The sequence below is a fragment of the Papaver somniferum genome, chromosome 2 (assembly GCF_003573695.1).
Source record: "Papaver somniferum cultivar HN1 chromosome 2, ASM357369v1, whole genome shotgun sequence".
NCBI lineage: Eukaryota > Viridiplantae > Streptophyta > Magnoliopsida > Ranunculales > Papaveraceae > Papaver > Papaver somniferum.
Window position 1 is genome coordinate 4,293,175 of NC_039359.1, and position 71,815 is coordinate 4,364,989.

Consider the following 71,815-nt stretch of genomic DNA (forward strand, 5'->3'; position numbering starts at 1 on the left):
TTGTGATCATCGAGACTGATTTGTCAAGATCTTCATCTGATGAATCTGTCTCAGAGTGATCGTCTTCAGATATATATACACTTTTTTTACTTTTATCAAGTAATTTAGTGTCCTTTAATGCTTTGAACGCAACATCCTTAGATTTGGATGAATGCTCATGATCAAAGATCTTAAGCTACCTAACCAGTGTATTTCTGGAGAAATTATCTAGGTTATTTCCCTCAACATGGCATGCTTCTTAGAATCGTATCTAGATGACATCGATCTGAGAATTTTGATCACAATGTCCTTTTTTAGGAATAGTCTTACCCAATGTAAAAGATGCATTAACAATTTTAGATACTTTGTGATTAAACTCATCAAATGTTTCTTCATCTTCCATACGAAGGTTTTACCAATCAGAATTAAGGTTTTGAAGCCTAGCTTCATTTTCACTGAAATTTCCTTCAAATACGTTTTGTAAGATATCCCAAGCTTCTTTAGACTTAGTGCAATTTGACACATGGTGCTTATGATTTGGGGTAATGGCATGTATAATGGCATTCAAACCGTCAGAATTTTGCTTTGCAGCATTTATCTCGGCAGGGGTGTATTCACCAATATCCTTGAGAACGTTTACATCTCCAACTGCCACAACGGGAGCATTATAGCCATTAACTACGTATACCCATGATTGAAAATCACGTGCTTGAAGAAAATATCGCATAGAAATTTTCCACCGTAAGTAATTAGAGCCATCGAAGACTGGTGGTACGTTGATTAAGATATCACCTATGTCCATAGAGTCAGATCGCTACAAACACAAACTTGTAAGGTCTTAAACGTGTTTGCCTGCTCTGATACCAATTGAAAAAGTGGGGGTCTAACAAACACACCCAATATTTCGCTTAGCAACCTGTATGGACAAACTCCAATATACTTTCCAGAGAATCAACTAGACAGTCAGACTCAATCTAGATAAAAGTATATCAAAGAGTTAATATCCCAATCTCTCGATTTGATCTATACTCAAGCAAATAGAAATCTGCGAGTATTTATCAAATACTAGAGAGATAACTTGAACGGTGCCAAGGATCAATTTTCAAGTATCAATCAACAACCAAAGGTTGGATTTCTAATTGATTGATTCTAACGCACAACTTGTGATATTTCAATTATAAATATAAACAATATAATGCGGAAATAGAAATAACACAAACACCATAATTTTGTTAACGAGGAAACTGCAAACAGAAAAACCCCGGGACCTAGTCCATATTGAACACACACTGTATTAAGCCGCTACAGACACTAGCCTACTTCAAACTAACTTCGGTCTGGACTGTAGTTGAACCCCAATCAATCTCACACTGATCCAAAGTACAGTTGCGCTCCTTACGTCTCTGATCCCAGCAAGATACTACGAACTTGATTCTCTTACCTAATCTCACCCACAATTAAGAGTTGCTACGACCCAAAGTCGAAGACTTTAATAAACTAATCTGTATCACACAGATAAGTCTATAGTAATAGATAAATCTGTCTCCCACAGAAATACCTACGAGTTTTGTTCCGTCTTTTGATAAATAAAAGTATACAGGAACCAATTGATAATCCGGACTTATATTCCCGAAGAACAGCCTAGTATTATCAATCACCTCACAATAATCTTAATCCACGCGGTGAAAGAAGATATTGTGGAATCACAAACGATAACAGGAAGATGTTTGTGATTACTTTTATATCTTGCCTATCGGAGATATTAATCTCAAGCCAATCTTTGTGATTGTACTCGTACGATGGAATATACAAGATCAGATCACACAACTACGAGAGAGTAGTATCGGGCTTCAAAATCGCAATGAAGTCTTTAAGTCGTTAACCTGGTTTAGAAGAAGAAACCAAAGGTTAAAGGAGAATCGACTCTAGATATGCAACTAGTATCACATAGAAGGTGTGGGGATTAGGTTTCCTAGTTGCTAGAGTTCTCCCTTATATAGCCTTTCAAATCAGGGTTTGCAACCAATATTAGCTTGGTAATAAAGCATTCAATATTCATGTTAGATGAAAACCTGATTTAGATTCAAGCTAATATATTTCCACAGTTAGATCAAAAAACCTAGCTTGTTACACACAAATGAAATGTACGATTTTATGTTTGTGTAACCGTACCCAAACATGTACATTTGTTGGTTCAACAGTAGTTAACCAAATGGTTAGCCTTATTTTTAGAGCATTACTCGGTCGAACTCGCATGCGTTGCTATCTCAAGCATGTTTTTCAATGTTAGTGATCAAAACTATAAGTCTTGATTTCTAGTCTATTATAGCTAAGTCTCAGACTAGGATAGAAAGTGTAGTTGAGCTCAAGGACTTCATGGCGATTCATCATACAAGTAGAATAACTACTCAAGGAACCGGTGGAACTTCTCGACAAAAATGTATGTGAAGACTTGAACTTATCTATCACTCAAAAGTCTATCTACTTTATCTCATACTCTTTGAGACAAGAAATCGTATGCTATATATAGACTTTGATTATACACATTTGGTATTTCGAGCCGAGTATACCTCGCCTATCTATATATCGAAGTATGTGTTGGTAAGCTTTTTGCTTCGATCAAGTTTATCTTTACCATGTGAAGAAAGTCATGATATGTTTCAATTATCTTGAAAATTGCTTTGACGAGAAATGGTGTAGCAACTACATAACGTCCTCTAAGAATGTTTCAATGATTGAAATGAGAGTTTAGATTACATAACCAATGGTGGACATAAGCATTATTGTGGAAACACATTTATGTATAAGTCATATTCCTTGAACCAAAGTTTGCGAACTTTGTTGATCAAGAGAACCGGAAGAATGGCGCGAGCCAAGTCCGTGAACTGCCAAAGTTCTCAAACCCGAGAATTTCTGCTGGAGATGAAAAACTACTTGCGTGAAGCTAATTCCGCTAACTTAGTCCACAAACCTAGTCCGCGAACCAGCGAAATTCTCACACCCGAGAATTTCTGCTGGAGTTTGTAAACTCTGCCCGGTAACTTAAGTCCGCGAACCTAGTCTGCGAACTTGAGAAGGTTATATATCTTAAGATGATTTCTGAACTTAAACTTAAAAGGACTAGGGAATGCAGTTTGAAAACCGTGGCTATAAAATCTCATGAACCGATTCAAGTGAACCAAATCATCTTTGCTTCAATTGTGTCTTGTGTAGTACATAAGATTTTCTTGCAATTGAAAAACTCTCTAACTAGTTCATTTGAAGTCATTTGAACTAGTTATGGTGAAGAAGAACGTGGTTGATATTAAATGCTCATATGCCTAACCTTTTGGTTAACTATTATTGAACCAACAAGTGCATACATTTGGGTATGCTTAACAAACCTAGAAGCGTGCATTGTCAAGTGTGTGTAACAAGCCAAGTTTTCGATCTAACGGTTGATAAATATTAGCTTGAATCTAAATCAGGTTTTCATCTAACGGTGAATATTGAATGCTTTGTTACTAAGCTATCATTTATTGAAAACCCTGATTTGAAAGACTATATAAAGGAGACATCTAGTATTGTGCAAAACTAATCCCCACAACTTACGTGTGATACTAGTTTGCGTGCTAGAGTCGATTCTCCTTTAACCTTTGGTTTTCTTCTTCTAAAACCAGATTAACAACTTAAAGACTTCATTGGGATTGTGAAGCCAGACCGATACTACTTTTATCGTGGTTGTGTGATATGATCTTGCATCTTCTATCGTACGAGTACAATCAGATTGATTCGCTTAAAACTGATATCTCCGATAGACAAGATATAAAAAGTAATCACAAACATCTTCGTCTCATTGTTTGTGATTCCGCAACATCTTGTTTCGCTACCATACGATTAAGATTGTTGTGAGGTGATTGATAACTCTAGGTAGTTCTTCGGGAATATAAGACCGGATTATCAATTGGTTCCTGTTCACCTTGATTATTATCAAAAGACGGAACAAAACCTTTAGGGTTTATCTGTGGGAGACATATTGATCCTTTGATAGAATTGTCTGTGTGAGACATATTTGTTTATTGTTAAAGCCTATGATTTTGGGTCGTAGCAACTCTTGGTTGTGGGTGAGATCATCTAAGAGAATCAAGTGCATAGTATCCTGCTGGGATCATAGGCGTATGAGCATAAACGTACTTTGGATCAGTGGGAGATTGATTGGGGTTCAACTACAGTCCAGTCCGAAGTTAGCTTGGAGTAGGATAGTGTCTGTAGCGGCTTAATACAGTGTGTGTTCAATCTGGACTAGGTCCCGGGGTTTTTCTGCATTTGCGGTTTCCTCGTTAACAAAATTTGTGGTGTCTGTGTTATTTCAATTTCCCCATTATATTGTTTTATCTTTATAATTAAAATAATACAGGTTGTGCGTTAGATCATCAATTAGATTAATCCAACCTTTGGTTGTTGATTGTCATTGATTGATCCTTGGATATTGGTCTTTGGTACCATCCAAGTTATTCCTTGCATTTGGTTAGAACTCGCAGTTCTTGCTTGAGTAAATCAAATCAAGAGAGAGATATAAAATCGTTGATATACTTTTAATTGATTGAGTCTTGTTCATTTTCTTAAAATTATATTCGATTTTGTCCATACAGATTGCTAAGCGAAATATTGGGTGTTGTTGTTAGACCCCTGCTTTTTCAATTGGTATCAGAGCAGGCAAACACGTTCAAGACCTTACAAGTCTGTGTTTGTAGTGATCTGACTCTATAGGTAGATATGCTATCTCTATTAACGTACCACCAGTCTTCGATGGCTCTAATTACTTATGGTGGAAAATTTCTATACGAGCTTTTCTTCAAGCGCGTGATTTTCAATCGTGACTATATGTTGTTAATGGCTATGATGCTCCCGTTGTGGCAGTTGGAGATATAAACATTCCCAAGAATATTGGTGAGTACAGTCCTTCCGAGATACTTGTTGCAAAGCAAAATTCCGACGGTTTGAGTGCCATCATATATGCCATTACCCCAAATCTTCAGCACCATGTGTCTAATTTTACTAGGTCTAAAGATGCTTTGGATACCTTAGAAGTCGTATTTGAAGGTAACTCCAGTGAAAAGGAAGCTAGGCTTCAAAACCTTAATTCCGATTGGGAGAACCTTCGGATGGCAGATAATGAATCGATTGATAATTTTTATCACAAAGTGTCTGAAATTGTTAATGCATCATTTGCATTGGGTAAGACCATTCCTGAAAATGACATTGTGATGAAAATCCTCAGATCGCTGCCATCAAGATACGACTCTAAGAAGCATGTCATCTTTGAGGGAAATAACCCTGATACACTTTCCAAGACTTCACTAATTGGAAAGTAAAAAATTTTGATCAAGATACAGGGAAAATGTTCGCACTCAACGCTGTGAACAAAACTGAGATGTCTTCCTCTCACTTATCCTGGGCTGATGAATGTGATCATTCACTAATAGTCAAAGAGGTCAAGAATCTAATAAAAAGGAAGAATAGATTTGCAGGTTTTCCATCTTCTCTAGTTGTTGAAAATAATTCAACAGAAGACAATACTTCTCAATATAACTCAGATGAGTCTAACTGGTGCAATAGATTTTCTGCCCTTACTTCAGATTCTCCTTCAACTTCAAATTCTGATTCGGAACTTGAATTTGACACTGAGTTGGTTGATCTCCTGAACAAAGAGATTCTTCAAGAGAACCTTCGTCTTAAAGCCTCCTTGAGGAATGTTGAATCATCACTCCAGACGAAAAATATTGAGATAGAGCATCTTCATATTAAATTCGTCAAAACCATGTCTCTAAAGGAAGAAGAGATTAATTCTCTCAGAGATGACCTGCAAAGGCTGTCTGGAAGTTCTAACAAAATTGCAGCAATGTTGTTTGGTCAGAGATCCTTTGGAAACAATCATGGTTTAGGATTCAAAAGCAAAACAACAAAAGTGAAATCAGGAAACAATGGTTGGGTGTTGTGTCAAACAGGAAAAATTACATGGAGATGAAAAATCCACATTGATCTGTTCATTCTGTGGACACTCAAAGCATGATAAAGATACCTGTTGGAGATTCAAGAAAAGAAACAAAAGAGTCACCAAACTTCAAAAGAACATGCAAAGAGTTAGTCTGGATAAAGATAAGCAAGGTAAATATTCCAAAAGAAGTAAGAAATCTGTTAGCACAACCAACAGTGACAATCCACGAAAAAACAAGAGAAGTGGGCATTTGGACCGTCCGGTCACCAACTGAATGGTGACGTTTGCCTTCTCATCTTTAACTTGGGAAAGATGAGAAGTATCTGAGAAGTATCTCAAGTCAATGTTCGTGAATTTCAATTTATATCTGTGTAGGTAATCTTATTTTTAGATTCTTTGAAGACTGTGTCAAAATGATCTAGGGTTTGACACTTACAAATCTCCTTTTATTGTTTGTTTTCTCCTTCTTTCAATTACGTTCTCATGGATCCTGTAACTAGAGGTACTACCAAAAGAGATGCAGTAGAAGCAGTCAATGCACTTCAGTGCAAAGGAATCACTTCCTCAAGAATGATGAAAAAGAAGTCAACAACCAATGGAGAAGGTTCTGCCTCTAACTGTCTCTTTTCTGTTTGTCATGCTAGAGACATGGTGAAAGTTTTCATCGACAAGCGAAATGATTTAAAATCTCGAATCATTTCATATTTGGAGGAGATAACTCACTATGGACAAAGGTTGTCTCTGACCAAGAATACCCTACGTGATCTAAAAAGAGAACTTAGTGAGTTAACTGATATTTCTGAAGATTTAGAGGAATTGAATGATCCCATTATCAATGGTTTTTTCAACAACGGGAAGGAATTCTCTGAAGAGGCCTTGGGAAAGTTTTTTTTTGCCTAGTATGTCTTCTTTTTGGTTTATTTGGAAGAATAACTAGTGCTTTGAATAGCAATGATTGTGACTACACATAGCTATTATGTTTCATCTTGTTTTTTTTTTAGGTTTATTGGCTTAAATTCTAAAAATATTTGGAGGATGATGTTTTGCAGTATTAATCTTTATAATTTGATATATTGCAATTTGTTATGGGATATTGGTGTTTACGTCCGTGAACTATGTTTGTCCCATACTCTGTCAAAAGTAAAGTCGTTTGTGATCGGTATTCACGTACTGGTAAAAGAATTAATAGACTTTTGACAAATACAAAAGTTAAGCCTATATTGTCAAACATGTGATGGAAGATAGGTTAATATATTTTGTTTTCAAGGATTATGTATATTAATTGTCGTTATGCAAATAGTGATTGAAGATAGAATGAATCCTTGTGTATTCCGCAGTATTGATCATCCCTGATCCATATTTTATGTATTACTGTGAGGCTCCGTAATGTATCTTATGTTGAGCACTATACAACCAAGTTGATTTTTTAGCTTAGTTGGTGTTCCGTGAGATATGTTATGTCGAGCATATTGAACTAAATTAATCATCTTGTTTGGTTATTTAGTTATTGCTCCGTAAGTTTTCTTATGTCGAGCAAAACAAATGACAATTAAATTGATTACTTTTGTGATTAGTTTGGTTGTGTATTCAAATTAGATTAATTATGGGGTCTCTTGTAATTAATCTAGTTGAGTATTTTCGTGTCTCCATAAATTCTCTTATGTTGAGCATAATCAATTGAATTGATCACCTCTTGTGTTTAATTTTATTGTGTATTCCGATTAAATTAATCATGGGTTTACTTGTGATTAATTTAATTGAATTTTTTGGATATAGAAAATCATTTTCATGGTTTTTGGTGTCCAATAAAATCCTTCTTTTCGTTTGAAATTAAGGTCGCTCTTGTTGTTCTTTCGGGAATGACATCCTATGGGGGAGAGTTCTTTTGACTTGTGCTTAATGGTCATATCTTGAGGGGTGTGTGGCCGTGGAATTTTAGAGGGGTTATCTTGTATCTTTAAACTCCTTGATGAATGCATTTAGCTTCGGCTTTATGATTGCATCTAAATTAGTTGGTATGTATTTTTTTCCTTTTGTCATGAAATGTCTCTCTCGGAAATTTCATTATGATCCCGTTCTTGTACCTTTGCTAATTTTATTGACAAAAAGGGGGAAAATTAATATGTAGTTCATACTACAAATATATATGATTTTCGGATCATTATGTAAGGGGGAGTGGTTCCCATGTGAGATGGAGTATTGACTAAGGGGAAGTGATACATATCACCATAGTATTATTATTGAAGTTGTGATACAATTGAACTTTGACGTTGTGTAATAATACTATGACACTGTATAAAAATGATCGAGAACTATGTTTTCTCATTGTTATAGCTACGGATCTTCAACAGCGGTGATGCTAAACTTACAACCTTTGGGATCATTGGAGAACTTTGCGAACTTTTTTGATCAAGAGAACCGGAAGAATGGCGTGAGCCAAGTCCGCGAACTCAGTCCGCGAACTGCCAAAGTTCTCAAACCCGAGAAGTTCTGCTGGAGTTGACAAACTACTTGCGTGAAGCTAAGTTTGCGAACCCATTCCGCGAACCGGCGAAGTTCTCATACCCGAGAATTTCTGTTGAAGTTTGTAAAATCTGCCCGGTAACCTAAGTCCGCGAACCTAGTCTGCGAACTTGAGAAGGTTATATATCTAAAGATGATTTCTGAACTTAAACTTAAAAAACAAAGGAATGAAGTTTGCAAACCGTGGCTATAAAAGTTCATGAATCGATTCCAGTGAATCAAATCATCTTTGCTTCAATTGTGTCTTGTATAGTACATAAGATTTTCTTGCAATTGAACAACTCTATAACTAGTTCATTTGAAGTCATTTGAACTAGTTATGGTGAAGAAGAACGTGGTTGATATGAAATGCTCATATGGCTAACCTTTTGGTTAATAATTGTTGAACCAACAAGTGCATACGTTTGGGTATGGTTAACAAACCTAGAAGCGTGCATTGTCAAGTGTGTGTAACAAGCTAAGTTTTCGATCTAACGGTTGAGAAATATTAGCTTGAATCTAAATAAGGTTTTCATCTAACGGTGAATATTGAATGCTTTGTTACTAAGCTAACATTGATTGCAAACCCTGATTTGAAAGACTATATAAAGGAGACATCTAGTACTGTGAAAAACTAATCCCCACACCTTAAGTGTGATACTAGTTTGTGTGCTAGAGTCGATTCTCCTTTAACCTTTGGATTTCTTCTTCTAAAACCAGGTTAATGACTTAAAGACTTCATTGGGATTGTGAAGCCAGACTGATACTACTTTTATCGTAGTTGTGTGATCTGATCTTGCATCTTCTATCGTACGAGTACAATCAGATTGATTGGCTTGAGATTGATATCTCCGATATGCAAGATATAAAAAGTAATCACAATCATCTTCATCTCATTGTTTATGGTTCGACAACATCTTGTTTCGCTACCATACGATTAAGATTGTTGTGAGGTGATTGATAACTCTAGGCTGTTCTTCGGGAATATAAGACCGGATTATCAATTGGTTCCTGTTCACCTTGATTATTATCAAAAGACGGAACAAAACCTTTAGGGTTAATCTGTGGGAGACAGATTGATCCTTTGATAGACTTGTCTGTTTGAGACAGATTTTTTTATTGTCAAAGCCTGCGATTTTGGGTCGTAGTAACTCTTAGTTGTGGGTGAGATCAGCTAAGGGTATCAAGTGCGTAGTATCCTGCTGGGATCAGAGGCGTAGGAGCATAACTGTACCTTGGATGAGTGGGAGATTGATTGGGGTTCAACTACAGTCTAGTCCGAAGTTAGCTTGGAGTAGGCTAGTGTCTGTAGCGACTTAATACAGTGTGTGTTCAATCTGGACTAGGTCCCGGGGTTTTTCTACATTTGCGGTTTCCTCGTTAACAAAATTTCTGGTGTCTGTGTTATTTCAATTTCCGCATTATATTTTTTATCTTTATAATTGAAATAATACAGGTTATGCGTTAGATCATCAATTAGAGTAATCCAACCTTTGGTTGTTGATTGTCATTGATTGACCCTTGGATATTGGTCTTTGGTACCAATCAAGTTATTCCTTGCATTTGGTTATAACTCGTAGTTCCTGCTTGAGTAAATCAAATCAAGAGAGAGATATAAACTCGTTGATATACTTTTAATTGATTGAGTCTTGTTGATTCTCTTAAAAGTATATTCAAGTTTGTCTATACAGATTGCTAAGAGAAATATTGTGTGGTGTTGTTAGACCCATGCTTTTTCACATATGAGCACTTTAATGTAAACCAATCTCTTCTTCACCATAACTAGTTAGAATGACTCAAATGAACTAGTTAGAGAGTTGTTCAATTGCAAGGAAATCTTATGTAACTACACAAGACACAATTGAAGCAAAAACGATTTGATTCACTCGAATCGGTTTATGAACTTTATATCCACGGTTTGCAAACTTGCATTCCTTAGTTTATATAAACATGAGTTCACAAACAATCATATTTAGATATAACCTAACTCAAGTTCGCGGACTGGGTTCGCGGACTTAAGTTCCCGGAAGGAGTTCTCAAACTCCATCATATTTTCTCGGTTCGAGAACTTCCGCCAGTTCGCGTACTGAGTTCATGGTTCTTGTTCCGGTTCTCTTGATCAACAAAGTTTGCAAACTTCGGTTCAAGGAATAAGGACTTATACATATATGTGTTTCCACAACAATGGTTATATAATCTAAATTCTCATTTCAATCATTGAAACATTCTTCTATAATGTTATAATAGTCGTTAGACATAAAGAATCGACTATCGTCAGCAAAGCCATTTTCAAAGTGATTGAAACATAACATGACTTTCGTCACTAGGTAAAGATAAGTTTGGCCAAAGAGAAAGCGTACCAGCACATATTTCGAGAAATAGATAGGCGAGATAAACTCGGGTCGAAATAACAAATGTGTATAATCAAAGTCTATATAGCACAGCGACTTTTGTCTCAAGATAGGAGATAGAGTAGATAGACTTTTGAGTGATAGATAAGTTCAAGTCTCCACATACCTTTTAGTCGATGAAGATACACCAGTTCCTTGAGCATTCCTTCGTCTCATATGATCATCGCCATGGAGTTCTTGATCTCAACTGCACTTTCTATCCTAGTCCGAGACATTAGTTATAGTAGACTAGAAATCAAGACTTATAGTTTTGATCACTAACATTGACAAACATGCTTGAGATATCAACGCATGCGAGGTTGACCGAGCAATGCTCTAACATGTGATATATGTCATTGATGTTATTTGGGAATGTTTCAAATTGATTTAGAAAGAAATGTAACACTACTGTAAATCTGGGTACAGGACAATCCAGTTCACATACTGGGAGAACTATCATAGGTCCGGAGCCGCAATGCATGTACCAAGTACAGGTACCAGCATAGCTATATGTCTACAACAACTTTTTGGTACGCATACCCGGTATCCATACCATAAAAAGTATGTTGCTCGTGAATCAGAAATGGTACGCATACTAAGTATACATATCGTAAAGGAACCGTTGGTTTTAAAATAGGTGTGGTATCTATACCCGGTACGCAAACAGGAAAAATTTTGTGAGTATCTGAACTCGTTTTTGTCTTAAGGGTACATATACCCAGTACATCTACGTACCTAGTACACGTACTTGCCATGTCGAATATTTTCAGATGCACAAAAGCTTATTTCTTGAGATAATTTGCATTTGAATAAATCTCTAAAATACTACATAGACATGATTGATCACATTTTAACCTATGGTTGTGACTCAAGCTTAAAAGTCTTAAGTTTTAATGAAAATGATTAAGCTTATAGTTCAATCGGCTAGTTTCGGCTAACCGTCAATGTCTTTGTATATGGTTCAATTACGGTTCATCCTAACCAGAGTGTATATCTTGGTATGTTAATCACTTTTCAAAGATTCATTTAACGGTGGATATTGTTTGCTTGGTTCCAAAGCTATCTTAGCATAAACCTAAAGCAACCACTTTGAAAGTATATATAAGGGAGAACTTCAAGCAACTGGGATCTTTGAATCCCTGACACAATCTTTGTGTGTCCTAGTTGTAAACTAGAGTCATCCTCTCCCTTAAACCCTTCTAGTGTTTAGCGACTAAAAATACTTCATCTAAGGATTCGTAAAGCCAGGTCCAAATATCTTTTTATCTTGTTAGTTCATCTATCCTGATCTTGTTTGATTGTTTAGCTTCTCACTCGAACAAGATAGGTAGAATCACAAAGTTCTCTTCGTTCCACAAGTTTTATACTTGTGAGGTGAATAATCTAGCCTGCTCTTCGGGAAGCATAAGTCCAGATTTTGAGGTTAGCTAGACTTTGTCTATTACTATTAATTTCCATTCTCACCTTGATCCACATCTACGATCAAAAATGAAATCACACATATAGGCTTATCTTTGGGAGGCAGATTGGTTTAAAGTCTTCAATTGAGTTGAAGAAACTCTTAGGCTGTAAAGGACGTCAGCTAAGTGAATCAATTGCGCAGAGTCCTGCTGGGATTCAAGAGACGTAAGGAGCACGACTGTAACTGAATTACTGTGAGGGTTTAACTCGGTCTCAACTACATTACAGTCCGAAGTTAATTGGTAGTAGGCTAGTTCTGTAGCTGTTTAATACAGTTTGGTGTTTAATCTGGACTAGGTCCCGGGGTTTTTCTGCATTTGCAGTTTCCTCGTTAACAAACTTTCTGGTGTCTACATTATTTCTTATCCGCATTATACTATTTATCTTTATAATTGAAATATCACAGATTGTATGTAAATCAATCAAAGTAGATACATCCATCCTTGTTTCTTGGATACGACTTGATTGATTCTTGGATATTGATCTTTAGAATCTTCCAAGAACTCTCACCCGTAAATCAGCTTCACGGACTAGTCTCTGTAAACTTTATGATTGTGAGAGAAAGAGATAAAACTCTAAATATTATTCCTTAATCGAGATTCATTAAGTTGAACTCTCGACATTGTATTTAAGTTTGTCCATACAGGTGTTTGAGGGTGAAAACGGTTTCTGCTGATTTCGGTAATTTTGGGCGTGTGGGTGAGAAACGAGTCTAAACCCTAAACAACGTACTGCAAGGGGGTACTTTAGATTCAAGAGATCAATCTGTACAAATCCGGCCTAAACCAAGAAATTTCCGTTCCAGACTTGCTTCGGTCACAAAGAGGAGGAGAAGGGTTGTTTTGGGGAGGGAAGCGAAGAGAGTGTTGAGACCAGAAAGTTGATTATGAAAGAGTAGTTGTTTTGTGACTTGTATCAGAAAGGGGAAGCTAACAGATGAGAAAGCTAGCCAACGTTTTCTGAGTGTTGTATGATCCTGACCAGAACTTGTTGTTCGGTGGAAATAGGTAATGCCTATTTATACAAGTCGAAGTGAAACGTACTCTGGTCTCATTAAGAAATGGAAAACGGGTGAGTAAATGGGAGGAGGTGGTAACCGGTAACGCTTGGAATTGATGTTCCACAAAAGAAAGTGTTTCACCATTACTCCCTGTATTTACTAACTGCCTCATCCTTATGACACTTTCTTATAACGAGCGTAGTGTACTCCGCACGCTGTAAACCGCCAAACCAATACCCAATGAGCATCCCCCAGTTTGTGACATGTGTTGATGTTTCGAGTGTTTTCGTGGAAAACATGTAGCATGTTGTTGTTGTCTGGCAAGTTGATCTTGGGAGACTTGCCGGCTTGGTGGTGACCTTTAACGGTCGAGATTTTGCATCTTAAGAGGAAGGTAGCCGTTGATTATTGCAACCTTTTGTTTGGTAGCCAGTGGCATGAAAGTATGATCAGTATGGCTTTAATGTGGCCCAGTTTAGGCGCGCCCAAAATTTAGGGTTTTGGCTTTGTTTAGGCGCGACCAAACTAGGGCCAAAGCTTGCCATGCGTTAGCTGGTAACCTGGAAGGCTAAGATCTACATCTTAGATGAAAAAGTGGTCGTTGATTGTTGCAGGCCTTCGTTTTGGTAGCCGCATAGGGAAGGCTGGCATGGTATGGTGCGGCAAGGTGGTTGGCATGCCATTGGCACATGTGGCATTGCATGCCTTGGCGCGGTTTGGCGTTGCCAAAACTAGGATTTTGGGCCAAAGGTTACCATGCGTTGTTTGGCGACCTTGGAAGGCTAGGATTTGCATCTAGGATGGAAGGGTGGACGTTGATCGTCGCACGCCTTCGTTTTGGTAGTCGCATGGGGAAGGCCGGCATGGTATGACGCGGCAAGGTGGTTGGCATGCCATTGGCACATGTGGCATGGCATGCCTTGGCGCGGTTTGGCGTGGCCAAAACTAGGGTTTGGGGCCAAAGGTTACCATGCGTTTTGTTTGGAGACCTTAGACGACTAGGATTTGCATCCAGGATGGAAGGGTGACCGTTGATCGTCGCACGCCTTCGCTTTGGTAGCCGCATAGGGAAGGCCGGCATGGTATGGTGCGGCAAGGTGGTTGGCATGCCATTGGCACATGTGGCATGGCATGCATTGGTGCGGTTTTGCGTGGCCAAAACTAGGGTTTTGGTTCAAAGGTTGCCATGCGCTGTTTGACGACCTTGGACGGATAGGATTTGCATCTAGGATGGAAGGGTGGTCATTGATCGTCGCACGCCTTCGTTTTGGTAGCCGCATAGGGAAGGTCGGCATGGTATGGTGCGGCAAGGTGGTTGGAATGCCATTGGCACATGTGGCATGGCATGCCTTGGCGCGGTTTGGCGTGTCCAAAACTAGGGTTTTGGGCCAAAGATTACCATGCGTTGTTTGGCGACCTTGGACGGCTAGGATTTGCATCAAGGATGGAAGGGTGGCCGTTGATCGTCGCACGCCTTCGTTTTGGTAGCCGTATAGGGAAGGCCGTCATGGTGGGGCCAAGGCCAATGGCGCGGATGGCTTGGCATAGTGGGGCCAAGGGTTTGGTACGGACGGCTTGGCATGGTGGGGCCAAGGCAGGTGCGGTTGGCTTGGCATGGCAGGCCAAGGGTTTGGCATGCCATTGGCGCATGGTGCATCTAGCATGGTTGGGGCCAAGGAAAGGCGCGGTTGGCTTGGCATGGTGGGGCCAAGGGTTTGGCATGCCATTGGCGCATGGTGCGTCTAGCATGGTTGGGGACAAGGCAAGGTGCGGTTGGCTTGGCATGGTGGGGCCAAGGGTTTGGCATGCCATTGGCGCATGGTGCAGCTAGCATGGTTGGCATGCCTTGGCGCGGAGATGTGGCTGGCATGCCTTGGCGCGGAGATTTGGCTGGCATGGTTTTCCATTGGCACGGTGGTGCGGTTGGCATGGTTGGCATGCCTTGGCATGGGGATATAGCTGGCATGGTTGGCATGCCTGGGCGTGGAGATGTGGCTGGCATGGTTTTCCATTGGCACAGCGGTGCGGCTAGCATGGTTGGCCTGCCTTGGCGCGGAGATGTAGCTAGCATGGTTTTCCACTGGCACATTGGTGCGACTGGCATGCCTTGGCGCGGAGATGTGGCTGGCATGGTTGGCATGCCTTGGCGCGGAGATGTGGCTGGCATGATTTTCCATTGGCACAGTGGTGCGGCTGGCATGGTTGGAATGCCTTGGCGTGGAGATGTGGCTGGCATGATTTGACATTGGCATAGTGGTGCGGCTGGCATGGTTGGCATGCATTGGTGCGGTAGCATGAGAATTAGGGTTTGGCATAGATGATGTCGATCAATGTTAAGGGTTCTGCCGTGGAACATGAAACATAAAAAAAAGGTACCCTGGTAATTCTTACGTAGGCATGCTGATCGATTCAATAAATGTGCTAATGGTCATAGTGACGTCATGTCAGTTGTACGGTTTTACGATTTTAACCCTAAGCTAAAAACCACCATCAACATTAAGTCCCCTGCTTAGCTCGGAATAGGAGCATTTTTGCGAGGTAAGCATAAGATGGTGACGGGCAAGGACAAAAATCGAAACGACAAGTCGTGGAAAGATGGTCAGGAAGGTCCGAGTAACCTTTTTCGAGAGGTAAGGAGAGTCCATGATCCTCGTGTTTGGCGGCCTTGCGTAGATTCTATTCGTGGTGTAGACCGTGAAGTAGTGAGATGAAGATCATCGACTTAGTTTGGCTATGCATCACCTTGGATGGGTTATGGAACATCATGACGCTGGCTTGGCGAGTTGTCGGTGTTGGTGCGGCAAGTCATGGCCCGGACGGTTTGGAATGGTGGGGCCAAGGCAATGGAGAATTTTGGTGAGGCAAAGCATACGGACGGCTTGGAATGTGAGGTCAAGGCATGGCGCGATCCTGGCGAGGCAAGCATGGCGGACGGCTTGGCGTGGTGGGGCCAAGGCAATGGCGCAGTTTGGTGAGGCAAAGCATGCGCGGACTGCTTGGCATGTGGGGCCAAAGCATGGCGCGGTCCTGATGAGGCAAGCATGGCGGACGGCTTGGCGTGGTGGGGCCAAGAAAATGGCGCGGACGGTCTTGGCATGGTGATTGGTCTTCGCGAGCCCGGTTGCCTCTTTTCCTTACTTGACTCAAATAGGAAGTCCTTTCCTTATTCAAACCCCCAAGTATCACGCCTATAAAAGGAGGGCCGGCCTCTCCTTTTACTTCACACCTATATTTTTTTTATTCTAGCCGTGTGGTAACAGTAAAGCGGATGAGCGAATCCCAGGTATATCTTCCAACACTTCCTCTTTAACTTGCTTTTCTTGTGTGTTTTTTTCTGTTAGTGCAAACCTTAGTTGTAGGCGTACCTTTTCGTGAACTTGTAGAAATGTTGTCCTTCTGCGTTGGTATGAATCCTAGCCGTACGTATGCTTTGCACGAACTTGTAGTAACATTTAGGCGTGAATACTGTAGTGATGTTGGACGCCTCAATTACCGTGAAAAGTAGGCATGCATGAGCTGGTAATTGTCATTCCCTTCCTGCGAAAACATAGCTTCTAGTGTTTACTCCTTTTTCCTGGTGTGACCGTCTGTATGGTTCCCGTGGTGGGGGCGCCTCCTCGGCCGAGAGCAAATTTCCCGCTGCAGGGTACGGTCTGGACATGAGGAGGTGATGCAGGGTCTGTCAGTCCCCATTTCTTTGCATATGCACATTATGACCTTGAAACAAATTGGCTTGCATCCAGGATGGATCTCATGTGTCTGATAAAATAATTTCCATGCACTTTCCGTAATAATTTCTCTTCGTATTGTTCCATTGTAGTTATTTCGAAGGTGGAAGTAGCGTGAGAGAATATTCGTTAGGATGTCATTTGAGAAAAGTTCTGCCGTACCGAAAGATGTTGGCAATTCCAAGCCAAACATATATGATGAGTTTTTTACAACATACGCCACGATTAGGAGAAATCATCCCAAGTATGTGTCAATTCTTCTGAATGGTCCGAAAAGTGAAGGAGAGGCCCGGTCGGTTCGGCCAGGTGGTGTAATAAGGTTTTGTCTTCAGAGGAAAGAGTATCATGCTTCTCCTATTGACTTTAAAATCTCTGTGAGTCCGTTGCGTCCCTTTGAGAAATGGATGAGATTCATGATGAGCCAGGAATGTGTAAAAGCCAGTTTGACCAAGGCGCAGATCATTGATGTTGTCGCGGCTTCCGCAGTGATTCAAATTAGGAAATATACTCCAGGCTTGGTTGCTTTTATTTCCAGATGGTGTTCAGACACTCACACGGCCATATGCAGGTGGGGTGAAATGACTATCTCCTTAGAGAGCGTGGCCGTGAAACTGAACCTTCCTGTAATAGGAAACCTCGATGTCAAATTGTCTGCAGATGAAGAAGAAATGCGCGCCGCTCTGGTTGCGAAATCAAAAGTATTCGTTCGGAAAAAAAAACGAGACGAGGTGCTTCTATGGATGGTGGGTGTCTCAGTGGTTTCCCGTTGGGTTGGAGCCGAATCAGAAGAATAGTACGCTTCATGTCGCAGCGTTCTTGGTTCTTTGGTTATCCAGAGATATTTTCGATGACGGCTCGGGTAAGAAGGAGATAAGACAGGAACTTATCAAGTTTGCCATAAAATTAGAAAAAGGTGTCGTTATCCCTATTGGCGGCTTGTTTCTTGGTTCTCTGTACACACACTTGGATAAGCTGGTCGCGGACATGTGCGCTTCAAATGGTTACATGAAAGTGAATTCGTATATTCATGCCGCCTTTCTCCAAGCGTGGATGTAGGATCACTTCGAAAGGTATACTCCAAAACCGTTGGCCGTACTTCCCGAGTCTTGGGGTGGCTCTAGGATACTGCGCTGGTCGAATAGGCACCCAAAGATTGGTTCGAACCTGGTTGGATTCCTTGACAATTCACACACAGTCAATTTTCGTCAATGGGATCTGGTGCATGCATCCATAACTCAGATCCGTACCTTTGCTCCTTCTCCGAGCATGTCTTTGTCTTCTGATAAAGAGGACATGAGTGTTGGAGAGATGGTGTTCATGCGAAGCTGCGCACCCGGTTATGTGCCGTCTTTCTTTCGAGGATCTTGCAAAGCAGTCTCTTACAATATCGATAGGGCGACTCGGCATATGGGTTTTGACCAAGCGGTCCCACTTGTTCGTCAGCCGGTTTTTCCAGAAGTCCCGTTGCTAACTGTTCTCGATGCTACTGTTCTTGTGTTGGGTAAATGTCTCCCTTTCCTGCTTGCGGAACGAAATCCATCAACAACCTCCAAATATAACATATTTTGGCAGGATGAGTTTCTCGTTTTCCATGGATTCGTGAATGATGTGGTAGAAAACCGTCGTGGTAAGCCTTCTCCTGCGGTTTTAGCGGAGCATCCACTAGTGAGGGATCCTTCTTCACCCAAGCGAAAATACGTTAGCCTGAATGCAGATAGTCCCTAAGTGAAGGAGCGAAGATCTAAAAGCTGTGCAGATGGTACAGCCCTACCGACTTTCAGTTCGTCCAATATGCAGGTACGTGTGATTTTCCTCTTGACTTTAGTTGGATCGTGTATATCCTTGTTTCTTTCCTAAGTATTCGTATTTGTATCTTGCCTAGGGTCTCAGAAGCGTGAACGCCTTTACCAAACTTGCAAGTAGTCAGAAAACATCGCTTCTCGAGACGGAGGGTGGCGGTGCTGAGCCTATCCGTGGCGATGGTGAACCCGAGAAGGATGAAAGCTCAGAGTTCAGTAATGGCGAGAGTAGTTCTTCTGACAGCAGTGCTGAATCTTCCTCTAGCCAGTCTGAAAGCGAATCAGTGAGTCTCCCGCATGTTTTTTTTTTCTTTCTCTTTGGAAAATATCTAATCCGTGATGTCATAGGGGGAAACCATTTCTGAAGATGGCCGTGAGACGGAGACTAGTGGTGATACAGCTTTGTCTCCAATTGTGGCAGCCACACCGGGCGACCTTGAAATGGATGTTGATCGAGATGAAAACGTCGTTGTGACTCAGAAAATGGAGAGTACTCCAGTGGCCGCAGGTGCAATTGTCGTTAGGAATCCCTTGTCGGTTGCTGATGTAGATGCGGGTGCCACTTTCAACCCTCCATACCTGGTTCCTTATCCGAATCATGTGTTTATCGGGGGACTTAGCGTGCCATCCAAACACGCGGCGCTATACACCAAGATATGGGAAAGCTACAGACATATCGCCATGACCAAGAAGGTTACTAGTCGATTTACGTTGGTTAAGCGTGTGGAGGAAGCTTTGTCTTCGATTGACGACATGTGCAACGTGACCGATAATACTGTTTCTGAAGATGTAATCTCGAGCTGGAGGTTCCATCGTAACATGTGTGTAAACTTCGAGTTCAATGTTCCTTGGTTCGTTGACGGTTTCTCTAAGGTTGAAAAGTTGTTGGTCGAAACAGTCGAAGGTCCTTCTGCGGATATGGTGAAGAAGTAGGAAGCGAAAGTTCGATAAATTGTCCAGGAAGCTGAAGTTGAAGAAGGCGGCTCTCCAAAGAACGAAGGAGGCTCTTGCTAAGAAGAGCAAGCCATTGTTGAAAAACTTTCCTTGAATGTATTTCTGTCTTCTGAACTTCTTATTTTTAGGTTTTTTTTTTGAAAGGCAAATGAAACGCCTAGTTTATGGTTTTGATTTCCTGGATTTTTTGGTTGATAGACAAATGTTACCTTGAGGGTTTTCGATTATTCTTTTGGAATGAATTTTTTTGGAATGGATTGTTTTGGGAATGATGTTGTCTTGGTTACGATTGCAAGTGACGTAAACATCCCAGGAAAACCATGGAATCGTGAGCGTTGCGTGTCGGTAGATGACATGGGGTGAAACATAACATGGCTATCGGTTTTATCATTTCCGTGAAAACTTGAAATAGAAAACCATATAATTTATCTAGGTAAGACTTACTCGGTTTTTCAGGTCTCCTGATGAAAAGGGAATCTTCCGGGTGTGAGACCGAGTTTTACGGGAGGCACCGCCATGATTGTGGAAAGTCCCCAGTCGTCTCGTCTGATAATCGAGTCGTCGATCCCTGGTTGGATCGTTCGATTTTAACCTCTAGGAAGTCCCTAGTCATCCCTCGTCGTGTCAAGACTGATAATCGGTTCGGCTGGTAACTGAGTCGTCGATCCCTAAGCGGATCGCCTGCTTCTACCGCCTTGATGTCTGGGTCTAAGCATGAGATCGATGGTCGAAAATTGACATTGTAACCGAAAGATCAATCTCCCACTATGGTCGCCAATTTTTTGAGGGTGAAAACGGTTTCTGCTGATTTCGGTAATTTCGGGCGTGTGGGTAAGAAACGAGTCTAAACCCTAAACAATATAGTGCAAGGGAGTACTTTAAATTCGAGAGATCAATCTGTACAAATCCGGCTTAAACCAAGAAATGCCCATTCCAGACTTACTTCGGTCACAAAGAGGAGGAGAAGGGTTGGTTTTGGGGAGGGAAGTGAAGAGAGTGTTGAGACCAAAATAGTTGATTCTGAAAGAGTAGTTGTTTTGTGACTTGTATCAGAAAGTGGGAAGCAAACAGATGGAAAATCTAGACAATGTTTTCTGACTGTTGTATGCTCTTGACCAGAACTTGTTGTTCGGTGGAAATAGGTAATGCCTATTTATACAAGTCGAAGTGAAACGTACTCTGGTCTCATTAAGAAATGGAAAATGGGTGAGTAAATGGGAGGAGGTGGTAACCGGTAACTCTTGGAATTGATGTTCCATAAAAGAAAGCGTTTCACCATTACTCCCTGTATTTACTAACCGCCTCATCCTTATGACACTTTCTTATAACGAGCGTAGTGTACGCCGCACGCTGTAAACCACCAAACCGATACCCAATGAGCATCCCCCAATTTGTGACATGTGTTGATGTCTCGAGTGTTTTCGTGGAAAACATGTCGCATGTTGTTTTTGTCTGGCAAGTTGAGCTTGGGAGACTTGCCGGCTCGGTGGTGACCTTCAACGGTCGAGATGTTGCATCTTAAGAGGAAGGAAACCGTTGATTATTGCAACCTTTTGTTTGGTATCCAGTGGCATGAAAGTATGATCAGTACGGCTTTAATGTGGCCCAGTTTAGGCGCGGCTAAAAGTTAGGATTTTGGATTTGTTTAGGCGCGACCAAACTAGGGACAAAGGTTGCCATGCGTTAGCTGGTAACCTTGGAAGGCTAAGATCTGCGGAAAGGTGGTTGGCATGCCATTGGCATGCCTTTGCGCGGTTTGGCGTGGCCAAAACTAGGGTTTTGGGCCAAAGGTTACCATGCGTTGTTTGGCGACTTTGGACGGTTAGGATTTGCATCTAGGATGGATGGGTGGTCGTTGATCGTCACACGCCTTCGTTTTGGTAGACGCATAGGGAAGGTCGGCATGGTATGGTGCGGCAAGGTGGTTGGCATGCCATTGGCACATGTGGCATGGCATGCCTTGGCGCGGTTTGGTATGGCCAAAACTAGGATTTTGGGCCAAAGGTTACCATGCGTTGTTTAGCGACTTAGACGACTAGGATTTGCATCTAGGATGAAAATGTGGTCGTTGATAGTTGCACACCTTCGTTTTGGTAGTGGCATAGGGAAGGTCGGCATGGTGGGTCCAAGGCCAACGGCGCGGATGGCTTGGCATAGTGGGGCCAAGGGTGTGGTACGGACGGCTTGGCATGGTGGGGCCAAGGCAAGGTGCGGTTGGCTTGGCATGGAGGGGCCAAGGGTTTGGCATGTCATTAGCGCATGGTGCGGCTAGCATGGTTGGGGCCAAGGCAAGGCGCGGTTGGCTTGGCATGGTGGGGCCAAGGGTTTGGCATGCCATTGGCGCATGGTGCGGCTAGCATGGTTGGGGCCAAGGCAAGGTGCGGTTGGCTTGGGATGGTGGGGCCAAGGGTTTGGCATGCCATTGGCGCATGGTGCGGCTAGCATGGTTGGCATGCCTTGGCGCGGAGATGTGGCTGGCATGGTTTGCCATTGGAACTGTGGTACGGATGGCATGGTTGGCATGCCTTGGCGTGGAGATGTGGCTGGCATGGTTTGTCATTGGCACAATGGTGCGGCTGGCATGGTTGGCATGCCTTGGCGTGGAGATGTGGATGTCATGGTTTGCCATTGTCACAGTGGTGCGGCTGGCATGGTTGGCATGCCTTGGCGCGGAGATGTGGACGGCATGGTTTTCCATTGGCACGGTGGTGCGGCTGGCATGGTTGGCATGCCTTGGCGCGGAGATGTGGCTGGCATGGTTTGCCATTGGCACAGTGGTGCGGCTGGCATGGTTGGCATGCCTTGGCGCGGAGATGTGGCTGGCATGATTTGCCATTGGCATAGTGGTGCGGCTGGCATGGTTGGCATGCATTGGTGCGGTAGCATGAGAATTAGGGTTTGGCATAGATGATGTCGATCAATGTTAAGTGTTCTGCCGTGGAACATGACACGTAAAAAAAAGGTACCCTGGTAATTCTTACGTAGGCATGTTGATCGATTCAATAAATGTACTAATGGTCATAATGACGTCATGTCAGTTGTACGGTTTTACGATTTTTACCCTAAGCTAAAATCCACCGTCAACAACAGGTTGCCTAAGAAGAAGTTGGTGGTGTATTTTTGGTACCCCCGTGTTTTCAGAAAGAGTTAACGCTTCCTAAAAAAAAATCAAGATTAATTTTGTATAGTATATTATTCAAAACTTATATTGTGAACAAATTTTACACATACTCACTCTTCTGAAAAGTACATCTCGGGACTCTTCATCTTCACCCGTTCCAATTGCCCCTTAAAATTTCCATTTTTAGGTAGATCTCCTAGAACCTTTCGTTTATTTGGTTCATTGATCTTCCATTTTGATTACCATCTATGGCCACAAAGACCATAAATACACAGTTTCATTGAAAATCATTACTGTCGTCCATGTTAATGCCTTAATCTTCGTCATGCTTTCTGTTAGAGCATTGCTCGGTCGAACTCGCAAGCATTGCTATCTCAAGCTTGTTTTTCAAGTTTAATTGCCAAAACTATAAGTCTTGATTTCTAGTCTACTTATAGCTAAGTCTCGGATTGGGATAATAAGTGTAGTTGAACTCTAGACTCCATGGCGTTCATCGAATGAAGACGAAGAACTACTCAAGGGAACTTGTGGAACTTTATCAACAAGAGGTATGTGGAGACTTGAACTTATCTATCACTCAAAGTCTATCTATTTTATCTCCTATTTTGAGATAAAAGTCATATTGCTATATAGACTTCAATTATACACATTTGCTATTTCGAGCCGATTTTATCTCGCATATCTATTTCTCGAAATATGTGTTGGTAAGCTTTCTCTTTGGCCAAGTTCATCTTTACTCGTGACGAAAGCTATGGTGATTATTTCAATAACTTGAAAATCGCTTTGATGAAAAATAGTTTGTGAATAACAACTATACAACATCCTCTAAGAAAGTTTCAATGATTGAAATGAGAGTTTAGAACATGTAACCATATTTGGATATAAACATAGTGTGTTCTCACATTTGTGTAAAAGTCCAAAACCGGGAACCCAAAGTATGCGTACCCGTACGCATACTGGAGGAAAGTTCACGTCCGTGAATTTCTGCTGGAGTTTGAAAGTGAAAAACGAACTCAATCTGGTTACTTAAGTACGCGTACCCGTTTGCATACTTAAGTAGGTTACTTTCTAAAATCGGTTTGTTCATGAACTAAAACATTTGTATAATAAGGAATGCAATCTTTGCAAATCGTGGCTATAATGTTCATGAATCGATTCGAGTGAATCAAAACCGGTTTTGCTTCGATTGTGTCTTGTATACTTCTATAAAGGAGAACTTAGTGTAGCGAGTAACCACGTTTATTCTTTTCTGTTGCAATAATTTGGGAGTTTGAAGAAATTTTAGTGTTTGTGCACAATTTTTTTGTTGGAGAAGGGTCATTTTACAGCAAAGAATGACCCAACGGCTTGTTTTTTGCCGTTTCTCGAAAAATTCAATGCCATAACTTAATGCAATCCCAGATTTACGTCCAGGATATATAGAAGAGACCAGGCCGTATAAGCATTTACGGTGGGGACGTGCGTAAAACGGATGAGAAAGTTCATATTTACGGCTTGGTAAGGGTTAAAACCAAGCTGTAAATGCTTATACAACCCGTTTTCTTCTATATATCATGTCCGTAAATTTGGGATTGCATGTGAATTGACTTGGAAAGATCAGATTTACGGCTTGGTAAGAGTTAAAAACAGTCGATTGAGCTCTTACGGCCTGGTCTTTTATATGTATCCTGGTCGTAGATCTTGGATTGCATCTAGTTTTTCGTGGAACGACTAGTTTTTTTTGTTAAATCTAGCCGTTGGGTCATTTTTTGCTATAAAATGACCCTTCTCCGACAAAGAAATTGTGCAAAAACTCTCAAATTTCTTCTTTTCCCTATAATTTTCTCTAACAAAAAAGAAGAACCATGGTTACTCGTTACACTACCGAGGAGGATGTTGCAATCGTTAGAGAGTGGCTGATGGTAGCAAAGCATTACCAAGATGTAAAAATTTACACAGATGAATCTTTCGATTCCTTTTGAAATCGTGTGCTTATTGTTTTTGTGGCGTTAGACGGAAATCATAGTGGAAGATCGTTGAGACTCATTAAGAAAACATTCGAGAAGCTCTTTCCACAGTTGGAAGCTTTCAAAGAGGAAATGAAAGTCGTAAAGGAAAAAAAAAATCCCAATATGCCACGTGCTTAAAGAGTAAATTTTCCAATAATTCGTCCATCAAAAATTGTTTTTGAGAACACTAACTTATAATTGATATGTTTTTCCAGTGGGAGATGGCCGAAACCGGTTATGAGGATATCCATGGTAAGATGTTTGACCTTAATGGTTTCTATCGTGTCTTAGAAGAAAGTACTTATGCTGATTTTGATCACTATTATTAAGACCCATGTTTGTAATGTAATGATACATCCTCTAATTTTATGCTATGAATATGTATGCCTTTTCGTTTCAATGAAGTGTTACGAAGTATGTATGGCTTTTCCCCTTCCCCGGTTCCTAAAAAGGGTACAATTATATAATTGACTTTCACTCAGATTTTTACGGTTAGGAAACAATAAAAGACCCGACTGTGAATAACATTAACGTTTGGAAGATGCTTTTAAACCCAACCGTCTAAAATGTACACGGATAGAAAAACTGCAAGACCTAAACGTTAAAAGCTCATACGGCCGAGAAACTAGTGTCACGGCTAGGACACTACGGTTACGGTGAAGAATTCCTAGCAGAGCACAAGGAAAATTTCTAGTTTTCTACAAATACAGAACAACAAACGCGCAGGAAAGTCCCAACACTTCACGGCCGAGAGTTCTTAGAGTCCCAATCGTAACTAACCTTTCACGGCTAGGTCGACAAGAACTCTTAGCCGTAATCAACCCAGAAGCATATTTCCTAAACCCTAAATTCATCAATCTTACTTATTAGACCAATCTAAAGGTAAAATAAATTGTGGGTTTTTCGATTCTTAACATTCTGGAGAATTAACTGGTGTTTGGACACAATTTATGGTTCAACACCTTCATAAACATTAGAATCATAACCAAGTGATGATGGACTCAATCCAAATTGTCCTGATCTTGTCATCTTCATAATCAACCTTCATTAAAAAAAAAAAAAAAAGTCGACGAATATTTGAATTAGAAAAACTCAAAAATTTGATCATAGGTTTTGTTTTGTTGTTTGTTTTTAAGAAGAACAACAGATAAAGAGGTTAGTGATTAGTTTTGGTTTTTGCACTTTGAATTAATTTTTATTTCAGGTAGTAAGAATAATTAAACGGTAAATCCGACTTTTAACACGTATTAGGTCTCCCCCTAGCAACTTTTAGGATACTAGAATTCGACCATGCCCTAAAACCCAAATGGGTGCAGCCCAATAAGAGGATTCTTTCATAATTGCATGTTGCATTTTGAACAACCCTTGTGATCGCAAAAGATTCTCTTCGGGGTATTGGCCGTCACCATTACTGTGTTAGCTACTGCTAGAAAAAATTAGTGTCCACATAAATATCTTCCCTTTCTGGCTGCAATAACTGAGAACTGAGTTCTTATTACAAAACAGAAAAGCTAAAAAGAAGATCAAATGGTTGTTCTCACCCACCAATTTATACACCCTTTCCGTCTTCCTCTTTCTCCACCACCATCATCAAGAATCTCAAAAACTAAACATAACTCCATTATCATCACTTCCTCATCTTCACCCATGGACACACCTCAAACCAACCATCTAAAATTCATGGATTTTCCTCATCTTTCAATCTCAAACAAAAATCTCATGGTAGACTTAGTTTCAAACATGGAGAATACCCTTTCACCTGATCTTCTCCCTTCTTCTCTCCCCCCTGAAGTTCAATACTTCGAAAACAGCTCAGCTACTTCTCAAGGTACTCTTCATATCAGGTCTGGCACTAACAGTTCACTGGTATGTTCACAAATTCCACCATCCTTTCTTAAATTAAACCGGTAATTACAACCCTTTGATTAGATTTTGATTTTTGTTTTTGTGAATAATTGAAGGTGGATTGTATACTTGGAAGTTGGATTCATTGTGGACTTCCAAATGGAGGAGCATTAGATATTTCAACACTCACCGCTTATCTCAACAGCAAAACAGATGCACCACGTTTCCTCATTGAATTCCTTCAAAATTCTCCAAATTCACTCATTTTGATTCTCGATTTACCACCTCGGAAGGATTTAGTGATCAATCCTGAGTACTTACAAACATTCTACCAAGAAACCCATTTGGATGAATTAAGAAAAAAACTGCTGGAACTATCAGAAATCCGACCTTACATTTCTTCTTCACTTTACATTCGAGCTCTCTCATCTCCTACAGTTATATCCGTTAGTATTGACTGTGAATCAGGTGGAGCTGCACGCTTGGAAGAGATTATACAGGATCATGTTGGACCAATTGCTAAGGATATGTTGGAGGTTTGGTTGAATCAGTGTGTTGGTATAGAGAGAGGAGTAGATGAATCGGAAAAGGTTGAATTGAAGAAAAGGGATGTTTTGATTAAGAAAAAGACAGTTGAGATGGATCTTGCTTCTAGTTTACCAAGATTGTTTGGTCAGGATGTAGCTGATCTTGTCATCAAAGCAATTGAGAAGGCTTTTGATATCTTGTAATAATAACCGTGTAATGCTACTTCATTAGTCCTAAGTATAGAAAATTTAGGCTTTGTGATGAGTACCAAGCCACCATCCATGTCAACATATAAGTAGAGTGCACATCGCATGCAGCCATTATGGTCGTTGTTAAAGCTTTGAAAGAACCGATCCAAACTGCATATAAACCCCTAACCGGGATTCCAATTGCAACATAAATTCAATCCATATCTATAAAAAATTCTCCCTCAAGTTCACCTACTTTTTTTTCTTATTCCATACGTTCAAATTCCTAATAGTATATTCTCATTAGCATTACTAGAATATGTGTGGAAATTTCACAGTTATTTGGTTCATTGTTGTCTTGTTTGGTGCACACAACTGTTTCTGCTAGCCGTGATATTACTCGGTTCTAAGTTCTTATCACATCAGCATCAACAACACCGTCAATATCATAAACGGTTCGTTTCTTGTGTACGTTGGAGCAGAAAGAAACATATATGAGCTCCCAGTGTTTTATCTTTCGTTTCCATTGGTTAGGAAACTACTAGAGACACACGGGGAAGACTTCACAAGTATATCAAAAGGATGTTCTGTAGATATTAACTGCAAGGTCGAACAGTTTGAAAGTATAGTTCCACAGGAAAGCTAACGAAGGCAGACATCTGTAGAGAATTAAGATATGATGAGCGACTAGCGATTGCCTTGCTTTCTGGAGTGACACAAATCTAAACAGTATCATGCAATTATGACTACCATGTTTTGTGTGGTTTCCTCCTTTCCAGTTCTTCTTCCATTCCAGGAGGTTTTATTGTTTGTACTTTCTCTATCACCATCTAGTATACGGTTATCAATTAAGAGATGTTGCTATTCCTTAGAATTACTTTACCATACTGGAGTTGATATGAATGAACTGTTGTATCATCTGCCTCACGCACGATACACTGGTTTTCCTGGTTGAGCTAGAGTTTCATTTTTCTAGTGTTTGCTTTAAAATACACTGCAAATTCATATCATACTCATGCATGCTATGTAAATTGCCACGGAAGAGTGGTTTTATGACTGTCTTTTGGTTGGAAATAGCACACATAAAATGGAGTAATTCTGTCAAAAAGTTACATCCATACTTCATAGGCAACATAACACTGTAATACGAAGACGTGATAAGGCATAAATTAACAAAGTTGGAATGCTGACAACAAGATTGTCTTTCATTACAACACAGAGTGAGAGACAGATGCACCTTTTCCTGAGATAAGTTCTTATAATGAAGGTTCTTTTTTCACTCCCAAAGTGAATACATGAACAAAAATACATGGAAATAACTTACAAGTATTTACTCTTAACAAGTACTCTGTATCATACATAAGAACCTCACCGTCAATCAATCGCTAGAGGCAGATTGGAAAATAAATATTGCTGTTAGAACTCCCACCAAAGCGGTAACCCCCAATGCTACTGTCGGCAATGGTGTTAGAAGTCCAAAATTCTGCACAATCGGTTTAAATGGTTCTTATATGTCAAACAGCATTCCTCCAAAATAAAAACCAATCACAAAATATATCCCTCTTAAGAATAAACTCAAGGATTTGAATATACATATAACAGAGTATTAGACTCTGCATATCAATAACTTATAAAAACAACTTACAAAGTTCCTTAGTACCTCTAAAAGTCCCTTGCCTGTTGATATCTCAACTGTGAGAGCAACTGCAAATCCAATCATGGCAAACCGTCCCAGCCATACAGCCAAACCATTGTCATCTTTTGCACTTTGTTCACTTCTGATAGAAAGTGATTTTGATCTTAATTCAGACTTCCTTTGACATGAAACCTTCCATACCACTGGAATAAAAAAATTATACAATCCGCCTGTTAATTAACGAGTCAAACTAGTATCTGAAACGTGAATATGAGCAAGAACAGTTGGCAAACAGAAACAGTGAACTTGACTAATTTACGGAACAACAAATTTATTAATTATCTCCTATGTTATCTGGAAGTATCACTTCGCATGTGAAAAGAAACACACCCATTACATTCCTATGTTCATACTTCATAGTCCCCGGGTGGAATCTTCTTATTCACTATGATATAGCTAGAAACACGTCATACTCTTATCATGCCCAGATAGACTGGAGGTGATGTTGACTCTTTAATTGTGTAAGAATTGGTTAATGGTTTCTGATGCGTTGTAGTTTGAAGGGTCAATGACTCAGTGCATAAAACAATCAAGTATAGCATCCACAATGCTCTTAACAAACATAGACATTATCATTTATGTGATTACACCGTTCAAATTTTCAAAAATCAAGCACAGACGAAGTTTAGTAATTAAAATTTCAGTCTAAACTCAATCCACTGACCTAAGCAAGCAAATTGATATAAAAAGGGGAAAATTATATCCATTACCAACATTGCTTTTAACTACATAACTTCATTATTAATCAGCTTAGAAACAATTTAGTAAGTAACAATCCATTTTACCAGATTGACAACTTTGGTGGTAGGAAAAAATAAATTGGGTAAAGGCTGAGTGAGCTTGAAAAAACACTGTAATGGTGGGAGCAGAAAAATGGAGAAATTAGAAGAATATTATCAAGAATACTTACAAAGAGGAGAGCATCCTTGGGTGAAAGAACCCGCACCGCTTGCTAAACTGGAGAATGGAATTCGTGTAACAGCAGCTCGTGTTTGGGTTGTCGATTTCAAAGCATTAACATCTGCAAAACAAGAAATAAGGACTAGCTATTCTCAAATTACAAAACCGGAGAGAGCTGAGGGATAGAGAATTACAGTAGAGAGAGGGTGAGACGACCTGAGCTTGTGCCATGGTGCAGAAAGAGATTTCAGCAAATGCGAACACACCTCTGAATTCCTATCTAATACCAAACGACTAATTGGTTAGTGCAAACGTGTCGTCATCTCCTTCTCAGAAAAAGCGTTACAGCATTTGCACCATCCTGTTTCATCAAGTCTTACACTCCCTTGACACCCGATACCGATACATCTATGAAGCTACAAAGCGACACCCGATACCGATAACGTACCAGGTATGGAGATCGCCATAATCTTAATTACACATGATAACGTGATTATGCAAATGTAATGTGGCGTAATTTAGGTGGCAAGCAAGGTTTGAATAACGAAAAACAAGTGCACAAGTGTTGAAACATAATTGTAGGGATCATATTAATCTTTATTCGATGGCAGTGCTATAAAAACTTGATCCCAACTCTCTTTACTTGAAAGCTAGTACTTTTATCTACTTCAAAACACTACTACTACTACTCCACAACACCACTTTATCTTGAACATTTTTGAAAACAACTCCAAAATTGAGCAATTAATCAACAACCAAATGACAACACTGCAAAAATCCGAACCTATTCAAACCATCTATAACTTGAGATAAACAAATTCTTCAATAGCTGGGATGTCGCCGATTTTCTTTAGGGTTTCCTTGCTAGGTTGATCATCAACACCAATAGCCATTACGGCATGTTTTCGGGGTGCAACCCTACCAACACTCATGAAACTGACGTTGACGTTTGAATCCCCAAGGATGCTCCCAACAGTTCCAATCATACCTGGTTGATCAACTTGCCTGCAAAGTATAAGACTTCCTTCCATACTCACATCGACTTCGAATGATCCCACCTTGGTGAAATGTGGTATCCCATCTTTCACCATTCCTTCAACTTTAATTTCTCCACTATCTGACATGGCACTCGCAAATTTCGACTCCACGTTGGCGATCTGAACCTGGATGTACTCAAGTGGGTTTTCAGGTGAACCATCAAGCAGGATTCGCTCTTCTGTAATTCTCAAGCCTCTCTGTTTGGCGGTGAAATCAGCATTCACTAAATTCACAAATACACTGGAGATAGGCTCAATCACTCCCTTGATGATCATGGCACGAAGTAGTCTAGTGTCTAGATCATCAGGAGCTCTGGCAGAGGCATAAGTCACCTTCACTGATTTAACACCACTTCCACCTGCAACCAACTGCACAGCGAGTCGGCCAAGCTTCTCTGCCAGCACAACATATGGTGCAAGCTCTGAAAGAACCTGTTATTCATGGCACAATTGTGAGACAAACAGTTTTCTTCTGAAAAAATGGTAAATAAGTAAATATACATAAATATGATAATAGAACTACTGGATCCAAGTTGAAGACCCCAGCGTAGAGAATGAATATCATATCAAGTGATCCAAAGAGGTGTTCTATCACACTTATCATAATTCTTCACAACATGAGTTCAACCAACCAATGATTATGTTTCAAGATTATACAGAATGGTATCTGATAAGGTTGTTAAACAACTTGGCAAGTCCCCTTGATTTGGATCTTAGGTACTTGCAAAGCAGAAATTAACTATACCAGGAGTGGAAGCAGAATTGAAACTATAGGAAAGTTACTGCTGACGATTTTATCAAGGTCAATATACACTTCAAGCGAATAACTGCAATAAAATCAAGGGTCCGGAGAAAGGCCCCATCAGCAGTTAGCAAAGTTACCTCAGCAGGAACCATGGGAGCATTGACTGCAGTGGCGGCAAGTTCTCCTTTCAAAGCTCCAACTACAGCTTCAGCAATTTCAATGGCCACACCTTCCTGCAGAATAGGTTTAAGCAGTTTAAACAAAGCACTAAAAACAGATGAGTGTAAAAATGAGCATTGACAATGTCACTTCTTTTTGTTTACGTACTTGGGCTTCCATGGTGCTGGCTCCAAGATGTGGAGTTGCGGTTACATTTTCATGTTGTATCAGTGGGCTGTCTTTTGAAGGTGGCTCGACGGTGAAGACATCAAGTGCTGCCTGACTCAGCAAAAATAAAATAAAATAAAGATATTAGTTATTGTTCCTTTACAGTGTAATGTGGGAATTACGCGCCAGGAGAATGGTTGAGAATAACCTGTGCAACAATTCCAGCATTGAGTGCCCTGACAAGAGCTTCTTCATCAATAACACCACCACGGGCAACATTTATGATTCGAACTCCTTTCTTCATTTTTGCAAAAGTTTCGTCATTCAGGACCTTAGATGTGGCAGGGGTGAGAGGCATATGCAGGGAGATGAAATCTGCAGTTGCTAGGGCTTCATCAAAAGAAACCAAGTCTACACCTACTGCACGAGCACGGTCAGCAGGGGCATATGGATCGTGAGCAATCACATGCATACCAAGACCCTTGGCACGACGCGCAACTTCTGAACCAACCTTCCCAAATCCCATCACAGCAAGTGTTTTGCCAACAAGTGACACCCCAACATATTTGTTCCTTAGCCACTTTCCTGGTTCCCACAATCACATGAAATAAGTACACATATCTATGATATTTAATATTTCACAAACTTGATGGTGTTCCAGAAGACAACAGATTTTAATAAGGTGAATCTATACACCATATTAGCTGAATGGTTATTATTAAGCAATGCGCTACAAATTGAGTAGATAATGCAAATGTCTGGAAAAAATTAGTCATGTCACATGAGTAACGCAACTGGTCTAGATCAATGCTTTGAGCGAAGTGGAATATGCCAATTGCCTAGCATATCGCCTAGGCCAACATGGACTGCATGATGCCATAACTAATTGCATTCAATTCCAACTACACAAGGAGATTAAACCACAGGGGAAAATTAGGGTTTCAAGCACCCTAAGCCGAGCCCACATTTTTAATTTAGATAAAGACAGTACATAACTTTAAATCCACGGAAAATCAAACACAGACAGCTCTGGAAACCAGCCTTTACTATTCGATTCAATGTTCACTAATTCATCTTTTTTATTTAAAAGATCAAATCAAATGACTTTTTTAGAAAAACACATAGGGCCAAGCTTCTTAAAAGAAGGGTTTTAAAAGACAAGATTCGTAGAATAAAAGGTAGGTACACAATCTGTTTGAAAAAATGCCTACAAAATTTCAAAAGTATACCTGCTTTAACAGAAGCATCAGCTTGGGCAACATTCCTAGCCATGGATGTAAGAAGAGCAATCCCATGTTCAGCAGCCGCAACAGTATTAGCAGTAGGTGCGTTAACAACTAAACAACCATGTTCAGTAGCAGCAGATAAATCAACATTATCAATACCTACACCAGCTCTTCCAACAACCTTTAATCTACCACCAGATGACTCAAAAACTTCACGACTGACTTTAGTACCACTACGAACAATTAGGGCATCACAAAGAGATATCTTAGTACAAAGTTCTTCTTGAGTCAAGTTATATGAACAATCAACATTAGCAAAATCTTTCAATAGTTCAAGGCCTGCTGCACCCAACTTTTCTGCAACAAGAACTGTAGGTTTTGCATCCATAGCCATTACAACAAACATTTTTTCTAACTTTCTTGTTCTTTGTTGTGGAAGAAAAGATGTAAAAGCTGATGGGGTAGATACCTTCCATGAGAGTGATGGGTTTTTCTTTAGATTTGGTGTTGATAATAGACTTGATATTGAAGTAGCCGCCATGGTGGAGTTTCTTTCTCTCTGAAACTTTTTTAGAGAGAGAGACAGAGTGGGGAAGATGATAGAAGGCAATGAGATCTAGAATCCCTTTTGAGTATATTTGGTTTTTATAATGAGTCGGGATTGGAGGAGTCAGAATCTGTTTTACGATTCAGTAGTAAAATGGTACGGTGATTAAATGAACCTGGGCCATACATGAGTCAGATCCATTCAGCAGAATTCATTTTAGGTTTTCCCAGAATTAAAATCACACCAAAACGAGTATTAACGTAAGTACGAAACCGGATTTGGTGGAGAGGTTACATTTGGCAGGTGAGATATTCTGTCCCATATTTTCACGTGTATGTTCATGTTTTCATCGAAAATGCAACTAAATTAAGCAATGTAATTGTAGTGGCGCGAGGATCAGGGGAAGCCGAAAATTTCTAGGCCGAGGGTGCAAAAGTTTGTTTGGGGCGGGTGCAAAAAGAAAAAATGTTTTAGAGAGTGCAAACGAAGTTTTGCATACCCAAATTAGACTTCCGAGTCAATTGGGCAGGGGTGCACACTCCTGCACTGGACTGTCTTCGTCCAGGAAAGGATTATCAAAGTATTTTCTTGCTCGTGTGTAGAATCGCATCAAGCATATTATAGCTCCATATGTGATTTTAGAGCGTGGAGGTAGTGTTATGTTTATTGGTTACTTAAAAATTCATGAAAACTACTGTGATTTAGTCAGGTTGGATTTCTCTAGGTTTTTTCTCAAAAATGTTGTCTAACGTGAAGATGCTCCAAAGATTATTTGGATGAGAAATTCTTTTTTCTTCAAAAGAACTTATGTTTTGTTGGAAAAGTGGGTTAAACCATATGAACAAACTCGCAGAGAATGGTGTTTCCCTAATGGAATGCATATTCTTAATACTCAGCAAAGTATACGTTAGAAAGGTCTTTTGAGGAAGAAGTGAAAGAAGGTAATTTGGGCTTTGGAAATAATATATCTTCCGCTCCTGGTGGATTAGTTTTTCAAGAGCATATGAGAAATTATCAAACCAGAGTTATTGGTTGTCACAAAAGAATTTGAATTGTATAGTAATTCAAATCGGAGGTTGAACTGCACCAACATTATTTTAATACAAAAGCGTCATGTAGTTTTTGTCATGAACAACTTTAGACACATTAGCCTTATTGGCGGTGTCAAATTTACTTGTTGAAAAATTGAAAATGGTTTTGCCTTCTGTTATTTTTGAGTTTCAGGGTGCGTTTGTAGATGAAAGGAAGATTACCACGGAATACTCAGAGTGTCTGAATTAATAGATTCGAGAGAAAAATCAAATGTTTCTGGCTTGGTGGTGAAGGTTGACTTGAACAAAATACTTTGACAATATCAATTGGAATTATTTGGATTATGTAATGGATAGATTTGGTTTCAGAAATGTTTGGAGGAACTGGATCAGATGCATGTTGCTTAATTTAAAAGTTGTAATTACGCATGGGACACAATTTCTCCTCTTTTGTTCATCATGGTGGTGGAAGTTTTTTCTTACTAATCAAAAAGGTTGTTCTACTATTAATCATATACAATTTCCAGATTAATGATAGTCGTGATCAGATTGCTTATTAAAAAAATTATTCCCGCGTTTGAACTTGTTATCAGGATCAAAGTTATATTCAAGAAGAGTGCAGCTGTAGCAATGAGATTCTATAAAAATGTAGTGGCTTGTGCTGATCTCTTTGGCTGCATGGAGGTGGATTTTCCTATAAACTACTTAGGGATCCCATTAGGTAGCAAATTAACGGTTGTGGGAGTTTGGCATACTATCCTTCAAAAAGTTCAGCATAAACTTAACACTTGGTGGAGAAAATATCTTTCAAATGGGAGGTTGATGTTAATAAAGCATCTTCTTACTAGCTTATCTACTTACTATTTTTCTCTTTTTCAACTTATTGATGTGATTTTAATAGTTGTAGAAAAGTGATAATAAAAGTTCGTTCAACTAAGACTTATGAACAAGATATTGAAAGCGTGAAGCATTTTTTTATTTTTAGGAAGCGATGCGTACGTCGAAGCGTGAAACGTCGCTTCATGGTTGATGTTTGAAGCGGATGTTTGCTTATAAATAAATTAGTCGTAACCAGTAATTATAAATTTATTAGGAAGATAATATCCATGTACATTTTATATAAGTCTAATTATTATCAAAAACAACATGTGTGCACACCAGTTCAACCTTCTCCAGACGAGTGGGAGGTGGGGTGTTTGATTCCCCCTTAAAACATTCATATTTTTATTTAGCTTTAAAAATTAGGCGGGAAAGGAGTTGACTAAGTTAAAAAGCGCGCTTCACATGACCACTTCGGAGCGAAATGCTTAAATTTGAAATGAAACGTACGCTCTGAAGCGTGAAGCGTAAGCTTCATGAAAGATGCGCTTCACGTGACCGCTTCGAAGCGAAATGCTGAAATTTGAAGCGAAGCGTATGCTTTTAAAAACCATGCTTATGAAGGTTCAATTTTAGACCTAATTTTAAATTGAATTGGTAATTAAATAGAAGATGATAACAATATTCCGAGAGACTGGGACTCAGGATTCCACCATATATCGTATTCATGTAATTCATATATCAATTTTGAACAATTTTAGCTCGTATAATAAAGATATTGATTCTCATTCTTTGCCAAAAGTAGATTTTCAAAGTAATGATGTGAACCGAAAACATGGAACATCAAAAGTATTAAACTGAGCATGAGCCATCAATTGAAATCACAACCATTCAATAAGAAACATAAATTGATTAACAATCAATGCAAAAAGTCATAAAAGAATTAATTATATTTACCATAAACATGAAATACGGCTTCCTCTATCATCCCAATGTCGTTGTTTATCTCATCATGTCGAAAACACTCTCAAAATATTTATCATGGCTCAAAAAGTATTTACAAATGTAAAAAGAGCAACGTTGTGTCGCCATTACAGATCGACTGTTACAAAGGATGTGTTGCAAATTCAAAATAAACGTTCCAAAATGACTGTTACAAGTACAGTTGAACGACAGTTCTCTCCGAAAGTCCTTGGACGTTAAATGTTCTTCGTGTTCATTACTGCATCAGTAGCAGCAGAATGTTTTCTGCAATTTCTTTATTTCTTTGATTCTACGTATTTGTTGGCTCCACAATCTCTCTCCATTCGACTTGTGTGACTCCCGAGATCTATTTATATACACCACGGGTCTTCAAAATCTCTCGAAAATATCATTGTTTATCCCATGTTTATTTTATAGAAAGTCTCGAGACTTTCCTTTTAATTATTTCTCTACTTTTCGTGTCTTTTGATTTGTTCATTCAATAAAATACAATCCAGCTAAGATACTCTCCTTTATTCTTCACGTATATTCCTTATTTTAAACCCAGAAAACTCGAGAATATATCAATTCTTTGTTTCACTCCAACTCCGATGATCCATCCCAAGTTAATTATCAAACTCATATATCATCGCTATTTAGCTATCACAAGTCCAACCTAATAAAAATCTGCGGTTGAATCTCATTAAAACTCTTTCAAATATTGAACCCTAATTCTGCCAGTTGAAAACACCTTTTCCCGTCATTTTCTGTTTTTGAAGTTAGAAAAGGAAGTTGAGTCCCCCTATCCATTACTGGGGTCCCTTTAGCAATGCCCTCCATCCATCTTTAGCTCAAATCAATTCCATGTTTTACTCCAACTCCGATGATCCAACCCAAGTTAATCAAATCAAACTCTTATACCATCCTTGTTTAACTCCTACAAGTCCAACCCAACAAAAATTTGTGATTGAATCTCGTTAAAATGCTTTCAAATATTGAACCCTAATTCTGCCAGTTGAAAACACCTTTTCCCGCAATTTTCTGTTTTTGAAGTTATAAAAGAAAGTTGAGTCCCCTTATCCATTCCTGGGGTCCCTTTAGCACATGGCCTCTGTGCATTTATCAAATTTTCGGGTGCCTTTAACACTTTTCAAGCTAATTTTTCCACATATGTCTATTTCCCCAAAACACCTACAAATACATAAAAAACACGATGAGCACAGAATTGAATATCGATAATATAGATAATTAAGAAATAAGCAAACACAAAAATGTATATATCACTTGATGTTTCTTTGGAGAAAAAAATGGAGAGAATAATGTGAAATTTCATATGGGGTTTTTCCAATAATTCTATGAAGAAAAGTTGGGTCCGATGAAGCAAGGAATGTTTGCATAAAGAAATATGTTGGGCTCGGAAAATTGAGACTGGTTATTAAAGTTCTTTATGCGAAGTGAATTTGGAGATATAGTAAGGAGCAAAAAGTGTTACAGAGATCCGTCTTCCAACAAAAATTTAATGGTAATGAAATAGCTTTTCCCCCTAACTCTACTAGTAAGTCTGTTGGCAAGAGTTTATGGACTGGTATCCTAAAATCTGAAGATTTGGTAGTGCATAACTCTATTTTACAAGTTATTAGTGGAAGCAGGTGTTTATTTTGAAAAGATATGTAGCATAATACGAAAACTTTGGAGGTTACTTTTCGAAATCTTTTCAAAATTGCAAGAACGAAGGATGCAACTATTTGTGAGCTGGTGATGTATACCAGAAATGAAATAGGTTGGGACTTTAATTTTGCAAGGCCTATTAAGAATACATAAATGAAAAGTGTTAATAAAAGTGGTGCAATGGCTTCAGTCTAATAAGTTTGGCATTAAGTGCATTTGCCAGACATGTAACTCCTTTTCTTTTGCAAGTGTTACTTATAGCTTGAAGAGGGGTGTTCTATTTCTTTTCCCCATAAAAGTTTATGAAACCACAAAGAGCCGATTAATGTTATTTTATTTTCTTGGACTCTATGTTACCAAGCGGCTCTAATTTTACACTCTCTTAGGAATACTATATTGGTTAACGGATAATGTGCAAGAGGGTTATTGAATCCAACCATCATTCGTTTCTTCACAGTTAAACAACAAGACATATGTGGAACTTCTTTTTGAATTGTTTTGGCTATAACTTTCATGATTTTGTCAAAAGTAACCTATGGGGTTGGAGAAAGAAAAGAGAGAATTTCATGAAGAGAAAAAATTGTTGCTTATTCCTTTGTTATATATGGTTGGACTCTTTGGATATAGAGAAACATAAGACTTTTTCAATGAAAGTATAGAAACATCGACATACCATATTGATTATGTTAAGACTCTGATCTGTAATTGGTCTTCAAATTTCAATTTTTTTGATGGTATTCCTCTAAATTTGATGATTAGGAACTAGAAAGCAGCTATTTTGTAATGTTTTGCTGCTAAATCTTCGAGTTTTTTTTTTTTGGATTTTTAGCTCGTTTTGTTGTGTGTTTTCTTTTTATTTTTGCTCATGGTTCACATTATCTGTGTATCATCACATTCTCCAATAAATTTGTCCTGGTTCACATTATCTGTGTATCATCATATTCTCTAATATGGTGTGCCTGACTTCAAGGGTCTTTCGATTCTTTTAAACAATAATTCGAACTTTTCCAAATAATTGGCGAGTACAACAGTCCAAACAATTATATCTTCAGGATTCAATGAAGCCCTAACACCGTAATCGAATTCAAGGGATGTACTTCCTTGACCTGATCAACGACACACTGCTTTAAGGTTTCTGATGATGCTATTAGAAGATAGAAAAAAAAAACAATAAGTTTTGATGTGCATTCCAGAGAAACAAATATCATTATTTATAAAGGATTTGCATCTCTTTGAGATGTTTGTCATAAACAACAGACACTTCTAGAAATATCAATGGTAGCTTTAACAGAGACGCGCCTCATTACTTAACAAGTGAAAATAAAAGAACTTACCAAGTGAAAATAAAAGAAAATAGTACAAGATTACATTTAAATATGCTTAAAAAAAGAAGAAGAAAATTACATTTAAATTAGGTTTAAGTCTCATAGAAAAAGAGACTACTCAAACTAATGAAATCGTAAAGATTTATACAAAGTCTCATGGCGTGGGATGCAATATGATTGTGGAGTTGTTGGGTGCAAAGTTTGTGTGCGGTAGGTGACTCTCGTATCTGGACCCTTTCATTTTACTACTAACAGTGAGTGAAATTGGGTATTCTGTCAAACAGTCACGATTATAAACATTTTCGCTAGCTAATATGTCTGTTTCGCAGGTGTTTGCCCCAAAACTATCTTCCATGTTAAACGAAAGGACAGGTTAATATGACACACTGAGTCATTGACGTAGGTACGCACGTGGAGGGGTGTACGTTATGAGTCAGCCAAAACTATAATTTAGAGGAGGACGGAAGAAGACCCCGGGACCCCAAGTGTTTTCAAAGGCCAAACACCAGCACCGAACAGTGATATGAGCAAGTGGCGACTTTGCATTAATAGCTTCCTAAAAGTAATACATTCAGTAACCGCAAATCTCGGCTAACATAAACGTTTTTGTCCATTATTCGTTGAGATTCTTGAGAAATGAAAACCCAGATCAAGGTTGAATTTCTGGTTCGTCCCATTAAACCTAGATGACAATTAATTTAGTATCCAAAAAAGCATTAAGATTTAGCAAGTGGATTGAACGAGTTAGTATCGGGCACATGTATTAGGGACCATTAAGCTAAATCTAGAAGTGTGCATATATTAGGAAATAATATAGGAGTCTATATTTAGGAGATATACATTTTAAGGAGTTTGAGTTATATTAGGAAAGTGTCTATGTTTAGAGTTTGATCTTAGGTAGGAAAGTGCTTTGAGTGATCGTCAAGTTTGTGAACAATATAAATAGGCTGTTAAGCCATAAGAATTATATACCAAGAATTATTATCAATGTAGACGTTCAATGCTTCCGCGTTTATGCTCTCCTCTCTCTTGCTCAATCCTTAACATGGTATCAGAGCGAGGTGAGAGGAAGAGAGAGGAGAAGGAGAAAGAGTTAGGGAAGTTTTTCATACGTTTAGGGTTTAGGTTTTGAGTCTAAAAAAATAAAAAAAGTTTGAAGCCGTGTTTTGAAGTTTTAAAAACAAAGGAAGAAGCTGCGTTTGGTTAGAGAATTGTTTTTGTTAAAAGAGAAGATGCACAAAGTTCTGACGAGTTAAAGAAGAAGAGAGAAGTGTTTAAAGGCTTGTCGGTCTTTGTCTTCATCAGGGTTCGAGAAGCTGTGATAAACAAGTTGGAGTTGTTTAGGGTATGTCGCTGCTCCATGACTTGTTACCTGTCAAGTCATGTTCATGTGTTTTGTTCGTGTGCTGTTGACGAAAAGAAGAACTTGGAGCAAGATGGAGAATTTTATAAAGAAGGAAAAGATGTTGCTGCCCTAGATTGATTTCCAGTGATGATGTTTACTGTTCTGATGGTGAATATAACTGTTTTGGTTGATGGCTTGCTGCTGCTATTAACGTAAGAACAGAGATGACTAGCTTTATGCCAAGAAAACATGGCGGACGAGATATTGCAGCTGAGAAGGACAAATTGCAGAGTTGGGATTTCGCTGTCGGTTACAACATGGAAAAGCAACAAATCTGGATGATGGATGAAATATCAGATGAAAGAGAGATGGATGCTGATATTGCTTCCCTAGGTTTCGAGGGTACTACAGGGTATAGTGAGAAGAACACGCATCCAGATGATTACAAGTTTCAGGTTCGAAGCTGTATGGTTTTGGTCGCTGTTAGACGATGATGATATTATCTGTCAAATCAGCACAGTAATGAAGAATGAGATATTGGCAGTATCAATGAGAGGAACTTGAGCATGGCAGTGAGAACTGATGACGCTGATAAGGAGACATAAATGTTGAGAAGATGAGTATAGATAGCAACTGCCGTTGATAGCCGTTGCTACTCGTGATGGTAAACTGATGATGTTGTTCTACTGATTAATGGTGATGAGGAGTTGCAGCCGGTTGAGTCGAGTCTGCTGTGTTGATTGTTGAAGCTGGAAGTGAACAGATGAATGGATCATTGGATTACTGAAAATTAGTTACAGAAACGTAACAGAAGAAAGTGTCACAGTTAACAAAAGTTTTATAACAGTGAAAAAGTGTGAGTGTTTTCTGTTAGAGGCGTTGCAGAAAGTTGTTAAAGAGTTTGAAGAAGTTAAGGTGAGTGGTTGGTTCAAAGGGTTAAGTCAAGAAGTCGAAATCAATGAGGATGGAGGATCAAAGCTTGTATTGCAGTCAAGAAGGATTGGTACAGTTTGATGGTGGATCAAAGGTATTTCAGTAAAAAGGATTGGTACGGTTTGATTAAATTGACTAGAATTTAGAAACTTAGAATGACAAGGTAAGTTGAGTGGTTATGTTTGAACTTAAGGGAGGATGGTATCATATTAAGCTCAAACATGGTGATTGAAGAGTTTGTGAGAGAAACTTGGAAAACTTACAAAGTGTGGCAGACTTTGTGTTAGTTATTGCTTGTGGCAGAAGCATAACAAGAGAAAGATTGTGAGAGAATCTTAAAAAAAAAAAGTGTGAAGGTTTCGCAACAAAAGCGTGACTGGAACAAGAGAAGAAGAAACAACATTAATGTTGTGAAGAGAAAAAAAAAAAACAATCACCAAGAGGTGATGAGAAAAAGAACAACAATAATAGGTTGAAATCCTATGAGTTGTCGAGAGAGTACAAAAAGTATTCTATCGAAGAAACCAAGAAAACAAGAGTACAAGAAGTATTCTTCAGAAGATGGGACCGTAATGTCCTTAAACTACGAAGAGGACCGTAATGTCCAAAAACTATGATTGGGACCGTAATGTCCTAAAACTTCCGAAGGGGACCGTAATGTCCTTAAACTACGAAGAGGACCGTAATGTCCTAAAACTATGATTGGGACCGTAATGTCCTAAAACTTCCGAAGAGGACCGAAACGTCCTTAAACTACGAAGATGGGACCGTAATGTCCTTAAACTACGAAGAGGACCGAAATGTCCTTAAACTACGAATAGGGGACCGAAACGTCCTTAAACTACGAAGAGGACTGAAAGATGTCCCTAAACTACGAAGAGGACCGTAATGTCCTTAAACTTCCGAAGGGGACCGAAATGTCCTTAAACTACGAAGGGGACCGAAACGTCCTTAAACTACGATCTGAAGATTTTTTTTTTCACCAAAGTGTTGAAAAAAAAAAAAGAAGAAGAAAACTGAAGTTAAATTTCTTTTGTCCAAGATGGGCATTCGTGATCTACATGCTCCATCTTGAGGGAGGGTATTAGGAAATAATATAGGAGTCTATATTTAGGAGATATACACTTTAAGGAGTTTGAGTTATATTAGGAAAGTGTCTATGTTTAGAGTTTGATCTTAGGCAGGAAAGTGCCTTGAGTGGTCGTCAAGTTTGTGAACAATATAAATAGACTGTTAAGCCATAAGAATTATATACCAAGAATTATTATCAATGTAGACGTTCAATGCTTCCGCGTTTATGCTCTCCTCTCTCTTGCTCGATCCTTAACAGCATACCTCTTGACACTCTCTAGGATCAATCATCACCAAAATGTAGCAAAACATACATCGTGAACAAAAACAATATGCTTTTACTTATTCGAGACACAAAGTTTAAAAAAAAATCTCATAAAACAAATTTGGATAGAAAATCTGAGAATTCAACAAGGAGGTGGTGATACAAAATTCTTGAGATAGGCATCAGCCAACATGTTTCCAAGTTTCACTTGGGCCTCGGTCGTGAGATGGAGATTATCTTCTTTCAATTCCAACCCTTTAGCATCCACACAAACGACATTTGGCATGTCAATTCCCAATTGCGATTCTCTCACTTTCTCTAGCCATGCCTTATCCCCTGATATTATTGCAACCTACGACCATCAAAACAGTTACCCAGTGAGTCAACTCATTGTATTAGAGGACTAAGAGGAGTACCATTTACTCAATGACTCGATCAGCAAAAACATAAGAACAGAAAACAAACTAACCTGAATAATTGGAAGAGTGGGAAAACAAAGATCGGAACGGACGCTGTGGATGAATCTCTCCATATTGGCCTTATATGTATCAGCATCGTGTTGAGTTGATGTATCACTCTCACCTTGATACCAAAGAATGGCTTTGATCTCTCCACCACATCTGGTCGATGCTTTAGCTCTCTTCACCATGTTTTCATATAGATGAGCACCTTTCTCCCACTCTTTAATGGCGGTTCCACCAACAGCACAAGGAACCAAACCCACCACATCAATACTAGGATCCTGGGATCGGACCGCTTTGGTAAATGGCATGCCCGGTCCGATTCCACAAGCTTTCTTGTTGTCGATATCGGCATGGAGAGGTTCATGAGCTTCGACCCATCTCAGGTGGGCATCTAATCTCAAGATTTTAGGATCGGGTTGACATTCTGGTGGGAGAATTCCGTCAAATTTTTTGTGGGAATTCACTCCTCCTCGTCCCGCCATGTTGCTTTGACCCGATAAGATGAAGATCTGTTTGCCGATCTTCGCGATTCTATTCTCTTCACTTTCCTGAGAATTGAACTGTTCCTCCATTCTCTATGTTTGCCGACAGATGAATTAGTAGTTCAATAGGAGTTATTACTTTTTATATTTGGGAGCTTTGGAAGGAAATTTATATCATTTTCATTAAAGAAGACGTAAATTTACAGCTAAATTATTATTTCCTCTCGGATAGCGATTAGTGACAAGCCAAAATTGAGGCCACGAGACAAAATTGAGGCCACAACCCAGTGTTACGATCAGTCAAATCTATGCCTAATCCTTGACAATTAGCGAATTAGGCAACCAGTGCTGTTGTTTTGTCAGACAACTTCCGCTTCCCTCCCTGTTTTTCCCACTGAATCACTCTTTCTAGTGTTACGCCTCTTGGCAGAACCAAAGTAAAAAAAATAAAAATTAGTAAGGACTCGGCTTGGCTTGCTCAAAGGCTTGCCTGTCGCCATTCCTTCCTCTAAAGATTGACCAGAAAAGCAGAAACTGGTGTAGACAATATATTTCTCGAGGAGCATTACATAATTGACATTCGAAAAAAAATAGTGATGGAAGATGTTAAACAACACCATCTAAACTGAATACAAATCCATATAAAAGTTGAACACATCTGTAGAATAGGTCATTCTCTAGATCAACAAGATGATGTTCAAAGAAGCCCAATCAGTTTCCCATCAATGCAAAAGAAAACTATACCCCCAGTGACTTAGTAGTAGTGCCTTTGTTTCCCACACAGGGAGTAAAGAAACACCAACTCTATTATTATGCAGTTCTTAGGTCCTGTAGAACTGATTTTACGATCATGTTATAACAAAATTTTAAAACCATGGGAAATTTTTATCAGCAACTAACCAGTGGAGATCCACTGCTATGGACATCAGAAGCATCAGAGATTCTTCTCTTCGGTGACAATGTTGAATCTGCAGCAACATTAACCTCAATATTCAAGATGCTCTTTCTCTTTTGGCTTTCCAACTTGGGTACTTGGTCTGCTTCAACTTCTTCCTTTTCTTCTTCGACCACAGATTGATTCTGGTACTTCTGTGTTATCATAGCTTGGGCTTCTTCGAGCAGTGATGCATTGTCATCTGTAGCATACAGTATTTTGTGTATCGCACCAACAACCTACACAAAACAAAGGATAAAAGAAACAGATGAATTAACAAAGCCAACCATCATTATTTGTTTGTACATAAACATAACAAATTCCAAAAACAAATGAAGATGAACATACAGCTGTGCTTTCTATCTCAGGAGTTTGGCACAAGATTTCGATATCCCTCAACTTTGCGAAGTAGAAATCTCTCTCTTTCTCAAGGGTATCAACTGACAGCTTTAGCTCAGTAATCTGCATTTTTTTAGTAAAACTGTTAAGCTACCTAGTTAAAACTCTTAGGAAAAAACAGCAAGCAGTAGCATTTTACTTGCAGTTACCTGTTTTTCATAAGCAGGTTCTACACTGGGAGCAGGTCCTCCGCTCGAAGCCGGTCTTGTGGGCTTAGCTGATGGATTTAGCGGGTGTGAAGAAGATGACTCAGTTCGGCGGTTGTTCTGCGGATGGTGGGTTCTCGAACCACCAGTTGAAGAAGACTTTACTGGAGCTTGATTGGATGAAGTTCGCTTGGGATCCTTTCCTCCCTTACATGCCTCTCTTCTTTCCAAAGGATTGTAACTGGAGTTCAAATTCAAAGAAAAAAGTACATGAGAAACTGTGAAATGACTAACAATTTGTAGTTTAACCAATTAGGTTGTCATCATAACGAATCGTATGAGAATAACTGTTACAAATAGAGCAACCAAGGAAAAGTTTCTCAATGATGCATTCACATATACAAATATGAAAAAGCTTACGAACTTCGGCGGCCTATCAGTGTGCATAACTACAGAGTAAGACAAAATTCGAGGACCAGAAATTTGTTTGGTCGAACCAGACTATCTCTGATGAAGGTAGATTTTAGGACCATCTACTTGTGGTTTTAGTCAGTAACTGCGCTTCACAAATTAGAGAACCCCCTAGATATTCAGGTCAACTAATTGTACAAAATGAAAAGATAAACTTCAAGGCATACAGATAAACAAATTAACTTATTCTAAGTAACACAGGACCAATAAAGAAACATGACCAGTTAGTTGGAAAAGAAACAAATAGAAATAAGTGTCCGAAAAAACAAATGAGAATTTTAGAAAAGGAAAAGGGGGAAATGGGATTACCTGTTCATCTGACCACCATTAATGGAGTCACAGTATTTCTTCATCCACTGCATAAACTCGAGATTATCAAGAGGCCTTCCTTTAACAAGCTTACTGACCTCAATATGCTACAAAACCACAAAAGTAAAACCTTAAGAAGAAACCCTAAACTCTTGTCAATCTTTATGAAAAAACCCTAAACAACTAACATCCTCTAGATATATATATATATTTTTTTAATCGGTAACATTCTCTAGAAAATTGAATTAAAATTGTAAACAAAACTCAGATCTATAAATAAGTTATGCCATTAAGATAGAGAAACTAGGGCAACGAAAAAATTAGGGTGAAAAGGATACAAACCTTGGTAAGCTTAAGTTTATTGAAGACATCTTGAAGAACTTTGTAGTTCTGAATCATATCATATTCACTTTTAGCATCGAAATTAACCCTATGCATTGGTACCATACCAGGATGAACAGCATCCATTAATTGACATTGAATCGCTCCTGATGCAGCCTTTGTGTGATTAAATAACACCGGAAATCAGAATCTAAATCCTAATTACTTCTAGAAATCAATTAAAGAAACGAAAAAAAACCAAAAAAACAAAAAAAAAATGAAAAGCTTAGGGTTTCACCTCTTCAACTTTGGCGATATTTAGATGGAGAGTAGAGTTAATCCACGATAGTATCTCTGTTCTACCGACGAAGTATGCAGGATCCATCATTCCAATGTTGGTCGCCATTTCTCGATTTCTCTTTTCTGCTGAGATTTTCTATGAAGAGAGAGGGGGATGAGGGGCGAAGATGAACGTTAGGTTTTCTATTATAAAGAGTGAGAGGAGCGGTATTATTATTTTCTTTTCAGATTCAAATTTTAAATGACAGTGTGGCGATATTTGTTAAGAGCACCTGCTTTGAGATTAAGGCGAATCTTCAACGCCTGCCAGTTGTCACCGCCATAGCGACTCATATTAGGTTGGGCATGGTGGCCTCCTTCAAAAGGCTTTTGTCATTTTTATTTTTATTTATTTTTTTTATCATCAGAGCATAAGTATATTTCAGTCCACAAGAAACGTTTAAATGATGGTTTTAAAGTGAAGCAAGTACATCATAATATGAAACAAATACAAAGAAAGATACAAAGCGTAAATAAATCGCGAAGAGAAAGAGTGATTTACCACGATAGCACCCAAATCTTGTACTTTGAGATTGGAGAAGAAATGGTACTCGAAATCATAATTCAACCATTTTGATAGATATTCTTCTTGGAAAAGAGATGCTCCTATGATAGAGGAGTGATTTTCCCAAAAATTCTTCGTGTGCGGCGACTAACCCAGAAACCTAAATCGATTTTTCTGATGAAGATAATGCCCGTGCTGAATCGCCGATGTACTTTTACCAAGAAAACCAAAAACGAATGAATCGTTAGAAAAAAACACTATAAAAATGCAGAGAAAATCGCCCAAATAGCGAAGATAAAAATCGCTTTAATAGCGAAAAATTATTGAAAACTACAAAAATAACTCCTAAATCGAAATCAACGATATCTAATTACTTAAAACAAAAAATCTTTGCTCAGACCTAGCCCCTAAAGGACTAGATCTTAGCAAAGGAATAAGAAAAAGTTGATGGGTTTTTCTTTTGCCATGTGAACAAAGTTTTTTTTCTTTTTCTTGTTGTTTTGATCAGAATGTTAACAAGGTTGTTTTTATTAGGGAAAATTAGGCGCAGGCCCAAAAAATAATATTCTTATTTTATTTATTTTTTTGAAAATAATAATAATAATAACAAATTCATGGAACAAGAGGTCTATTACAATTCGGTGGCAGGAAGCCTAGCAACAAGCTGGGCCCTAATCCCTTTTTGAATAACAATGCCTAATCTATGGAAAAGGGCACCACCTATCTTATGATTCACATCATAGCTAGTAAGGCAGTTCCTTAACCTTTTCAGAAAAACAATTGTGTCTTCACCTAATTCCTCTAAAGTAGAAAATGCGATCACGCCAAAGCCATATCCATGTGTGGAGCATTTTACAAGGTACTTGTTGCGTTTGCGAGTGATTGCCATGGAAATTGCGTGTCCAGGCGTGAAGTTGCGGGTGCTAGCACTGGTGAAGGGAGAGACACCTGTGACATCGAAGCAAACATCCTTCCCACCTTCCCAATTGAGCACAAGGATGTCAGCTGGATTTAGGTCCTTGGCCGAGTTAGATCGAAGTCCTAAGGAGGCTTCTTTTCTGGCGGGTACCCCATCTTTGTAGCATATATCTGCCAAGACATCACGTGCAAGGTCATGTCGATATTTGATCCCCACATCCTTGGCGCAGTGTAGGGCATGATCGTTAAAGGCATCCATGGGTTTATTGCAGTTGGAGCATAGGTTGTCGTCGTTGAAGAAGGGTATGCCAAGGCGATATTGGAGTACAATACGAAATTGCCGCGACCCAAAAGCTTGTATAAGCCCGCTAATCGAAATTTCTTTGAGAAAGTCCATGGCATGAGGAAGCATGTTACTGTGCCATAAGAATAAGTCCCGCTCAGTTAGTGAATAGTTTGTGGGTATGTTTTCCGAAACAACATCGAAGTATTTGCTGCCAATTTTCGCATGAACTGGGAGGCAGCGTCGTCGATGTTGCAGTTGGATGGAGATAACCCACAGGCATGTGTGTAATCCAGCAAAGCAATTTGGTAGTTGGTGCACGAGTCCAAAACATCAAGGCATGATAAAATGGAGTTTTGGAGATGCCGAATCTGGAGACATAATGAGAGATAGAAATAAGCACCAGCGTCAGTCATTGTAAGTATGCCAAGGCCACCAAGTTTGATGGGTAGAGTAGCAATGCGTTGTTGCACTTTGCCGAAACCTGAACCGTCACCAACAATTAACATACGTAAATGATGCATGAGGTGCATGTCAAAGTTGGAAGCTGCCGGATGTAAGGCCTTGGTGCATGTAGTGCGTAAGGTAAAGTATAATTTCGATACACCGCAGAAATTACGTAACAGCAGCAGCTCAGCTTGCGGATACTGCAGTTTCTGGATTTTGGTGATTAATTCCACTGTTTTATCAACTCTGCTTTGAACCATGTCTCGACAGAATTGTAAGTCAAGGCTTGCAAGGCCTCCTAAAAGTTTCACACCCAACGTCTCTATATTGATCGGTGCCCGGAAGACTTCTGCCTCATCTCTCCGAGGGTCATATGTTGGCTAGAACAATTATGTTTTGGATAAGTTCAGGTGTGTTGATGATGGTTTTTAGCTTAGGATTAAAATTGTAAAACCTTGCATCTGATGTGACGTCACTCTGTAAGGAAACAGATCCATGAGTGTTAACCTCTCCGCTGACATATTTATTGAGCCGTTCAATATATTTACATGAAATTAATCCAGACTGCCGCATGTAGCAACCATCCCATTTTCCGTAAATATAGGCGCCTTGCCTATATTCACTTAATATAAGTTTCTTTGAATGCTTTTTATGCTATGTTCCCCGGCTGGACCCTTAATGTTGATATGGCATGACAATTTGTGTTCACTCGCATCAGAGTAGCACGTTTCCAAATATCAAGGATAAGGTCTTTGCATGAGGTATTCAATCAGAAAGCATGATGCTCTCTGGCTATGAGCTTAAAGAACTCTGTGTCAACACATAAAATTCAATCACTTACTTTTGCGCCTTGCACAGTATATCGGACCTTGCTTGTCGAAAGTAAGCCTAGGAAAACTAGGTAATTGATTAGTAGGTGCAAAATCTTGCCCAAAATCAGAAAACAGGGAGCCGCAGCAGCAAAGGGAGGCGTGGCCATGCCTTAGGCCAACTGGCGCCACTTTCCATTGGCCACGCCCCATCCTAAACCATCCCTATTTCCCTCGACCAATCAGGTTTCCTCAAACTAGTCAAGCGCACATAAGTTATGGTTGGGTCCTTACTTACCGGCCTCACTTCCCATCGACCAATCAGGTTGCTCTAAAGCCGCCACACTCACACCATAAGTGTGGCCACACCCACACTTGGCTGGCCCCTCTCCTTCTTACCGACCAATCAGGTCACTTTAAAATGCGCCACGATCACTAGAGGTGTAGCCGCGCCTTATGTTTGGCCGACCCCTTTTCTTGACCAATCAAGTCGCTCTAAACTCGCCATTGTACATTAAAGTTCAAACGCACCTTGTCGCGCCGCCATACTAACTGGAAACCCAAACACGCTCTGCCACAACAACATTGGCATGCCAATATGCCACCCTGCCGGAGTAACATGCCAACATGCCACTCTGCCGCAGTAACATGCCAATGTGCCACAAATGATGCCACTACGTGCTAATCCACTTTTTGTTCGTGGCCAATGCCATAACGGACTCCAATTAGGATTTCATGATCAAAACAAGACTTTTGCTTCAGTAGCATTAGCCGAGACCCTAATTTTGGTCATATTCTACAACATGCCACGAGCCAATTTAACCTTGGCCACGCCGCCAAGCCCTAACTTTGGCCACGACGTCAAATCCTAGCCTTGGCCACGCCGCCAAGCCCTAACTTTGTCCACGGCGCCAAATCCTAGCCTTGGCCACGCTGTCAAGACCTAACTTTGGCCACGACGCTATGCCGAAGTCATGCCGCACGTGCTAAATTGGGTTGCGATGCGCCAAACCCTAATTTAGATAAAAGATGCCATGCCAACTGAGTCCAGCGACTCTCCTAAGGCCTCAATATTAACTTAGCAACAGGGCCAATGTTTCCAGATCCATATTCGGGTCTAACACCAATATGCCAAAACAGCTGCCACGGCTACGCCACTGGCTTGCCGCTATGCCATGGCTCCGCCAGGCGCCACTATGCCAATGGCGCGACTTCGGTATGCAAACAAGATGCGGTCATAATCAATGGCCATCCTTCCTCATGAGATGCAATCTCGGCCATCCAAGTTCGCCATCGAACTGACAGACTTGTGGAAAGTTTCAGGCGACCAGCTGCCTAAATCTAGTGGCCATGGCTACGCCAGGCACCACTTTTACCACCGTGCCACTGACACGCACGAGCCATGCCAACCGTGCCACATTGCCACTGGCGTGCACCAAAATGCCACTACGCCATTATCAGGCGCCAACACAAGGTAGCCATAAACAATGGCTACCCTCCTTCATGAAATGCAATCTCAGTCGTCGAAGTTTTCCACCGAACTGACAAACCTTTGGAAAGTTTTAGGCGACCATCCAAAACGAGCCTAATAGCATTACATGCTATTTTCCTGCAGTAAGTCCCTTGAATTTGACTTGCCACACGTAGCAAAGTGCTACATGTTTTCCACGAGAACACTAGAGACATCAAACATGTCACAAATTGGGGGATGCTCATCAGGGTATTGGTCTGGCGGTTTACAGCGTGCGGCGTGCAATGCGCCCGTTACAAGAAAGTGTCATGAAGCGGGACAATTAGTGGTGGTGAAAAGTAACGGTGTAAACGAATTCACTTCCTTCATCATGGAAGCATAATGTCTGACGGTTACACGTTACTCTATTTTTCCAACACTCAATCGTTTCCACTTCCTATGAGACCATGATACGTTTCAATATGACTTGTATAAATATTCTTCACCTATTTCCACCAAAGAACAAGTTTTTTGGGTCGGCAAAAACATAGTATCCAGAAATCACCAAGAACTGATAGCTTTTCACTCTGCAAGCCAGTTCCACTTTCTGATACAAGTCATAAAACAAACCACATCTTCAGAATTAACCATTCTGGTCTCAACACTCTCTTCGCTTCCCTCCCTAAGACCAACCCTTCTCCTTCACTTTGTGACCGAAGCAAGCCTGGAATGGCCATTTCTTGGTTTAGGCCAGGATTGTACAGATTGATCTCTCGAATCAAAAGTACTCCCATGTAGTGCATTGTTTAGGGTTTAGATTCATTTCTCATCCACACACCCAAAATTACCAAAACCATCAGAAACAATTTTCACCCACAAACAATTGGCGACCACAGTGGGAGGTTAAATTTCTCGGTTGCAACTCCAATTTCCAGAAGATGGTCGGTCTTAGAACTGAGTCCATGATCCCAAACTCCACTCAGACTCCGACGAATGGCGATGTCTCTTCTCCCAACACGGCACTTCATGGCGCATCCAATGAAGAAATTCCGAGGTTGGCCGAATTGACACGGGTTCAGGAGATCCACACAAGGAACATGAACTTGATGAAAGAGACGATAAACATCATACTCAACTTTCTTATCAGATTTACATCATATTTGAGTGGTTCACCCGCCCCGTAGATTCCAGCACTGGGGACTGACGTCCCGGATGATCGTTTTCAGGTCAACAACTTCACGAACAATCAAAAACCGGTGAACCAAGAAGCAGCCGAGTTGGTGGAAAGTTTATGTGAACTTATGCACCTTTCAAAGGACCAGCGAGCGGAGACATTTACTGCGATTAATCAAATAACCCTAGACATGTGTTTGGTTCCTTTAAGCTCGGAGACTCCAAGAATATCAGATATATCCATCAACAATGTTACATTTACTAAAGACGACATGATGGCAGAAGAAGGACATAACCGGGCCCTACACGTCACTTCTCACATCAAGGAGTCAGAGTTCAAAAAGGCACTCATCGTCACGGGGGCGTCCTCCAATGTTATTACTCTCAAAACGCTCAGAACAGCCAAGGTGCAGCCAAGCAAAATTATACGGCAGCCTACCATGATGACATATTTCGAAGGCAACCAAACCAGCACGTATGGATACATCAACCTGAATCTGTCAGTAGGACCAATCCAGTCGAAGATAAAGTTCGGGGTAATCGAAAAGGAGCCAGACTACCACATGATACTGGGAAGACCGTGGCTCCACGATAACAGGGTCGTTCCTTCAACATATCACCAGTGCCTAAAGACCATGTTGAATGAAGAAGTTATTCGCATTCCCGCATCATCATCTCCTTATGCACCAATTTGTGGTATGGAGATGTTCGAACCGAAAGAAAATACGCGGGACTCGTCAGGCAAATTTCACTGCACTCCACCCCCGACATGGACATCAATCGAAGAAGAGGACAGGCTCGCATCGTTGCACAAAGAGACCCAATATCGTGCAATTCCTCCAAAAGAAAAGCACGCCAATTTCCCCTTATCGAACGGAAGTATGGCTCGTACTCATACCAAGCGGGAGCGGGCTTTTATTGCAAGCCGTGACGAAAAAGGGAAAATCATATATCGGCGCCGCTGTTAGCAATTAGCAAGGGAGACTATCACCCAGTCTCTCCTCCCAATGGAATGCAATCACAAAAGCGAGCCACAAGAGGAGGTGTCGGATGCACCACGACAACTACAGGACATAACCAACTCCACCAAAGATGAACTCGAAGTTGTCAACATCGGAAGTGAGGAATCTCCACGGCCTGTCTCCATCAGCTCAACTCTACGTGCCGATGAACGTGCAAAACTGGTGGACCTTGTCAAGGAATATCAAGATGTATTCGCGTGGACGTACGAGAAAATGCCTGGCTTGGATGAGAAACTGGTCACTCGTCATCTACATATAATACCCGGATCCAAACCGGTCCAACAATCTCCAAGACAGTTCAGACACGATGTTGAAGAACAGATCAAGTCGGAAATTCAAAAATTACTAGTTGTTGGTTTCATCAAACCCATTCACCATCCCACCTGGTTGGCCAATGTGGTTCCAGTAAATAAGAAGAGCGGCCAAATCAGGTGTTGTGTTGATTTTAGGGATCTGAACAAATTCTGCCCCAAGGATGATTTTCCTCTCCCTAACATTAATATGCTTGTAGACACCACCAGTGGTCACGGCATGTTCTCTTTCATAGACGGGTACACCGGATACAATCAAATAAAGATGTACGAGCATGACACAAGTAAGACAGGTTTTCAAATTCCTCTCGGAAACTTTTACTATACCGTGATGCCTTTCGGTTTGAAAAATGCTGGCGCCACCTACCAACGCGCCATGACCGCAATTTTCCATGATATGATGCATAAGTAAGTTGAAGACTACATGGATGACATTGTGGTTAAATCAAAAACCCGGGCGGCCCATACAGAGGTTCTGCGACAGGTGTTTGAAAGGTGTCGTGAATACAAACTAAAGATGAATCCTTTGAAGTGTGCCTTTAGCATCTCTTCGGGAAAATTTCTAGGTTTCCAGGTGACCGCGAGGGAATCAAAGTTGACCCAGCCAAAACCAAAGCCATCCTCACGATGCCATCTCCACAAAATGTGAAAGAACTCCAGAGCTTCATGGGTAAAGTAAACTACATCCGGCGTTTTATACCGGGTTTAGCTTAACTTGTTGCTTCATTCACCCCCTTGCTGAAGAAATGGGCAAGTTTTGTTTGGACAACGCTACAACAAGAGGCTTTTCGGAAGATTCAACAGATACTTTCATCCCTAGTCGTCATGAAATCTCATGTACAAGGAAGACCGTTGTGCCTCTACACTGCTTTTAGTGATACGGCTGTCAGGGCTCTTCTCGCCCAAGAAGATGATGAAGAAATTGAGCACCCTATATACTACTTCAGTCGGACTTTGAGGTATTTTGAACTTAGATACTCTAAGGCAGAAAAAGCGTGCCTAGCTATGATTCACTCCATTCAGAAGTTTAGGCATTATCTGCTCTCAAACAAAGTGGTGTTGATATCTAAGTCCGATCCCGTGAAGTATTGCTTTCAAAACCGGCCCTGATAGGAAGGCCATCCAAATATCAGAGCTTGATATAACATTTTCTCCCCCCCAAGAGCTATCAAATGACAAGCGGTCACAGATTTACTAGCGGCTTTCCCAGGAGAGGGTGCCACAGTACTGCACGAAGACCTTCTTGGAGAATTTCCGGAAATCTCTTTAGTCAAAGAAGAATCGTGGCTACTGTTTTTCGATGGCTTCGCCACCCCTAGCAATAATACTAGAGGAGCGGGCGTGGTTCTAGTATCCCCAACCGGTGAAGTTTTCTCACATTCCTTCAAGCTATACTTTCATTGCACCAATAATTAAGCGGAATATGAATCCTTTCTCATAGGATTGTCATTAGCCAAGCAAGCTGGAGCCACGCGTCTGGAAATAAGGGGAGATTCTAAATTACTGGTTAACCAGATGAATGGCATATACGCACTGAAAGAGGTGACACTGGCCCTGTATAGATCCGAGGCACAAAAGCTGCTAAATTACTTCGCTGATGCAACCATAACACATGTTGGCCGTAACAACAACAGACATGCTGATTGCCTAGCCACATTAGCATCGAAGCTGCAGTTCGAAGGATTGGAAGAAACCTGACGGTGAAAAGACGAACCATGGCATCAACATGGATTTCACAATATAAGGAGACTGAAACCAGCGACTGGAGAACACCGATTATTCAAGAACTTAACAGCTCGCTTTCCGAAGGAAAGGTCAGTCTCAAAACCTTACAAAAATTCTTCATGCTTCACGGGATGTTGTACCACCGGAACCCATATGGTTCCCTGTCAATATGCCTCAGAGATGCAGAGGCACAGCAGCAGCTTAACCATATTCATAGCGAAATTTGTAGGCAAACGTTGGTTGTAACACTTTATCGTCTTCTGCAACGCCTTGGTTACTACTGCCCAGAAATGGAGGCTCAATCTCGATTGCTCAAAGGATCTTGCTCCAATTTTCAAGCACCGCTGCATCGATTGAAATTTTTCAATGTTGACGATGCTGAGGACTGGCAAAATATGTACATCAGTTATCTTCGCGACGGCGTGCTCCCTACCAGCAAGAAAGACGCAACCAAGGTGAAGCAAAGATCCAAGAGATTCATACTCCATGAAGGAATCCTGTATCGAAAAAGTTTTCGAGGAGATTTGTTACGATTCCTGGGCGAGGCAGAAATCTCAATAATGTTGAAAGAAATGCACAAAGGCGAGCACCAAGGAAAAAGAAAGTTGTTTCTACAAATACACGAGCGGTACTACTGGCGGACCATGGAGGATGATGCGACTTCTTTTGTTCAAAGATGCCACAAATGTCAAATCCATGGAAATCTTGTCCACACACTCTCTACTCCCCTGCATTCGGTAAGCAGTCCGTGGCCGTTTTATAGCTGGGGACTCGACATCATTGGGAATATCAACCCGCCATCGTCGAAACAACATGAGTATATAATAACCGCAACGGAATATTTTACCAAAAGGTTCGAAGACATCCCTCTACGAGGAACCACTGGAGCCACAATTGCAGCGTTCATTAAGGAATATATCATTTGTCGTTTCGGCGTGCCTAAACACATCATCACCGACAACGGAACTCTTTTCGCCAACAGGCAAGTACGGGAGTTACTTGAAGAATATGGAACTAAACAAGTCTTCTCCACCATTTACTACCCCCAAGGGAATGGGAAGGCCGAAAGCACCAACAAAAATCTAATTCGAATCCTTAGCCGGACAGTGCACGATAACCCTCGGACATGGCACAGACAACTGTCATTGGCGCTTTGGGCATACCGGACATCGCCAAGGAGCTCTACTGGTGCCTCTCCTTATTCTCTCGTCTACGACGCAGACTCCATTCTCCCAACGGAAATTAAAATCCCATCGGCTAGGATTGCCAAGGAAAGTGAAGTCCAATGGAATGAAGTCGAAGCATCGAATGCCAGGGTAGCGGAGCTAGACACTTTGGATTCTAGAAGAGCTAAAGCGGAAGATCACGCGCAAGCATACATAAATAGAATTTCCCGAGCATATGACAAATCTATGAAACCTCGAGTTTTTCAAGTAGGGGATATAGTGTTGAAGACCACCAAACACATCCAACAAGACATGTCCGCACCAAAATTCTCCCCAAAATGGGAAGGGCCTTATGTGGTCACCAAAGCGTATAACAGTGGATACTACAAGGTCATCAAGGAAGATGGAGGCAAATTGGAAACAGTCATCAATGGAAAATGGCTCAAGGAATAATACGTTTAACCGTTACCCCACCCCTCACCATCTTTTAGAACGGCTAGCCAGGCATTTTTCTGTTTCCTTCACATCCCAGTTATCAAATTTCATTCAGTTAAAACACATTAATGAAAATTATCTTATTTCTCCAAAACCAATACACAAAAAAAAATATCCGAGACCCAAAAGTAAAACCAGGTGTCTCACAACTACATGACTCAGAAAATCTCATCCAATAGATCATAGTTCCTTAAAAGCATCATCTTCAACTTGTTTTGATATCTTTCAGTCCTACTCTTCAAGTTCTGGATTTCCTTTTTCACCTTTTGGGATTCCACGGTCAGAGCCTTCTCCTCTTCCAAAATGGCATTTGTGGCAGGAACGACGTTGGAAAGGATACCGGCTCTATCAACCTTCACAATGTCAAGGCGATGCCGCAGCCAACTTACGTTAAACTCAAGGGATTCACAGGTAGACACCATGTTTTCCCACTTTTCAATAGTTGATTCCGTGACATCGCGGATGGATGTGCCTTCCATTTCAACAATCATGGGCAGGAGACAGTTCACCGTGGTAACCAAAGAAGACGAGCAATGGTTTACCATGTTCCTGGTGGCAATATGGCCATATCTTACCCATATTTTCGTGTACAGAGTCACGGACTCCTTTCGCAGTAGGAATTACCAACGTTTCGGTAGCTAGAAGATAAACACCTCATGCGGATTTCGAATGACAAACCTGCATTGGGATATTCATGGAAAGAAATACCCAAATCAGCATTTTCCAGATCTGCAGCGGTTGGTGTGCTCGGATTCGAAGGAAGGGGGTGTTCAGGTCATCATCATCGACAACGGTCACACATGTTCCAGATGAATATCTCTCTACAAAAGAAACTCTCTCTTTCTCACTCGCTGGTGGTAACAAACAAATATCTATTGGTCCGTAAAAAACGTACATGTATGATCTTCTTAACTCGGATGACCCGGACGGGGGAGTTGTCGCCAGAATCAGGTATTTGTCCACACGGAGAAAATAAGAGAGAAGGAATGTTATGGGAAAAGAAGATTCATCATTTCGAAAATTAAGAGATGGTTAAAGAATACTCTAGATACAAGCCTGCGTTTGACTGAAGAATCTAGCTGACTCGAAGATGATTCGCTTCTGCTCGACGTGATGAAGGAAATATGAATTCAACAGATAAAGTCTTTGTTTTGAACTAAGAAGGACAACCTGATTGCACTAGCATATATACTGTAGAAACCCTAAAGAGAAACGGATGTTGAGCAAACACAACGAACTTACACGATGGCCGAAAAATCAGCCTCAACCAGATGAAGTCTCTTGTCGAAACCCTAATGAGGATCGGGAGAAAACGGTCAGATAGCCAAAGGAGCATCACCTTCACCGCTCGAAGCAGCGCCATGACTTCAGCACTCCGTGATCAAAGCCGTGTTATCTCCATTCATCCTGTGACCTAGCCGACTCCATCCTCACTATTCGGTAGACAAAGTTCCAAGTGTTTCTCCCACCATTCCACGGACTGAAGCCAGTTTCCACCATTCCGCAGACTGAAGCCAGTTTCCATCGTTCCATGGACTGAAACCAGGCGCCATCCACCTTTCCGTAACCAGCAACGCCACTGACCTAGCCATCCAAAGCAGTGCCATCTCCACCATCCAAGGAAGCGCCATCTTAGTCGTTCAAAGCAGCGCTATCTCCACCAGCCAAGGAAGCGCCATCTCTGCTTCTCCGCGGATCTAGCCAGCAGCACCATTCTATGGATGTAGCCAAGCAAGCAGCGCCATCCATCATTCAAAGCCAATAGTGCCATCTATCTTTCCTAACCAGCCAGCGCCCGTTCCGAGGACCAAGTTGCAGTGCCATCTCCGCCGATCAGTAGCCAAAGTTGCAGCGCTGATGCCAACACCCCATGGCCAAGCAAAATTTATGCAAAGCCGCCAATGCAAGGATCACGGATTCCTCATGCCTTCCGCCAAAGGTTAGGCGAATTTCCTTGGAAATCTCTTCAGGTCTTGCCCTTTCACTCTTGCCTGTCACCATCTCATGCTTACCCCGCAAAAATGCCGTTGTTACGTGCTAAGTAGGGGACTTAATGTTGATGGTGGTTTTTAGCTTAGGGTTAAAATTGTAAAACCTTGCATCTGATGTGACGTCACTCTATAAGGAAACAGATCCATGAGTGTTAACCTCTCTGCTGACATATTTATTGAGCCATTAAATATATTTACATGAAATTTATCCAGACTGGCGCATGTCCATCCCATGTTTTGTAAATTTCGGCGCCTTGCCTATATTCACTTAATATAAGTTTCTTCGAATGCTTTTTATGTTATGTTCCCCGGATGAACCCTTAATGTTGATATGGCATGACAATTTGTGTTCACTCGCAACAGAGTAGCACGAATTTCCAAATATCAAGGATAAGGTCTTTGCATGAGGTATTCAATCAGAAAGCATGCTGCTCTCTGGATATGAACTTAAAGAACTCTGTGTCAACACATAAAATTCAATCAATTACTTTTACGCCTTGCGTAGTATACCGGACCTTGCTTGTCGAAAGTAAGCCTAGGAAAACTAAGTAATTAATCCGCCATGGATTAGTAGGTGAAAAATCTTTCCCAGAATCAGAAAACAAGGAGCCGCAACAGCAAAGGGGGGTGTGGCCATGCCTTAGGCCAACTGGCTCCACTTGCCATTGGCCACGCCCCATCCTAAACCGACCCTATTTCCCTCGACCAATCAGGTCGCCTCAAACTAGCCACGCGCACATAAGTTATGGTCGGGCCCTTACTTTTCAGACCCATTTCCCATCGACCAATCAAGTTGCTCTAAAGCAGCCACACTCACACCAGAAGTGTGTCCACGCCCACGCTTGGTCGTCCTCTCTCCTTCCTACCGACGAATCAGGTCACTTTAAAATGCGCCACGAGCACTAGAGGTGTAGCCGCGCCTTATGTTTGGGCGGCCCATTTTCTTGACCAATCAAGTCGCTCTAAACTCGCCACTATATATTAGAGGCCAAACACACCCTACCGCGCCTCCATACTAACTGGAAACCCAAACGCTCTGCCAAAACAACATTGGCATGCCAACATGCCACCCTGCCGCAGTAACATGCCAACATGCCACTCTTCCGCAGTAACATGCCAATGTGCCACAAATGACGCCATTACATGATAATCCACTTTATGTTCGTGGACAATGCCATAACGGACTCCAATTAGGATTTCATGATCAAAAAAAGAATTTTTCTTCAGTAGCATTAGTCGAAACCCTAATTTTGGTCATAGTACACAACATGCCACTGGACAATTTAACCTTTGCCACGCCAAGCCCAAACTTTGGCCATTGGCGCCAAATCCTAGCCTTGGCCACGTCGCCAAGACCTAAATTTGGCCACGACGCCAAATCCTAGCCTTGGCCACGACGCCAAATTCAAGCCTTGGCCACGCCGCCAAGCCCTAACTTTGGCTACGACGCCAAATCCTAGCCTTGGTCACGCCGCCAAGCACTAACTTTGGCCACGACGCCAAATCCTAGCCTTGGCCACGCTGTCAAACCTAACTTTGGCCACGACGCCATGTCGCAGTCATGCCGCACGTGCTAAATTGGGTTGCGATGCGCCAAACCCGAATTTAGCCAAAAGTTGCCATGCCAACTGAGTCCAGTGACTCTCCTAAGGCCTCAATATTGACTTAGCAACATGGCCAATGTTGCCAGAGCCATATTCGGGTCTAATACCAATATGGCAAAACAGTTGCCACGGCTACGCCACTGGCATGCCGCTATGCCATGGCTCCGCCAGGCGCCATTATGCCAATGGCGCCACTTCGCTATGCAAACAGTATGCGGCCATAATCAATGGTCATCCTTCCTCATGTGATGCAATCTCGGCCATCAAAGTTCGCCACCGAACTGACAGACTTGTGACAAGTTTCAGGCGACCAACTGCCTAAATCTAGTGGCCATGGCTACGCCAGGAACCACTTGCACCACCGTGCCACTGGCATGCACGAGCCATGCCAACCGTGCCACATTGCTACTGGCATGCACCAAAACGCCACTGCGCCATTATCAGGCGCCAACACAAGGTATCCATAATCGACGGCTACCCTCCTTCATGAGATGCGATCTCAGCATCGAAGTTCGCCACCGAACTGACAAAACTGTGGCAAGTTTTAGGCGACCATCCAAGACGAGCCTAATAGCATTACATGATTTTTCCTACGGTAAGTCCCTTGACTTTGACTTGGCACACGTAGCAAAGTGCTACATGTTTTCCACGAAAACACTTGAAACATCAAACATGTCACAAACTGGGGGATGCTCATCAGGGAATTGGTCTGGCGGTTTACATCGTGCGACGTGCAATGCGCCCGTTACAAGAAAGTGTCATGAAGCGGGACAATTAGTGGTGGTGAAAACTAACGGTGTAAACGAATTCACTTCCTTCATCATGGAAGCATAATGTTTGACGGTTACACACATTCACTTCCTTCATCATGGAAGCATAATATCTAACGGTTACACGTTACTCTATTTTTCCACCACTCAATCGTTTCCACTTCCTACGAGACCAGGATACGTTTCAATATGACTTGTATAAATAGGCTTCACCTAATTCCACCAAAGAACAAGTTTTTTGGGTCGGAAACCACATAGTATCCAGAAATCACCAAGAACTGATAGCTTTTCACTCTGCAAGCCAGTTCCATTTTCTGATACAAGTCATAAAACAAACCATATCTTCAGAATTAACCATTCTGGTTTCAACACTCTCTTCGCTTCCCTCCCTAAGACCAATCCTTGTCCTTCACTTTGTGACCAAAGCAAGCCTGGAACGACCATTTCTTGGTTTAGGCCAGGATTGTACAGATTGATCTCTCGAATCAAAAGTACTCCCGTGCAGTGCATTGTTTAGGGTTTAGATTCGTTTCTCATCCACACACCCAAAATTACCAAAACCAGCAGAAACAGTTTTCACCCACAAACAAGGTGTAAGTCTCTACACGGTCCCTTTGCCTGTAATATCTTCAATGCTTTAGAGACTTCCAAGGTGTGCCCTGCAATAGTTCCGTCATCCAAATATCAGGCGTGAAAGAGAGAGAACATTGAGATGCAATCAATTCTGCAACATGCTATAGAGCAAGAGCAAACAATAATGGACCAAGGGGGCCACCTTGTTGGACCCCCTGCGATGAGGAAAGAGCAGAGTCATTGTAGTAAAGCTTAGCCGGGGTTGAATAACAAAATTCAACCCATTTTGAGATGCTGGGGCAATGAGCTCGTACTTCCCTAATCAAAGTTGACATGTCGACCATGTTGAATGCGTTGGAGAAATCAGTCAATAGCATTGTCATACTAGAATCATGGCCTTTAAACTCCAGTAACTTGTTTGCTGCGTGCATAATTCCTTCGCTGCCACTTGGAATGCCAACTCCAAACTGAAGAATGCCTAAATATTCTGCCATATCCTTGCAAACTGAAGCGGTTGCGAGTTTTGAGCAAAGCCTTTGCCAAATGGTCCCTACAACAATTGGCTGTAAGCATCCTCCAGATTTAATTAGAGGGGTTAGGGGCGCACTCGCAACGTATTCTCCAAGCATAGCAGGGCACTTACCGTCCATCCAAAAGTTGACAACTCCAACGATAGAGTGTAACAATTCATCTGCAATAGCAGTGGCAGGGACGCTCATGGCATAAAGTAAGTGTTGCGCTCTGAGGCCATCTCTTCCACAGGAGGTGCCCTTGGGGAAGCTTTTAATAGACGACTTAACATGCGGCACATCAACTGACAGTGCATCTACTGGGATAATCTATGTAGGGATCACCGGAGGTCTTGCGTATGGGTGTTTAAGTTGTAACTCGTGTAGTGTAGCAGGGGTTGACGGTGCAACTCCAGTGGATTGAAGAATGCGTATGGCCGCAGAGTAATGACCATAACTTATTTTACGCCTACAAGCCTCAATCTTGGTGTCCTTTTCCCTCTGGTTATTAGATGACTGTATTCTGGTTGGTGGCTTGGAAAGCTGAAGCAAATGTTGGGTCAAATAATAACAGCCATGGGGTTCATTCCATCTGACAAGCACCCGGTTAATAGATGCATTTTGTAGTTTTTTACGTGTGCCAGACCGTTCTGATAAAGCGGGGGCCTAACAACCACACCCAACAATTCGATTAGCAATCTGTATGGACAAACTCCAATATACTTTTTATGAGAATCAACTAGACAGTTAGACTCAATCAATAAAAAGATATATCAAAGAGTTTGTATCTCAATCTCTCAATTTGATCTTACTCAAGCAAACTGCGAGTCTCGATTAAAGAGAGATAAACTTGGACGGTACCAAAGACCAATATCCAATGATCAATCAATATCAATCAACAACCATTAGGTTGGACTCTCAAGTTGATTGATCTAAACGCATAACCTGTATTATTTCAATTATATAACAAATACAATGCGGAAAATAAATAACACAAACACCAGAAGTTTTGTTAACGAAGAAACCGAAAATGCAGAAAAACCTCGGGACCTAGTCTATATTGAATACATATTGTATTAAGCCGCTACAGACACTAGTCTACTCCAAGCTAATTTCGGACTGGACTGTAGTTGAACCGTAATCAGTCTCCCACTGATCCAAGGTACAGTTGCACCCCTACGCCTCTGATCCCAGCAGGATACTGCGCACTTGATTCCCTTAGCTGATCTCACCCACAACTAAGAGTTGCTACGACCCAAAATCGCAGGCTTTGACAATAAACAAATCAGTCTCACACAGACAATTCTATCAAAGGATCAATCTGTCTCCCACAGAAAAACCCTAAAGTTTTTGTTTCGTCTTTTGATATAAAATCAAGGTGAACAGAAACCAATTGATAATCCGGTCTTATATTCCCGAAGAACAGCCTAGATTAATCAATCACCTCACAACAATCTTAATCGTATGGTAGCGAAACAAGATGTCGTGGAATCACAAACGATGAGACGAAGATGTTTGTGATTACTTTTTATATCTTGCCTATCGAAGAGGTTAATATCAAGCCAATCAATCTGATTGTACTCGTACGACAGAAGATGCAAGATCAGATCACACAACTACGATAAAAGTAGTATCGGTCTGGATTCACAATCCCAATGAAGTCTTTAAGTCGTTAATATGGTTTTAGAAGAAGAAAACCAAAGGTTAAAAGAGAAACGACTCTAGCACGCAAACTAGTATCACACATAAGGTGTGGGGATTAGTTTGTAGAGTTGCTAGATGTCCCCTTATATAGTCTTTCAAATCAGGGTTTCGCCTTGCTCACAAAGCAAACACTATCCACCGTTAGATGAAAACCTGATTTAGATTCAGACTACTATATCTTAACCGTTAGATCGAAATCTTAGCTTGTTAGACACAAATGAAGTGCACGCTTCTAGGTTTGTTAACCGTACCCCAAACGTGTGCATTGTTGGTTCAACAATAGTCAACCAAAAGGTTAGCCATTTGAGCATTTCATACCAACCATTTTCTTCTTCAGCATAACTAGTTCAAATGACTCATATGAACTAGTTAGAGAGTTGTTCAATTGCAAGGAAATCTCATGTATTACACAAGACACAATTGAAGCAACGATGATTTGATTCACATGAATCGGTTCATGAACTTTATAGCCACGGTTTGCAAAAGCATTCCTTGGTCTTTATAAGTTTAAGTTCATAAATTATCTTCAGATATATAACCTTTCTCAAGTTCGCATACTAGGTTCGCGGACTTAAGGTACTGGATAGAGTTTACAAACTCTAGCAGAAATTCTCGGGTTCGAGAACTTTGCCAGTTTGTGGACTGGGTTCGCGGACTTGGATCACGCATGCAGTTTGTTAACTCCGGTCGGGTTTGAGAACTTCGGCACTTCGCGGACTTGGCTACTAGCCATTCTTCCAGTATAGGACTTATGCACATATGTGTTTCCACAAAATACTTATGTCCATTATTGTTTATGTAATCTAAACTCTCATTCCAATAATTGAAACATTCTTAGAGGACGTTATATAGTTGTTACACTATTTCTCGTCAAAGCAATTTTCAAGATGACTGAAACATATCATGACTTGCGTCACTCGGTAAAGAAAAACATGGTCAAATCGAAACGCTTACCAACACATATTTCGAGATATAGATAGGCGAGGTATACTCGGCTCGAAATACCAAATATGTATAATCTAAGTCTATATATATAGCATACGACTTTTGTCTTAAGAAGTAGGAGATAGAATAAATAGACTTTTGAGTGACTGATAAGTTCAAGTATTCACATACCTTTTTGTTGAGAAGTTCCACCGGTTCCTTAAGTAGTTCTTCCTCTTATATGATGAATCGCCATGAAGTCCTTGAGCTCAACTACACTTACTATCCTAGTCCGAGACTTAGCTATAATAGACTAGAAATCAAGACTTATAGTTTTGATCACTAAAATTGACAAACATGCTTGATATAGTAACGCATGCGAGTTCGACCGAGCAGTGCTCTAACACGTTCTTCAACGGAACACTTTGGCACGTAGAGATTCAGGGTGCAGGAAGGTAGAAGGAGAAGCTTCCAAGTTTGTGGGTTTAGTAATAACATCATCTAGAGAAGATTTAAGGGCACGAGCAAATTGTAACCTACACGGTGGTGGGATACTTACGATGGTAGTGCTTCTTCTTTGAAAAATCGTGTCGAGTATCTCAACTGTAATATTGAATGCTTCATCGGTAACCACAGGTGAAGGGTGGGTACTAGATGAAGATGCACCAACAGTGCCCTGAGGTTTCACTACTCCATGGATGAGAAAGTCTGAATGAGAACCATTTAGAGGGCCAGCAATGACTTCAGAAGCGTGAGATTTAGATGTGCAGGGTATCTTCCAAGCATGAATGCGTAAGCACTTAATACATAGACACATCTCCATGTCAGTAAGAACCCTCTCCCAGGTAACGAAGCAATCAACGTTGTTCCGTATCCTTTCTCTGCAGATCTCTTTGTACCTATCCGTTCGGAAGTGTCTCTTAGATATGTGCCGGTAAAGCGCGCCTTTAGCATAGCCTCTGCCATTAACACCACTCTGGCGACCATCATAGGATTTAAAGGGGCAATGAAGTTTGTCCCCTTGTGAAGATGGGATGGAAGGATTCTGGGAAGATGGTGTAGATTGGGACAGAGCCTCGGTATCTGTTTCATGGGGAACTAAGGATTGAGAAGTAGACGATCTTCTTCTTCTCGTTCTAGGCATGGTTTTCCAGGAAATATGAAACTGTAACCGCAAAAAAACTGAAATATGATCGTGAAAAGGTGGAAAACTATGACTCGTGAATTGCATTACTGAGTGTAAGAATAACAATTACGGTAGGAAAGGAGAGTACAATAAAGATTTGTTAAAAACGCGGTGAAATTGGAGGATCAAATTCTGGTTTTCAAGTCGCCAGAAAAATCGCTTCCAAGTCGCCGGAGACTCTCTCTCCAAGTCGCCTCATATTCTTATTGTCAGGCCCAAAATTATTTTTAGTTTCCGTGAAACCCATAATTATATGAAATTTTGAAAAATGTCTAATTGGCAACTCACTTGCATCCTAATTTTTTAGGGGTATAATTGGCAACTCAACTTGGATATAACATATCTAAAAAACCGCGCCTTGGAATTTAACAAATTTTATATCGTTGGAAATATTTTTAAGAGAGCTACACAACGAGTACAAACAAAAATACTAAATTTGAATTTTTTGCGAAAGAAATCGGAGACGATTGCTCTTTTAAGCAAAATTTTCGAAAATTTGGTACATAATCATTATGCAGCCACCAAAAACGATGCATAACACATTATGCAGACACAACAAAAGATGCATAAAACGTTATGCAACCATATTTTGGTTGATGCATCTATTAATTTATGCATAACATGTTATGCATCCATTTCCTTCGATGCATAAAAGATTGGGCATATTAATTATATGTCCCTACTTTTGACACCCAATAAATATATGCTTATACAACAATAAATATGTCTCTACTTTTTAATAACCTTATCCATTTAAAATTAGTTTCCCTTAATACCCTCACTCATATAATATTTTTCTTTATTTTAAAATGCAACAAGTTTCTTTCTCTACCACTTCACCACCACCACTAGCACCACCACCACCAACATTCAACTACCATTCCACAACCACTGTTCAACAACCACCACTACCAACCTCCACCACCACTAATATTCTACCACCCCTCCTTCACCACCACCATTAAACCACCAGTCCTCTACCACCACCAGTTCGTCGTCGCCACCACCACTAGACCGTTGCCGCCGCCACCGTTACCGTCGTCGCTGCCACCACCACTATTTCAGATATTTTTATATCAACAACAGTAGTTGATCCAAATAAAAATAGAACCAACATTAGAAGTTGATCCAATTTAGGGGATCAACAATGGTAGTTGATCCCCTAAATTGGATCAACAATGAAAGTTGATCCATGTAAATAGAGTGAACTTGGCGTGAGTCGAACACGCATCATCTGACATGGAGTCAGTCATGCTACTACTGCACCACAAGTTCAACATTGGAAGAAATTTACATGATTTAAACTACAAAGCATGATTTAAACTACAAGCATGATTGTACTTATCCAAGGAAATATTTTCAACAATAGGAGTTGAAAGGATCAACAACAGTAGTTGATCCCATAAAAAATTGGGTCAACAACAGAAGTTGATCCCATAGATGGATCAACAACCATAGTTGATCCCATAAAAAATTGGGTTAACAACAGGAGTTGATCCCATAAAATGGATCAACAACAACAATTAATCCCATAAAAACATAAACACCATTCAAAGCAACATTTATCACTGCTCTAACATCCACCACCACTGCCGCAAAACACAAACAACCACCACTACAACTTTACCCTCCACCACCATCAAAAACATCCAACACAAATACAAGTATAATACTGTCATTACCACCAACCTAAAAAAAGGCGTCAACAACAGTAGTTGATCCCATTTAGAGGATCAACAACAGTAGTTGATCCAATAAAAATTGGGTCAACAATAGAAGTTGATCCAATAAACGGGATCAACAACAGTAGTTGATCCACTAAAAATTGAAGTAATTAGGTTACTGAAAGGACAATTGCTATACCTGGAACACCATCAACATATTGAACTCGATCTCGAACACAGATTCAAACCTCCATTAAAATAACACCAATAGTTCCCATCACCAACTGTGACCCAAATCAAACAGAAACTTCATCTTCTTTGCTAATCTAACTCGATCTCAATCTTAATTTCATCTTAGGAACCCTAATTTCACATTCCGTTCTTCAATCTCTCAGTTTAGATTTCACAACAGCAGAACATATTAACCTTAATAGATCTGTAGATAGCGGTTGCGGAGGTAACAGAGGTGATGGTGCTGGTTTTGGTGGAGGAACTCGAGATTTTTCGTTATGGAAGTAGATGGAGATGGTGATAGTGCCGACGGAGATGGTGGTGGTGGGTTTGGTTTGATTATCAACTGAAGATCTCTCTCTCAATCTCGCATCTCTGTTGAATCTCTTTTTCTGACTCTGAAATGGTGGTGGCGGTGCTGGTTATGATATTGACGGCGGAAATAGCGTTGGCGGTGATGGTGGTGGGATCGATGATGAAGACAGTGGTGGTGGCGTTGTCTGGAAAGAGAGAACAAATAATAGTTTTGGATCTGGAATGAAAGGGAATATATTGATATTCGATAGACATTGGAAGAAATAAAAACTTTAATGGACCCCTGATGGGCTTGTGGTTAGAGAGGGATATATTTATTATGTGATAATGATATTTGTGAAGTCCATCAAAACAAGGGACAATAATTTAATTTCCACTAAAAGATTGTGCATTAATTTTTTTTAATTCAGTGCTTGCAAAAATATGGTTGCATAATGCTTTATGCATCCATTTTCTCAACCGCATAACATGTTATGCAGATATTATTGTAGGTGCATGAAAAGTTATGCAACCTTTTTTTTATTGTTGGTTTCGATACTAACAAATAAGTTGATGCATAATGTGTCATGCAACCATTTTCTGGACTGCATAACAAGTTATGCAGCAACTTTTGCAGATGCATAACAGATTATGCAACCATTTTCGTAGTTGCATAACAAAATTATTCAACCAACCATTAGGCCCACACCAACACCAACATCATTTTCTGTCCCTCTCTCAGTTTGGCACCAACTTCACCCTTCATTTTTGCTTCTGCAAAATTATCAAACCACAATTATATAAGAAGTCTCAAGTTTCTTGGAGAGCGAAATACTTTGTATTTGGTTCACCAAAAAAATGATTGCATGGTTATATGGGTATATATATGTGAGAACTAATCCTAACACCACTACTAGTTATGGAGACATAAAATCGTGGTTTTGGATCAAGAAATGTAGCATTGGCAGCGGGACCATGGGGTGGCAAACATGCAGCATCAACCACAATTGGATCATTAAATACATATGACTTCAACATATCAGTAGATGTTGTTTGCACAAAACCAAAGTCCTGGATAAACAAGAAATGATCAGGTTTAGGCTTTAGCAGATAAATACTTGTAATATGTATCATTGTGGTTTCAGTAAATTTTCTCCTGAGACATATCTCAACTTGTTGCCTTATGTTCTCAGAGCAAATTTGAAACCTTTAATCACCCAAAGCAATGAAACTCTTCCTTGCACATCCATTTCCAATAACAATGCTAGATACTTGCGATTTCCGTAGTCATCCTTTGACTACTAATTCCTAAGGCTAACGATTCTTCCCCATTACCCCCAATAATCCCATCTCTGGAGATGTAGTTGTCTAAAAAAAATCCCAATTAGTCATCTCGACAAGATTTTGAGATGGAGAAACTGAACTACAAGAACGATATGTTGTCAATCACCAGTAATTACATCATATCTACTAATACATAAACTCTACTAAAGAGATTTTAAATTAAGGGTTTTAAACGATCAAATCGAATATGCGGAATGGAATCTGAATCAGATCGAACCCTAGAGAAAGAGAAAAAAGCTTACAATCATGGAAGACGATGTTATCACCTCTCTGAGATAAACGAAGAACTGAGAGTATTTACGAAGAAAAAAAAATCAGAATTTTAGAAAATATGGGTTTCGTAGAAATTTTATCCCAAAAAATGGGTGTCGCGCGTGAAGATTTCCGTCCATGGGTTTCATGGTGAAGAAAATTTGAAAAATGGGTCTTGTAGTATTTTTCACTTTTTATTATTATTATTTTATTTATTTTTTGTCGATTGACTACGCTAGAAAAATCAGTGCTGACGAGTTTCCGAGATAGGTCACTAGTCTCGTAACTTAATGACTTTACCACTACAATACATGAATATCTACTAATACACTGAAATCGTAAATCAGTTTTTCATTTGGGGAGTTGAATGCAGGATCAACTTATTAAGGAAGTTACAGTTGGAGGTTCGATTTTGTCGATCTGATTTGTATCACTGTTTTTTAGCACAAAGTCAAGTAAAAATGTATCACATCTTAAATTTAGTTAATCATTCCCAATACAGTAATGATATAATACATCATTCATTCACAATTCATGAAAATACTATTTGTTCAAAGAAAATGAAAAATCTTAAACCATTGGTCAACCCATACTCTCGACTCATCTTTAATCAACTAAAGGTTCCCGATTTTAGGTAAATTCATGATTACCATAACGACTTATACGAATGTTATTATTCCCAATGAGTCAGGGTTGTCAATGGAATCTATCGAAACGGTAACTGTCTCCATCGGTACCGATACCTATAATTTTTATCGGAATTGCGTTACCGGTAATTTCTATCGGAATTCTAATACCGATTATTTCCGACGGAAATCTCAAAATTCTATCTGCTACCATTTCGTTAAGGTTACCGGATATCGGTAACATTACCGATAAATACCATTATCTGAAACAGATTTACATAACTTGTTTTTAAGACCCAAATTCAGTTCAAAATAAGAAGTTTTTAGTTCAAAATCCATGCCAAACATAGAGTAAACCCATGCAAATGTTCCAAATTTGCTTAGTTACATGTTCTTGCAAAAGAAAACACAAAGAAATTAAAAAAAATTGCATCCTTGGACTGAAACATGAGTTTTACCGATACCGATATACAATAATTACCGGTACCGGTAGTTAATCAACCTGTAGGTGCCTCATCCGATACCGTTTCGTTAAGACAATAGTTACCGATAAATTTTCGTTACCGAATTCCGATAACTGTTATGTCGGAAAATTACCTATATGAACTCGGATTAT

The 71,815-nt window shown here is 40.3% G+C and overlaps 5 protein-coding genes across 6 annotated transcripts; 1 reads left to right on the forward strand and 4 right to left on the reverse strand.

Annotated features, from left to right (window-relative positions):
* Positions 1–26,266: 26,266 nt before the first annotated feature.
* On the forward strand, positions 26,267–27,715 carry LOC113346713 (red chlorophyll catabolite reductase-like). The gene is made up of 2 exons (XM_026590206.1): positions 26,267–26,765; positions 26,861–27,715. The coding sequence occupies exons 1-2, from the start codon at positions 26,427–26,429 to the stop codon at positions 27,473–27,475; spliced, it is 954 nt and encodes a 317-aa protein (XP_026445991.1). The 5' UTR covers positions 26,267–26,426; the 3' UTR covers positions 27,476–27,715.
* Positions 27,716–28,602: 887 nt separating this feature from the next.
* On the reverse strand, positions 28,603–30,389 carry LOC113346714 (stress enhanced protein 1, chloroplastic-like). 2 transcript variants are annotated; one of them, XM_026590208.1, is made up of 4 exons: positions 30,251–30,389; positions 30,067–30,177; positions 29,121–29,299; positions 28,603–28,943 (listed from the first exon to the last, which is right to left on the reverse strand). In XM_026590208.1, exons 1-4 carry the CDS (start codon positions 30,285–30,287, stop codon positions 28,839–28,841), a joined length of 432 nt encoding a protein of 143 aa, XP_026445993.1. In that variant the 5' UTR covers positions 30,288–30,389; the 3' UTR covers positions 28,603–28,838. The 2 variants fall into 2 exon arrangements, with proteins under 2 accessions (XP_026445993.1, XP_026445992.1); XM_026590207.1 differs by having other exon boundaries at positions 29,106–29,299.
* Positions 30,390–30,621: 232 nt separating this feature from the next.
* On the reverse strand, positions 30,622–33,932 carry LOC113346715 (D-3-phosphoglycerate dehydrogenase 1, chloroplastic-like). The gene is made up of 5 exons (XM_026590209.1): positions 33,395–33,932; positions 32,374–32,750; positions 32,166–32,276; positions 31,976–32,071; positions 30,622–31,525 (listed from the first exon to the last, which is right to left on the reverse strand). The coding sequence occupies exons 1-5, from the start codon at positions 33,930–33,932 to the stop codon at positions 30,854–30,856; spliced, it is 1,794 nt and encodes a 597-aa protein (XP_026445994.1). The 3' UTR covers positions 30,622–30,853.
* Positions 33,933–43,394: 9,462 nt separating this feature from the next.
* Positions 43,395–44,466, reverse strand: LOC113346716 (probable carbohydrate esterase At4g34215). The gene is made up of 2 exons (XM_026590210.1): positions 43,828–44,466; positions 43,395–43,710 (listed from the first exon to the last, which is right to left on the reverse strand). Exons 1-2 carry the CDS (start codon positions 44,392–44,394, stop codon positions 43,501–43,503), a joined length of 777 nt encoding a protein of 258 aa, XP_026445995.1. The 5' UTR covers positions 44,395–44,466; the 3' UTR covers positions 43,395–43,500.
* A 422-nt stretch (positions 44,467–44,888) lies between these two features.
* LOC113352925 (microtubule-associated protein RP/EB family member 1C-like) lies at positions 44,889–47,371 on the reverse strand. Its single transcript, XM_026596674.1, has 6 exons — positions 47,183–47,371; positions 46,906–47,061; positions 46,564–46,670; positions 45,787–46,024; positions 45,587–45,700; positions 44,889–45,477 (listed from the first exon to the last, which is right to left on the reverse strand). The coding sequence occupies exons 1-6, from the start codon at positions 47,288–47,290 to the stop codon at positions 45,193–45,195; spliced, it is 1,008 nt and encodes a 335-aa protein (XP_026452459.1). The 5' UTR covers positions 47,291–47,371; the 3' UTR covers positions 44,889–45,192.
* Between the last annotated feature and the right edge of the window lie 24,444 nt (positions 47,372–71,815).

Coding starts and splice junctions, on each gene's coding strand:
- LOC113346713 (XM_026590206.1), top strand. CDS start 26,427: ATGGTTGTTCTCACCCACCAATTTATACACCCTTTCCGTCTTCCTCTT. Junction 26,766..26,860: donor CTGGCACTAACAGTTCACTG/GTATGTTCACAA, acceptor GAATAATTGAAG/GTGGATTGTATACTTGGAAG.
- LOC113346714 (XM_026590207.1), bottom strand. CDS start 30,287: ATGGCACAAGCTCAGGTCGTCTCACCCTCTCTCTACT. Junction 29,300..30,066: donor CCAAGGATGCTCTCCTCTTT/GTAAGTATTCTT, acceptor TTTTTATTCCAG/TGGTATGGAAGGTTTCATGT. Junction 28,944..29,105: donor TAGAGGTACTAAGGAACTTT/GTAAGTTGTTTT, acceptor CCGATTGTGCAG/AATTTTGGACTTCTAACACC.
- LOC113346715 (XM_026590209.1), bottom strand. CDS start 33,932: ATGGCGGCTACTTCAATATCAAGTCTATTATCAACACCAAATCTAAAG. Junction 32,751..33,394: donor TGATGCTTCTGTTAAAGCAG/GTATACTTTTGA, acceptor TGTGGGAACCAG/GAAAGTGGCTAAGGAACAAA. Junction 31,526..31,975: donor CTCCCATGGTTCCTGCTGAG/GTAACTTTGCTA, acceptor CATGAATAACAG/GTTCTTTCAGAGCTTGCACC.
- LOC113346716 (XM_026590210.1), bottom strand. CDS start 44,394: ATGGAGGAACAGTTCAATTCTCAGGAAAGTGAAGAGAATAGAATCGCG. Junction 43,711..43,827: donor CCACTCTTCCAATTATTCAG/GTTAGTTTGTTT, acceptor TGATGGTCGTAG/GTTGCAATAATATCAGGGGA.
- LOC113352925 (XM_026596674.1), bottom strand. CDS start 47,290: ATGGCGACCAACATTGGAATGATGGATCCTGCATACTTCGTCGGTAGA. Junction 47,062..47,182: donor ATATCGCCAAAGTTGAAGAG/GTGAAACCCTAA, acceptor AATCACACAAAG/GCTGCATCAGGAGCGATTCA. Junction 46,671..46,905: donor ATAAACTTAAGCTTACCAAG/GTTTGTATCCTT, acceptor GTGGTTTTGTAG/CATATTGAGGTCAGTAAGCT.